Source organism: Paroedura picta, chromosome 5 (genome assembly GCF_049243985.1).
Source record: "Paroedura picta isolate Pp20150507F chromosome 5, Ppicta_v3.0, whole genome shotgun sequence".
NCBI classification, from domain to species: domain Eukaryota; kingdom Metazoa; phylum Chordata; class Lepidosauria; order Squamata; family Gekkonidae; genus Paroedura; species Paroedura picta.
In genome coordinates, this window is record NC_135373.1 from 102,216,790 (window position 1) to 102,278,463 (window position 61,674).

The 61,674-nt window shown below is 45.1% G+C and overlaps 1 protein-coding gene across 3 annotated transcripts; it reads right to left on the minus strand.

Moving 5' to 3' along the window:
* Positions 1-25,872: 25,872 nt before the first annotated feature.
* Positions 25,873-60,641, minus strand: CYTH4 (cytohesin 4). 3 transcript variants are annotated; one of them, XM_077339593.1, is made up of 13 exons: positions 60,504-60,641; positions 51,915-51,997; positions 49,250-49,311; positions 47,869-47,935; positions 44,672-44,790; positions 43,838-43,918; positions 42,345-42,457; positions 39,970-40,118; positions 35,767-35,878; positions 35,075-35,151; positions 34,224-34,295; positions 30,612-30,766; positions 25,873-28,254 (listed from the first exon to the last, which is right to left on the minus strand). In XM_077339593.1, the coding sequence occupies exons 1-13, from the start codon at positions 60,523-60,525 to the stop codon at positions 28,182-28,184; spliced, it is 1,185 nt and encodes a 394-aa protein (XP_077195708.1). In that variant the 5' UTR covers positions 60,526-60,641; the 3' UTR covers positions 25,873-28,181. The 3 variants fall into 3 exon arrangements, with proteins under 3 accessions (XP_077195708.1, XP_077195707.1, XP_077195709.1); XM_077339592.1 differs by having other exon boundaries at positions 49,250-49,314; XM_077339594.1 differs by lacking the exon at positions 60,504-60,641 and having other exon boundaries at positions 47,869-47,900; positions 49,250-49,314; positions 51,915-51,956.
* Positions 60,642-61,674: the final 1,033 nt, after the last annotated feature.

The window sequence follows — 61,674 nt, forward strand, 5'->3', positions numbered from 1 at the left end:
CTGATCTCTTTAGTCTGAAGATGAGCTGTAAAACTGGAGGATCCCCAGGTGGGACTTGCATTCCTATCTGTAGGTTAACCCCTAAGGCTATTCACAGTGGGGATAATCATAACTGATCCATCTTCAGCTTGGTTTAAGGATTACAGAATAATGTACATGAAGCTCTTTGAACACTAAAAAAGAACTACATAAATGTGAAATATTAATACTTCAGATTAAGTGTTTTGAGGACTGTGGACACAGCCCAGTAAAGAGTACAACACTCTTCAATGCCTAGCAGTGCCATTGTGTCATATAAAGTGTAATAATGTAATTGCTTTCTGTTCTATTTTGCTCTTCAATTTCATATATATCTTCCCTTCCCTTTCATATTTTTTCCCTACCCGCTTTGTGGCCTCCTTGTCCCACTGTGACGCAAGCACAGGCACACACTGCCTGGATTCCTGATTGTTCTCTTTAGTGTTTAATGTCAAATATCTAACGCTATGAGAAACTGAAAAGAAAAGCACACCTCTCCCCTGCTTGTGTCATGATTGCAAACAGGCCTACAGATGGGAGGAGATCTGGATACATAACACTCATCTGCAGTTTTGCAAACAGAGAGCTAATAACAAGGAGTTTCCTTTTGGGGAGATTTCTGGCTGAGGAGGGAGGGAGGTTTGGCATTCTCAGTCCGTTTCCGCACTGGAGGCCCTGCAGGCTGGAGTTTGAGCTGGGGCACGTTGCCTCGCCTCTTCTTGCTCCTTCATGGGGAAGACTTTGGCCCAGTGCACCTCATCTGCCTCGGATTTGTGCTCCCGCATGGGAGCCAGGGCAACAAAGTTCCCCATGCAGAAACGGTCTCAGTGAAACATTAAGCTTTCCCACCCTTCCCAATCATATCATCACACTCCCAAGATTTCACTGTTGATGTTAATCATTAATTCCTGGGCTCAAAATACAACTTTGCACAGCTCGCAATGCTCCTGTATATTAATAATTATGAGTTGAGCATCATTTCCCTGCACAGTTTGAAAGTAGCTTGCGATGTAAAACAAGATTCAGCACACGTACAGACATTTTACATTTTTGTCCTCATCCAGAAGATTAAATTTTGCTCAAACAAACAGCCTCAAGGGGGAGATCTGCAAGGCTTCACAGAATGGTGGGTAAACCCGGGATTCTTTGTAACCTTTAGGGAAGAAAGAGGCGGTGCAATCCCTGAACCTGCTTGGCCAATGTCATGAAAGCTTTTCAACCCCAAAGCCAACAGTTTACAGTTTATAGAAAAGTGTTTTGTGTATTCTCCGTTAGCCATCCTTCACCAAGGCTCTATTTTCTTGCTCTTTTAGGAATGGGAAACCAAAAACACATGTTGTTGCCCCAAAGCCTGCTACTACTAGTTAGAATCGTAGAATCACAGAGTTGGAAGGAACCTCCAGCCCAACCCCCTGTACCATGCAGTTGTAGAACAAAGTTTAAGTCCAGTGGCACCTGTAAGACCAACAAAGTTTTATTCAAGGTATAAGCTTTTGTGTGCAAACACCCTTCTTCAGATATAATGACACAGACTTTCATCAGCCATATCTTGAATAAAAGATTGTTGGTCTCAAAGGTGCCACTGGATTCAAACTTTGTTCTGCTGCTTCAGACCAATATGGCGACCCACCTGAATCCATCTTCACTTCAGCACATGAGTTAAGAGTTGGGAGTATGGATAAGTACGGGGGGGGGGGGGGGGGAATCTGTACTTTTCAGATTCAGGGTTCCCTGATTTTGTACAATTTGATTCAATTGAATCACTGATTCAGTATATGGATTCGAGTTTGACTAACTCGGGAACCTCAGACTGATTCTGCCAAAATACTAGAATCCTGATCTCCAGGGATTAGCTGTTTGGCAGCTCTGGAGGCCTTTAACCCAGCTGTTTGGTGGCTCTTGTCCCCCCCCCCCCCAGGCAGTGAAGAGCCAGCTTTTTGCAGCCTGGGAAGGCTAGAGAGGGAGGCATTTAAAGAGCTGCCAAACAGCTCTCCCCCACCCTCCCACCCTCCACAACCAGGCATTTAAAGAGCCACTAAACAGCTGGCTCTGGAGGAAGGCATTTAAAAGGTGTGCCAAGCAGCTGATCTTAATGGATCAGCTGTTTAGTGTGCTCTCCCACTCCCACTCTTCTCACACTGCTCAGAGCTTTCTCTGTCAGTGGTTAGCCTTTATGGTCTGTTTCTGCGTTGGGTAGGTTTCTTGGAATAGAGTAAGGACTGCACCAGCCAATTCCATAATGTTCTGGAACACATCACATTTTTTTTAAAAAAAGCTGGTATAGGCATACCTTCTACTTGCTGTCCAGTTTTCCTCTCCCTCAATATCCTCCTTATGCTTTGCTATGTCCAAAAGTTCCCAGATCATTATTCTCCTCCTAATGTAGCAGATATCCCTTTCTAGAAGAGCGAACCTTCTAGAAGGTCTTGCATAATCAGATCCCGCCCAGGCTGTTTCCGTCTGGGTCCTGGAGCAGCTGTAGCTGTCACAGCAACAGCAGCCTGGCCGGGTAAGATGCTGAGCCAGTTTGTGTATTCTGGTGGCAGCAGCGTGTAAAATCCCATTATGGTTTTACTACGGTGAGTTTAAATATACCGAACCCTTTGTCGCTGCAGCTGCCCCTGCCAGCCGCCTCTGTAATTCACCCCAACAGGTTTTCAATCTCTAAGCAATTCTGCGGTCTGACTACAAACCGGAGGGAAGGCGGGGGGAGCGGCCGGTGGGTAGGCAGCGGCGCTGAGCTGTGTGGGAAGAGAACAGTAAGGCCCTTTTGCCTGCCGGAAAGATGTATGAGGCCATCTCCAATACGGGCAGCTTTCAGTGGAGGCAGCTGGAGTCCTGGAGACACGGCACTGTGAGACATTCAGACAGAAAGTGATGGATGAGCAGCCCAGTGCAGGGGGAAAGAATCACCAGACTCCTCCTGTGCTCCACGCTGGAGAGTCTGACCTGACTGGCACTTTGTAAAGGTTGGTGGTTGCCCAAATGTGCTTAGCCAACTTCAGAGAGCATATTATGCTTCAGCCGTATTTGTGGTTTTTAAAAATCATTTTAAGCATCGGTTTAACTGTTGCAGCTTACCTCCAGAGAATTTTAAGGACTGGAGTTTGATGAGACATTTCTCATAGCTCCTCATAAACCTATTAGGGATGCCAGCCTAAAAGTTAATTGGTGATCTTATATGTTGTTAATCAGAGTATTCTACATCAGTACTGAGATGTTCCCCAGTCTTCAACTACCAATAATTACTAACACATTTTAGTGCTCTCCTGGAGTCCTTCTCTTCCATAGCATGTTTTCTGTACATTAAGGCAGTCTTAAAACACAGAGGAAATAATGAATTGATGGAACTTAGGGCTCCATGATGTGACACAGACAATTTCATGCTATCGACAGCTATTAACCTGGGTAGTTAAATGGAACCTTCGTGTCCAGTGACAGTATACCTCTGCCAGGGCAAAAGAAGAGAGCTGTTGCCTTCATTTCCAATTGAATCTGACTGGCTACTGTCAAAAATTTCCCAGAGAAAGACTGTCCATGAAGGAAACTTCAGGAATATGTAGTGAAGAGGAAAGCCTGCTAATAAGTCCACAGACATGACGACAAGATCAGGAGAAAGCTAAGTTACACCATAATGGGAGAAGGAATAGAAAGAGGAACACTGGACAGCACAGTAAACGTTGAAATGATCCCCATACCTTGGGACTGGCAACCAAACCAGCTTTGGATGGATTACGATGTCTCAACACCTATGCACAGAATATGGGAAACAAGCAGGAGGAACTAGTAGTCGTAATAGAGGAAGGGGGCTATGACCTCATAGGAATCACAGAAACTTGGTGGGATAATACTCACAATTGGAATACTAAAATTGAGGGGTACAATATATTCAGAAGGGACAGACAAAAAAAGAAGGTGGGAGGTGTAGCAATATATGTTAGGGATCTTTATACATGTGAAGAAATACAGGTACCCGAGCATGAAAGTTCAGTTGAGTGCATTTGGGTAAATATAAAAGAAGTAGGAAATTAGAATGGTATTATTGTGGGGGTCTGCTATAGACCACCAAGCCAGTCAGAGGACTTGAATGAGATACTGCTAGACCAAATTAAACAATTTTAAAAAAAGAACTTGCAGATGTCATCTCTGAACCTCTATCCGTTATTTTCGACACTTCTTGGAGAACAGGTTATGTGCCAGACAACTGGAGGCGGGCAAATGTTGTTCCCATCTTCAAGAAAGGGAAAAAGGAGGATCCGGGTAATTATCGACCTGTCAGCTTGACATCTGTAGCTGGCAAAATTTTGGAACAAATAAAAAAACACTCAGTCCTTGAGCAGCTGGAACTGAGAGCTGTGATTTCTAAGACTGAGCACGGGTTTTGCAAGAACAAGTCATGTCAGACCAACCTTATCTCTTTTTTCGAGAACATGACTAACTTGCTGGATCAGGGGAATGCCATGGACATAATTTATCTGGATTTCAGTAAAGCTTTTGATAAGGTTCCACATGATATTCTTGTTGACAAGTTGGTAAAATGAGGTATGGATCCTAATTCTGTCAGGTGGATCAATAACTGGTTGACAAATTGTACCCAGAGGGTACTTGTTAATGGTTCAGCATCTTCTTGGAAAAGAGTGACAAGTGGAGTACCCCAAGGATCTGTCCTGGGACCTATGTTGTTCAACATATTTATAAATGATTTGGATGAGGTATTACAGGGGATACTTATTAAATTTGCAGATGATACTAAACTGGGAGGGGTAGCAAACACAACTGAAGACAGCAACAGAATACAGGATGATCTTGATAGGCTTAAGAAGTGGGCTAAACTGAATAAAATGAAGTTCAATAGGGACAAATGTAAAGTTCTGCATTTAGGTAGGAAAAACCAAATACACCAATATAAGATGGGGGAACTTGTCTTGGCAGTAGCATGTGCGAAAAGGATCTAGGAGTCTTAGTAGACCATATATTGAACATGAGTCAGCAGTGTGACTCAATGGCTAAAAAGGCAAATGGGATTTTGGGCTGTATCAAACAGAGTATCGTGTCCAGAACATGGGAGGTGATGGTACCGCCTTACTCTGCTCTAGTTCAGCCTCACCTGGAGTACTGTGTTCAGTTTTGGGCACCCCAGTTGAAGAGGGATGTTGACAAACTGGAACGTGTCCAGAGGAGGGCAACAAAGATGGTTAGGGGTTTGGAGACTAAGGCATATGAAGAAAGGTAGGGGGGGCTTGGTTTGTTTAGCCTAGATAGGAGACAACTGAGAGGGGATCTGATAACCATCTTCAAGTATTTAAAAGGGTGCCATATGGAGGATTGAGCAGAATTGTTCTCTCTTGCCCCAGAGGGGCAGACCAGAACCAATGGGATGAAATTAATTCAAAACAAATTCCATCTAAACATCTGGAAGAATTTCCTGACAGAGCGGTTTCTCAGTGGAACAGGCTTCCTCGGGAGGTGGTGGGTTCTCCATCTTTGGAAATTTTTAAACAGAGACTAGATAGCCATCTGATGGAGAGGCTGATTCTGTGAAGGCAAAGGGGTGGCAAGTTACAGTAGATGAGTGATTGGGATGTGAGTGTCTGGCATAGTGCAGGGGGTTAGACTAGATGACCCATGAGGTACCTTCCAACTCTATTATTCTATTATTCTGTGATTCTAAGGAGGGCTTGTAAAGATTATTGTGGACTAGTAACTTGCAAGGCCTTATTTGCAATGCTTGACTAAGCCACTAACAACCTGCCAATGGTATGGCCCTTTTCTTCCCAAGTCTTTGTGAAGAATAGTAGTCACACCCACACCTCAAATGCCTGTGGATGCAGTGTGACAGATCTCTCACTGGTCTATGCAGTCCCCAAACATTGGAATATTCCCTCTCATGCCTTCAGAGAATGGGATGCCCATCTTCCTGAGTGAGAAGGGAGATGTTAAATATTCTTGTGGAATTACAAGGCTCTGTTCCCCTCCTGTGTGGGAGCTCTTTGGGTGACCTTGAATGAGTCACTTAGCTCACTGGACACATTACAGTGACTCCATCCTATCAAAATCAATGGCTCCTTTGTATACACAAACCCCGAGTGTCTGCTTGCCTCAGCACTTTTATACGGTGCCTTCCCTCCTAGAATTCAGAACTGATTGGAATTCATAAATGCAGCCTCACTACACTGGATTTGTTTAGTTTTTTTGTTCCCATTTGACATTCTGGGGGAAGGGAGAGATATAGATGGGCAGAAAGATTTGGGCCTGGCTCTTGTCTGATGCTTGAGGCCACACCAGGGATAAAACCTAGTCACAACTGAAACCCTTGCTTGGCTCTTCAACTATTAGCTTCTCTTTAACCAAAAAAAAGGTCCAGATACAAGCATTTTACAGCCGCATGGGAAACAGAGAGACTCTCTGGAAACCTCAGATGAAGGAATATGCAGGCTGATGCAGAAGCAGCAGTAGAGGTGGAAGGTATCATCCCTCCATGTCTGCTGCCCAAGGCCACTATCTCATCTCCTCTCCTCTCCTGCTCTGCAGAGGGGTGAGGGAAAAATACCTCAGTGATCTGTTGATGGGCCTGCTGTCTAAAGGCCAACATATGAGGATCTGTCTTAATTTGTTCTGAAGCTGCTGGATGGAACTCATAAAAACAGATTCCACAGCAACTGAGCTGAACTCTGGCAAGCAGTAGCCCTAATTAAATAGGCAAGTTCTGGCAGTCTTCCCCTGACTGACCAGATTTTGGATTTCAAAGAGAAAAGGGAGCTGGCTGAGGATGAAAAAATGAACTGATGGACATTATTTGAACAGCACTCTCATTCCCTAGAGCTTTACAAATATGACTTCTGACAACATTTCAGTTCTCAGTTTGCAGATGGCTGAGGGTCCTTGTATGGAGAACTGTCCCTGCCCCCACCCATGTAGGGGAAAAGCAACTCAGAGGTGGCAACAAGAAAACGTCAGGGAAGGAAAGGGTTGGAGAGACTGACTCCTTCCCTCCCTTCTTCTGCCATATTCTCCCCTTTCTGAAATGGCCCAGCAGTCACTGGGGGGGGGAGGGGGGAGGGAAGAAACCTTTTAAAATAGTCACAGAACTGAACGTCACGTAGCATTCTGCCCCCACTCTCCGTGAAAGTGTCCTTCACTAGTACAAAGTCATCCCATGAGCCAGTAGAGCAGATTAGACCAGAATCTAGGTCTCCCATCTATTGGGCCATCTAGCTCCCCTGGGCACTAACACAGATAATGTAAGTAGAGTTGCCCCGTATGAGCCGTCCCTCATAGCCAGTCCTCTGTGAAAGACTGAAGGATGAAAAGGATGCTTGCAAAGTGAGAGGTGGCTATAGCTAAACTTCTGACATTTTGCTCCCCTCAAAGATGCTGTGCTTCATGGTCTGACAGGGGTGTCCCAGGATCCTTTGCAATCCCTCTGAGCATTCTAAGGTGTCATTTGTTCATTGGATGATTATATAACACCTGAGAGTTCTGCCCCAGCATCCTCTGTGAGACCGCAAAGGTCTTCCTCATGGATACTCCTAGAAATATTGCCCCTTCTAGAACATTACTAACCATCAGGGCCTATTCTGCACACTCTGGATAATGCACTTTCAAGGTGCTTTTGCACCTGGATTTTCCTGTGCAGAACAGGATAATCTAATTCTAAAGTGCATTGAAAGTGCATTATCCAATGTGTGCAGAATGGGCCCTGGGTTGCTTGTGTTCTACGGACTTGTCTAAGGTATCTGAAATCCGTCATACAAACATACACTGATCTCTTTCTTGTATGACAACACACAAGCCATTCCCTATAGATTCCTTAAATTACAAAGTGTGTTTCCTCCTACAGAATGTCAACTGGAGGGAGAAGGCTGGGCATATTAGTTCCTGGCTTCAGAAATGACGACTCCAAGCAGAGCTGGGCAGGCGGGCTGGCAGGAGTAGTCTGGGGGCAAGAACAGTGCCAACAAGCCCATTAAATAAGCATAATAGATTAGATTTTCACTCTTCCAGCAACTTTCACAATTTTCTGCTGCTGTAGCTAGGCCATGGGGGGGGGGTTATTTAGAGAATATTCTGGCTGTGCTCTTCTTTGGTGTGTCTTCAGAGATCGAAGGGGTGCGAACCAGAAAGGCCCAAGACGGCCCCTTTCTCAAAAGCCACGTTTCATTATTTTATTTTTATTGTATTTATTGATTGGATTTATAAGTCAATTAAGGATCATTAGGAAGTGATTCATTATGGGAGGCGGGTGAAGGTTGGCACTCATTGCCTTTCATGGATTTCAGCGTTCCAAATGTTGCAGACCTTTGCGCTTGAGAAAGATAGCTGGGTCTACTGCCTATCAGGCTGCCAGCAGCTAAGAAGGGGGGTAAAGCCCCGCTGGCTCCCGACAAATCACTATAATCTTCGCTTCCCGTTCCTTCTGCATGGGGAAAGCTATGTTTCTTTCCCATTTAGGTAATAACCATCTGTTGGGAAAGCTTCCAGCATGGATAAGAGCCGCAGGTAAACGCAAGTTGCCGTGGTGTTTTGACTCAGATTTAGCTATGAGCTTTTGAGTGATAATGGGAAACCAAAGGGGGGCATCTTTTATTGAAAGGCCTCCCTTGAGCTCTACTGCGCTTACAAGATGGACTCTGAGCACGGCACCTTTAGCAGCAGATTCCTAGTAAATGATCTGTGCTGCTCTCTGGAAGGAGTCCCAAATGTACTGCTAGGGTGATAGGTGCTCCGTATGCCAGTAGTATACCCTTAGGCTGCAAGACACCATGAAGTTCTCATGCACAAGCCACCATGAGGTGGATGGAAGAAGGGCAAGAGAATATTATTTATATATACATATATATATTCAGTTCTCAGCATGAGCCCATATGGGGCTGCTTAAATCTAGAGATTGGAGCTGTAAACAGATTAAGTGCAGAACCCCAGTTTGCAGAAAACTCTGAAATCTAGAAGTAGTCCGCCGGGAAGTTAAAATACCGCAAAATAATAGAAGCACCCTGTACCCTTAAGAAACAAACTACCTTTGCAGTGGCCATAGTAGAGTTGCTAGGCAACCACTACAGCATTGTCAGCCTTCAGTCTTAGTTTCTGTCTTAAAATGCAAGGCCCTTTCCAGGCCTGCTTTGGCCTTTGAGGGAACTGAAGTCTAGTTGGGTCCATGCCTGGCAGCAACCATCTAGTCATTGGATACCTCATGACATGCATGACTAGTCCAGTACTGGCTGCTTGCTACTGTTCCATAGTATCCACTTCACAAAAGCCAGTATATGTAGTGGTTAGAGTTTCAGACTAGGTTCTAGGAGGAAGAGCTCCGTTTTGCAGGTCCTGCGGAATGTGGAGAGCTCCCGCAAGGCCCACAGCTCACCTGGGAGCTCATTCCACCAGGTCGGGGCCAGGACCGAAAGGCCCTAGCCCTGGTCGAGGCCAGGCATCCTTCTCTCAGGCTGGGAATCACCAACAAATCAGTGCCCGCAGAGCATAAGGCCCTGCGGGGGAGGGCATAGGGCAACAGCGGACCCTCAGATATGTGGGGCCCAGACCGCCTAGGGCCTTTTTAGGTCTAAAGGAAGTAAATAATAAATACTGTTGAAGGTGAGAAGCAGATAAAAGGTAGGCTGGTTGGTGAGTGGGAAAGAGAGATGGAATCCAGAAAAGGTGAAGATCCAGGGGCTGCCTGGAAAAGAGAATAGTATGTAGGAGAGGGCACGGGGGTGGGGGAAGTAAAGTGGGACCTACAAGTCTTTGCAGGTTCCCCACTGTGCAACTGAGCCCCACACCACAGCTAGGCTGTCACTATGCAACTTAACCAAACTTTATGCAGACAGAGGCTGCTAATGGAAGTGCTTAGGACTGGGCAAATAAAGGTAAGTTGACTGGTGTTGTAAGGAAGGAGAGGAGGAAGCAGGACAAGGGGAGAGGCCTTCAGGGCTTTTAGGAAAGGGAAAGAGGAAATATTGAGGGGGTGAGAATGCCCCACTACATGCCTTATGGATCCCTTGTGTGTATATATACACACATAAAATTTTGCTTGAGTTTCAGTAGAAGCATCAGAAAGAGCTGTAAGGTGTTTTGTGGATTTTCTTTTCAGGAAATGTAAATTCATTTGACAACACTTTGGTATTTCATTTAAAAAAACCAACCATATTTTAAAATTTGAACACATACAGGCCAAGGCAAGAATGGCTTTACCCACATGGTTTTGCATTTATTGCTGCTATAAATGCCAAGGGCCACATTGTATGGATGCCTACTTCCCACAACCAACACTTCAGACAAGACAGCCATATGCATGCAACTTGTCATATTCAGTTCTTTTACCCTTCAGCGGTAGAGCGGAAGATGAATGGCCGCCAGGCTTGATGACTGGATGGCTAGGGATTATTGTAACTGCTCCAAGGATACATACAAACCTTCTTTGCTCCTGGTTGAGGAATTAGTACTGGAGGATCCTGTGATGGTGACAATCCAGGTTAACAGACAGGATTGGGTTGTTTGGGTCATGCACCTGTCATATGATCTTCTGAGAGTCAGATAAAATAGCTGTGATTAGGATTGTGTGTGTGTGTGTGTGTTTGTGTGAGGCCAATAACCAACTAGTTGCAAATAGCTGCTTAAGAACTGGGGAAGAGGGGTGTCTTTCTGTCTTTCCTCCCATCAGTCTCCATGACTGTTGCAGTTGGGTTTGTGAACAAGGTACAGATTCTGCACCTGCTTTTCTCCTGCTGAGTTAAATTGCAGTTTCAGCTGGGCAATTTAAGTAGTTGAAGAGGAACAGGAGGAGATAGTTAAGCACACCCTCTTCCAACCCTCAAAGCAAGCACATGGGCTCTTAATTTTTTTTTAAAAAAAAATCCTGGATGCCTCTTGGCACATCTGCTTCATTTCTGACAGCTACAAAGAGATGACTTCACCCTTGCACAAATCAGGGCTTGAGAGTCTGAGCTTCGGCAAAATCAAGTCATTATGAGAAACTATTTTCTCCAAGAGGTTCTGGGAAGGCCAAGCAGGGGAGCCAGATGCCTCTACTATTCCCTGTTTTGAATTTCACATATATTTTAAAACCTTATAAAATTTACACAGACAGTAGCACTCTGCAGAGTCCCATCTTTAAGTTTTACCCTTCTGAGCCTACTGGCATCCATGAATGTGTGTGTGTGATTTCCAACTTATGGCAACAATATAAATTAACATTCTCTAAAATATACTATTATTACCAGCCATTCTCAGGTCTTGCAAACTGAGGGCTATGGCTCCTTTTATTGAGTCAATCCATCTTATGTTGTGTCTTCCTCTTTTCTTGTTGCTTTCAAATTTTCCCAGTATTATTGTCTTTTCCGGTGACTCTTACATTTTCGCAATGTGTCTGAAGCACAATAGCCTCAATTTAGACATTTCAGTTTCTAGGGAGAGTTCAGGGTTGATTTGGTCTAGGACCTACTTATTTGTCCTTTTGGAGGTCCACAGTATCCTAAAAGTCATTCAACACCACATTTCAAAGCAATCTTCATGTCAGCTTTCCTAATTGCCCAGATTTCACACCCATACATAGTAATGGGGAATACCATGGCATGAATTTACTTGATCTTGTTCACCAGCAACACAGACTTAAGGACCTTGTCCAGCTCCTTCATGGCTGCCCTCCTCTGTTTCAATCTTTTTCTTAATTCCCTTTCGTTGATGATAGAGCCCAGGAATAGAAAATCTTGAACAATTTTAGTTTCTTCATCATCAGCTTTAGTCAGATAATTCCTCAGTATTCCTTACTTTTGTCTTCTTGATGTTCAGCTGTAACCTGCTTTGTTACTTTCTGCTTTAACCTTCATCAGTAGCTGTTTCAAGCCTTCACTGTCTTCTGCCAATAATGTGGCATCATCTGCATATCTCAAACCTCTGATGTTCCTTTCACCAAGTTTAATTCCACCTTCATCTAACTCTAATACAGCGTTCCATAAAGATTCATAGAACTGGAAGGGGCCATACACACCATCTAGTCCATTTCCCTGCACAAAGCATGATCAGCCTAAAGCATCCAGGATAAGTATCTGTCCAGCCGTTGCTTGAAGACTGCCAGTGAGGGGGAGCTCACCACCTCCTTAGGCAGCCTATTCCACTGCTGAACTACTCTAACTGTGAAACCCCCCCACACACAATATCTAGCTGATAGCATTCTATTACTATGGGTCCTATCCTCTGTTGCCAACAGGAACCACTCCCAGCCCTCCTCTAAGTGATAATCTTCAAATACTTAATGACAGGAATCATGTCCTGTATTCAGATTGAGGAAACAGGGAAATAAAGTGTATCCTTGTCTGACACCTTTGCCAATTGGAAACCATTCTATTTTTTTCATATTCTGTCCTAACATATTTTTGTTCAGAGTATAGATTGCACATCAAAACAATCTAACTTAGAAAAGTATCATTCTGTTTAGGATGCCAGGGTTAGGGTTTTTGTAGCTAGAAGTAAATCTTCAGCCACCTTTTCTACTTTGGAACCAATTTTCCCCAACGGCATTAGAAAAAGAGACCGGAAACTTTCCATGTCCAACATAGGAAAAACTGACCCTCTTAGGTCAAATCATCCTCCAAGGACTGGGGGGATGTGGTCAGGGGAAAAGGAGAGTCACCAAACAGGAAAGACCAACAAAACATGAAGGGAGTATTTTGTGTGCTGATTCCGGGCTATCAAGAATGTAACTGCATTTGACAAGCCTTTGTAAATAGCAATAAATATTCATAGCTCTGATGAGTCATGATTGCCACCCAAATCAGTCTTTCTTTGCCCAGGTTATCCTGTGCAATTGGCATGCAGTCGGGGGAAGAGAATTTTTTCATGAGTATTTTCAGGATGTGTGGCTACATCTCTGCAAAAGTAACTGCTCTTACCTACATGTTCTACTCTAGAGCATATCAGCAAAATAGATTGTTCTGCTAGAAAAGAGCAAGTGTCCAGAAACACCGAACAAAATTTGTAGCGGGTTATAAGCTTTCATGGGTCACTGCTCACTTCTTCAGTTACAGCTAGAACATAAGTCCATCTTCCCTTATAACTGGAATAGAGTGATTCCCGAGTGACAATAGCAGGTGAATGATGATAGCAGGCATGATTGAATTAGTTGTCATGTGCAGAGTAGTAGTTGGCATGGAGAAATCAGCACTGGTAACGAGACAGGAAAACTTAGTTTCCATGACATTTGTAGCATTCCCACACTTGCCGATGATTGCTTGTCTACTAAAAGGGGAATCCAGTCAATTGGGTTCCTGCAAAGTGAAGGAGTTTTTGTGTGCAGGGTAGTAGTACTACAGCAACTGTGCACATATGGAAGCACATGCTCAGACTCTGCTCCTTATGGCCCATGTTGTGCACAGGCAGTGGACTTGGAAAGAAGGGAATTGCCAACACTTACAGACAGGGAATCTATCCATCCATCTCTCTTTCAAAGCCACAGGCTAAATCCAGTACAGAACAGGATTAAGAGGCTGTAGATTATCCATGTGGATATAATGTGCTGAACAAATTATTCAAGAAATTCAGAAATCTCATCTCTGCAGTCTTGTCTGATGTTTTTATTGTGATTTTTGCTAGGTAGGGAGGTACAAACCAGGTAGAATCCTCACAGGATGTATGGAAGCATGCATTTATATTTATATCCCACTTTACTCCCCTGGTTTTTATGCTTGATTGATTTTTATTTGCATATGGGGCATGGCAGGGGGTGTGGCTAGACAACATCACTTCTGTGGTACCTTCAAGTCTGGAAAATATTCCAGGTGTACTTCCACAATCAAAAGGTTGAAAAGGGTTGCAGAGCTCTTCTAGGCCTTCTTGGTAAACAGCATCTCCTGGAAGCCTGTGGCCTCAGCACAGAGGCATGGGAATTAATGCTTTCCCCATTTTCTCAGTCTCCTAGAAGTGCTTTTTGCCCACTGGGAGAAATATACCAGTTGTTGATCTGTTGAACATATGTTTTCCCCAAGGGAAGCTCAAGGGCCATTTGATATCCATGAGTGGAGAAGAATCGAATCTCCTACCCCCATCACTGTGGTTCTGATCCACTGCTGCTTATCACTTTAAAACCCCTTCTTGGGAGATCCAGTCCAACATCTCAAAATCTCCACATCTGCTAGCCCCCCCCACACCCCCCGACGCCCTTCCATGACTGAGCAATTTGATCTCCCCAGTGTTGTTGTTATTAATGTTGTGATGTGAATTATTACTTGATAGATTGTTGTGATGTTCTATTGAAACATGTATAATGTTATAGATTATTATAATGTTCTATGTAAAGTTATGCAATGTTCCATGTAAACCGCCCAGAGCTGTAAAGAATGGGCAGTATAAAAATCCAGATAGATAGATAGATAGATAGATAGATAGATAGATAGATAGATAGATAGATAGATAGATAGATAGATAGATAGATAGATAGATTCTCAATCTGTTTGGTGCAGGAAACATTCCTGGAAGTGCCCTGTAGCCATCCTTCAGTCTTCACCCTCCACCCCCCCCCCCCGCATCTGGGAATGCTCGCCAGGCTGCTGGGGTGCATCTTCACAGGCCATCAGAAGTCAGTGCTCTCTGGCTGCCAGGGCACAGCACTTGGGCTCTTATCCCAGGGTCTACTTTCCCGGTCTCTCATTCATTCTGGATGCACACAGGCTCTTGTAACTGCAAAGCAGTGAGATTCCCAGGCAGATGGGAGTTCTTTTATAAAAAAGAAATCTGTTCTTCCTGCTTAATATTCAGGGTAATTCCCAGAGACGCGTCAGCACCCACCTCTCCAGTGTTCAGCCTCCTCTTTTGCCTTTGGCACTTGCTTGTGACACCAAGAGAAGGTTCAGAGTCAGATATGCAAACAGGTGGCTGCCCTCCACTTTTACGGGACAGGGCCCATTCATCATCATCAAAAGGAGCTGGGTGGATTGGAAATGGCATGGCTAGATGAGACTGCAGCACATCCCTGTCGCAGTTGCTTAGCACAGAGCCACATTGGTACTCGTTAGATCCAGGACCGCTGGACAGCAAGAAGTGGAGTCATAGTGACACAATACCCAGCAGAGGCCTGAGTTTTTCCAGTCTGATGTTTGAGCACTGAGGTCTTGGTCTAGGGTTGCCAGCTTTGGGCTGGGAACTATCTGGAGACTTTGGAGGTGGATCCAGGAGTGGGTGGGGCTGGGGCAAGGAGGGGCTATCATGTTATGGAGTCCACCCACCAAAGTAGCCATTTTCTCCAAGGGGACTGATCTCTGTTGCCTGAAGATGAGCTATTATTCTATGGGATCCGCAGGTCTCGTGTGTGGAATGGCATCTCTATACTCTCACCATAAGGATTTGCTCAGTGGAACTGAAGCCAGAGAAAGCCAGTCCCTACCATGGGCTGAGGGACTATGGAGAAACGGTGCGGGGAAAACACAGAGGTTGGTGGACTTGGGACGGCCCCAGCCCCAGCATACCCCGGCCGAGTTATTTCTCTAACAACAGCTCTTTGGGTGGAATATATACAACTCTGTCGGTTAGTGTTGTCTTCACCGATCCTGTATGCAGCACACTCCATTAATATTGAAGGCTTCAGACTGCTTTACAGTCAGCAACTAATTTTAATAGGGGTTATATTTTAAACTGGGCGAAATCATCACTGCCTGTTCCCCTTGACGCGCTCTCTTAAAAGCCAGGCCTCAGGAAAATGACTTTTTCTTCTAGATAGGCTGAGCTGCAAAGGCATTCCCTCAGCTACTCAGTTCCTGTGCCTCGGCTCCCTCAGGGTGAGGAGAACTCAGAACCTGAGATGTTACTCAGACATATAGAAGTGGAGGAAGAGGCCTTCGTCTGGGTCTTGTCTGAGGAGACACTGGCCGAACTGCATAGTGCTGTTGGGGTTGGGCGCCATTTTAGGGGCCAGAAAAATCCCCTGAGCCATCTGTTACTCAGCTCCCTCCAGGAATGAATAGCTTGAAAGATAGAGATCGGTACCCAGGGCACTATAATGATAAGAGTGCTGGACTAGGCCCAGTCCCCCTCTGCCGTGAGGTTTATTGGGATCAGTTCACCGGGAGAAAATGGTCACTTTGGAAGGAGGACTCTATGACTTTATACCCCACTGAATTCCCTCCCCAAACCCTGCCCTCCTCAGGCCCCACTCCCCAAGTCTTCAGTTATGTCCCAATCCAGAGCTGGCAACCCTAGTGAGTTACTTTAGGCCAGTCATTCTCTCTCTCTCAGCGGAACCTACTTCACAGGGCTCTTGTGAGGATAAGCAGGATGCGTGGAGAATTGTATATGCCACCCTGAGCTCCTTGGAGAAAGGTGGGACAAAAATGCACTAAAGAAATACTCTTGGCCATCCAGCCATACTTAAAATGGTGACTAGTCCCTCTGAGGGCCTTCTACCTCTACCTCTGTCTCTCTCTCTCTCCCCCTCCATAGGAATCTCATCAACTTCTGCTTATCATAACACAAATGCCTCAAGTAACATTTGCTCTTCATCTTCCTAACCTTCTGGGACAGTATGCTCAAATAGGTTTGAAAAGCGTTGTTGTTATTTCTCAGAAGGAAATGCAAAGCAGCTATATTACAGAGAGTGTTGATTTCTGGACACAAGTTAGCTTGAACGTGCATACAATTTGTGTACAGTGAACACAGGGTGGTTTTTTTTTAATTGTACACAGCACATACATTGCATATATGTTCACTGTAACTTGTGAACGGGGATCAATACTCCCTGAACTAGAGCTGCTTTACATTTCCTTCTAAAACCCAACCACAACAGCGCTTTCTTAACCAGTTTGGAGATATGATCCCAGTTTGGAGATATGATCTCAAAGCCTGCCCTGCTGAACATGTGAGACAAATCCCAGCCCATGGTCCCAGGCTTCAGCTGCAAAGTCAACATCCATTGGAAATTTCTTACAAACCAGATATACTCACATTCCTATGGGATGTACTTGCATTCATTGTAACAGGTGAACAGGGCTAAGGTCTGATTCATTTGTCAACAGAGATGGACTTGTTTCGTGGCAAGGCCATGAGGAATAATTCCCAAGGGTGCAACTTATAATTTGAAAGTTTGCTTTTTTTTAGATGTAATTTTGATGTTGGGGGCATATTATTGTAAGTCTCCTTGGACCTTCAGTGGGACAGGCATCTTAGACAAATATTTTAACTCACACATTCATTCTGCTCCTTGCGCTATTTGCTGCTTCCCTTCCCTCCATCATGCCTGCATGCCTTTCTCCATCACCTCTTCTTACACTAAGCTTCCATCAACATTTAGGACCTGCTTCTATGTGAGATGCCAGGCAATTCTGAATCTCTCCTGTATTTCTCCTTGTACAAGGAGTGACATTGGCGTGTGTCCTTTCCCTCTAAGGGCACAAACATCACTGGTATCTAATGGATGCACAGTACAGCATGACAATACAGCAACAAATGTCTTTATTCTTCACTGTATTACCCATTTGCTCACTGCTGCCCGGCCTCAGACAGAAGTTGGCTTTTTGGGCTCAATAGCAAACCTGTCAGCAGCTCTAGGAAGATCGTTCTTTCCTTCCTTCTGGTTTGAAAGCAACATTACTGTTGCTCTGCTCATATTCACCCCCATGGAGATTTCCTAGCAAATCCTTGTGCCGATATTGGTGACTAAGGCATGCAAGGTGAGGATTAGTATCTCTTGTCCTTTCCTCCGCAGTGCCCGTCACAGATCACATGTAAGGAGTCTGTGGGGGTTTGCAGATATGAGAAGCCCTTGTGCACAGGGCTGCCAAAACAGAGTGGGCCGGAGGGCACACAATTCTTGGCTGCAGGTTGTCCCAGGGGCTCAAGAAGCCAGGCAACCCAGCTGTCTCATTTCCTCTTGAACACGGAGCTAGAATGATGCCTGTTGGTCTGGTACTCCTGGTATAACCACTCAGATCATGCAGCCACAGCCACAGCCACAGATAGGACCCTCTTTAGGACTCCAGAATCACTCGCTGGAATCCTTTGCTTGACTTAAAATCTCAGAAATCTCAGAAAGCCCTCTCCTGCAGCAAGAGAGCAGCTGCTGTTTTCTAGCTAAGCAAAGGGTTTAAGCGAGAGAAGCTGGATCCCCAGAGAGGCTTTTCGCCTTACGAATTGTGATTTCCTTCCATTTCCTAAATATACTTGTACTCCCCCCCACCCTTCCTTCTTGTGATTCTTCAAATGTGTCAAGGGGAGAGAGAGGAAATCCTCATCTTGAGCCCCCTGGTAGCTCTTGGCATCCTGGCCTATGCAAAAGGGGCCTGAGGAGGTGGGGAGTGGAGGCCAAGCTGGCAACCCTAATTCTGATCCCCCCCCCCTTTACTCGTACTCTCCAGGAATGTTTGTACAGGGTCATCTGTAGTTGTGTCCCTTGCCAAAAACTGCTTGCTAGGTCTAATCCGAAAGCTGTGCAAGGCAGCTTAACCTCCTGCGAGTCTGGCAAGGGCTCCTTTGCAAATCTAATTTGGATCGGGGTCTGAATCAGGATAAACAATGAAGTCCGGGGCTTGTCATCCCTCCTGCCCCGTCACTTGTATCACCTCCATTTCCTGGTCGCATGCTTCCCGCGTCCTGCCCTACACGTCTCTCTTTATTCAGCGAACGCAATCTTTGGCTGGCCTCCCAGCTTCAATCTCCTTCACTGGCAAATGGATTTCTAGAAGCCTTTTTAAAATGTATTATCTTTCAAAAGAAGAGCTGATAAACAGAGGTGGTGGGAGGGAAAGGTGCAGGAGGGACCGAGCCGAAACCTGCCATATTCCTCTGCTTTATGCCCATTGCCTCCTGGCCTTTTATGAAGATATATAGACATTTATTATGAAAATAAATTACCAGCTGCACTCAGAAGTCCTTGATAGGGAAAAAAAGCCCCAAGTGTCAGCCTTCGTTTTCTGTCTCCAAGCACCCTTGCGCTCCTGAGCACAGACAGAAACATGTGAGCCTAGCCAGCAATCTATCAAACTTACTATCCGACAGCGCATTGCGTGTTCGCATATGTGAGGCGAGGGGAGGCGTACGTGGCTAGTGAGGCAGCGGGGTTGCCAACTGGCCAGAAAAAAACATGGCCAGAACTGCTGTGGAGCCTTTAACCAAATGAGCTGGTGAAGCAGTGCATGGCTCAGAGACAGGTGCAGTCAAGTGCTAATTCCAGCATATCCAACTGTTTTTAAAGGGCCAGGGGCTGGGTGGAAATCTGGCAACTCTACAGGTAATTTGCACGATCATGTTGACCAGAGTCAGCTCAGGAAGGATGTAATGAGGGTGTGTGGGTGTGCGGAGGGAGGAGGATGTTAGTTTTCAGGTATTCTGGTAGGTAGATTATGGTGGATGAAGTAGACAACTGCCTTTAGAGGGCAGTTGAAGATGGTTTTTATTTAGGACAGTATTGATTAGTTTTTGTTTATTATCTTTCTTCATTTGTGATTTTTAAATTATGGACTTTATCTATTTTTATGGCTGTTGTTTTGTTTAGATTGTAAACCACCTTGATTTCCATAAGGTAGGCAGGCAGCCACAAAATATTACAAGTAAATAGATAAAACAGTCATATGACGGATAGACTGGGAAATCAAAAAGTGGCCGTTGGCCAAAGCTAGTTTTCCCAGAGGTGCTGCCTGCAGGGAAGGCTCGGCCCTGCTTTGTCCTGTCTGTAGTGCTAATGGGCTAATTCTCATTCACTCTGTTGGTGGTTGTATGTGTGAGTGTGTGTTACGGTGGAGTGGGGTTGATGTCCTGCCCTGCCTACCAGATATGGCCTCCTATGATAGACCCCACTCTGAGGTAAAATTTCCCTTTCAAAATAAAACGTTGTTCCCTCACAGACTGAGCTGTCCTTGTAGCATGGTTTGTTTGCTATAAAAAATGAAGTTCAGACACTAACAGCAAGGCCTCAGCCACCGTCTTCGCCTCAACGTCGCTCAGAGGAACGGCTTCGGGAAACTTGATTACGAAGTCCACCATAATCTGAGATTTCTTTATCCCACATTTCTTAGTAAATTTCACTCACACCTCCACATGTTTGTGGGCACAAATAAAGGATTCTGCTTTCTTCTGGAACTCCTTAACCTTTGCAAGTTCTCTCAGAATGAAAGAGAAAATGTTGTTCCTTCACAGAGTCCACTTTTTTAAAAAACATTTGTCAGAATGGCATTTAGGAATTGTTAACAACAAACTAATAGAAGACTTTATTTTTACAAAAAGGAATAGGGTATTTGGAATGAGGAATTCAAGCTTGTGTTCTACTCATTGGCGGTCTTCATGCAGCAGCTGGACAGCTACTTATGGATGCTTTAGGCTGATCCTGCATTGAGCATACAGGACCGTTTACGCACTTGGAACTTCAGTGTCCCAGCTCCCTTGCCGGAGCACAAATTCGGGTGGATGAGGTGCACAGGGCCAAATGCTCCCCTGTGTGGGTGCAGGAAGAGGTGGGACAACCTGCCATGACTAAAACTTCAGCCTGCAGCCTGGCATGAAACCTCCAGTGCATAAATGGTCCAGGACTAGATGGCCTGTATGGCCCCTTCCAACTCTATGATTCTATGACAATGGTTATTTTAAATTTTAAACTCCTGAGTTGTAGGCTTTAAAAATGTTCTGTCTTATTATTTGAGTTCTCTTTACTCTGTGACAGCTTGTTATGGTGTTTATTTTGTAGCACATCTGTTTTTCTTTTGTCTTTGTGAGCTCCACTGAATTCTCTGGCTTCTAGAAGGTGGACACTTTCCTAGTAGCTTCACTTTTCCTTTGTATAAGTGCCAGAAACCCTCTGCCAATTGAAGAGACTTAAGCAAGCATTCTCTCACACAAGTGAGAAGAAATCTTCACACCTGATTTCTTTTTTTTCTGACTGGGCAGTGATCCTCCTTCTTTCCTTAGAGGAATTCTCCTAATTTGGTCTGAATTGGGAATATAACCTCACTGCCCAAGTTCCCACTACCAAATATCTGTCCCTGTTCTCCAGACACTGCAGATTAGCTTTCAGTAGACATTCAGTGCTCTAACTAAAGTTTCTTCTCAAAGCAAATGGTCAGCTAAGGCACAGTCAGGTTCTATCAGACAGCTTTCTGAATCAGCATCAGAATCAGACTGAATTCCTTCCAGCACACAGCTACTATAAAAAATTCTCATTCAGCTGTTGCTGGCCAGTCAGAGTGCTCTGAGCAGCTTGTTACTAAAACTCTCTCTGCCTGGTGAAGATTTTTAACTCTCCATTCACTGTTGCTGTTACTTTAGCACTTGAAGCTTGATTTTCAAAGTACTGTCTTTCATACACACATCCTTGGCCTCGGTCCAGCACCCCCATGGGCCTCAATTCAAGTAGCACCTTTACCCTCTTAGGTTTCCTGTCCTGTGCAGTCTGGAACAGGTAGCCAGGGCAAGTTCAACAGACCCTCTCTGGCCTATCTGAAGATGGCATGTACTCCTGGTCTCTTGCAAGGGTGCCTCCATTTACAAGAAGTCAGGATCTGCTCCACTGCCATTGCATCCCCTCACCTCTGCCTCTCTCTCTGAGCTATCTCAAAATGCTTCTGATTGGTGGCATCCTCTTCTCCTTCCTGCAGCAGCTACCAATCATAGACAGGAAAATTCCAATGCCTGGACACTGCCAACAGCTCTCCTTGGCTGCAGCATCCCACTGGAATTTTCCCACTAAGTTTAAAGGGCCACTCTGCACCTGCCTAAAATGAAACCAAGGTCAACCAGTGTTTCACCCCAAAGCTTGTTTGCCGTATAATCAGGGGGGGGAGCAGCAGTCTGTGGTTATATGACCATTCCCTTGTTATGCAGATTGCTTGTTTTAGCGGTCCTAGGTTGGTTGTTCTTTCATTATGACTAATTGTAAGAGGATGGTGGCCTGGAAGGTGGGGGAAGTCTTTGTGCTTGAAGGCTGTTTGCACTGGAGCTTGGAGAAGGTCACCCTTTTCCACACACCTAACTGAAAGAAGGGGTCGTGTGAGTTTGTTCTTGTCTGAAGAAACACAAGCTGGCAGTTTTGACGGCAGAGGGAAGAGACACAGAGAGCGAGAACTGTGAGTTTACTGAAGGTGAAGCACCTTGGAGTGCTGGGTCTCTCTCTCACTCTGTCCCTCAGGATCTGATGTGGAGTAGCAGATCTGCTGCCTGGCAGGAATGCCTCTTTGCCTCCTCTTATGTTCTGCTTGTATCATGGTAAGTCGAGCAAATATTATGAAAGCTCTGTGAGTCTCTAGTGCGTTCTCAATCCAAAGGAAAGTAAACCTGGCAGCACTGCCCCTGGAACTTCTCACCACTCGGGGGATGCAGGGAAAGTAGACGAAGGAATAATAAAAGCACATCCTAAATTACTATAGCCTAACTGGTCCCCTTTCCCTCCAGTTGGCCACTTACACAGTGGGATTGGACAGAACAGCTTCTAGGTCAGAGGATACGTTTGACACACAACCCGAAGGCTTGGTTCTTCAGCTGTTTGGCAGCAGCCTTGGCAAAGACGCTAGGACTCAGTTCTGACATCATAAACAAACCAATGGTAGCTGCCAGGCCTGTGAGTCTTTCCCTCCTCTGTTTTCTCAGTGTGGAAGCCGTAAGTGGTGACCTCGGGAGGAAGGTACCTTCACACACAGAGGCTTCTTTTCTTCCCTGTAACTGGAATTTTCAGTCTGGATTAAGGTGGGTTTCAAGATCCTAGCTTTTGGGTGAAAAGTTTAACTTTAACATCTTAACACACTTGCATTCATTCAGCTATTGTGGCTGGCTGGACTGAGTGAAAGCTCCCATCTCCAAGTCTAAGCATGTTTCATGAGGGGAAGAGGGAGAAAGGATGCTTTGGGCTTTAGGATGCTTAGGGCTGATCCTGCGTTGAGCAGGGGGTTGGACTAGATGGCCTGTATGACCCCTTCCAACTCTGTGATTCTCTGATTCTAAAGCCAGGATTTGAGCTTCAGAAGATGTTGTGTCAGGTGCCTTCAGACAATACCCCACAAGCCTTATATGGAAAAAAGACAAAGCATAGTGCTCTGTCTCCAGGGCTGCTCTCGTACCTGCTAAAGGTAACATGTGTCCTAGCTTTTGCTCACTATGAATTAATAACTTTGCTGGCCCCCTTCTTCATCTCTCCCTCCACAGTCTTGATTCTGCTCACTAACTGAGTTGGGACATAACACACTTTGAGTCCAATGGCACCTTTAAGACCAACAAAGATTGATTCAAAGTGTGAGCTTTCGAGTGCATGCACTCTTCCTCAGACAAAAGGGAACAAGGATCATAAGAGTGTAGATATAAGTAAATTAGGAGCAAATTAGTAAACTGTGTCATAATATCCCAATTATGCAGCGTGATCATTCTTTGCTAAAAATGCTAATCAGTTCTTTGGGTTCAGCTGTAGTTCGCCAAAACACTGGAGAAATAAAAATGTCAAGGTTAGTAATTAATGGCAAACACTTTCCCAATTGTGAAAATAAATAATTAAAAGAGACTAGTTGCTTGTTAGTTGCTAGTGAGGACATGAATGGGGTGTGTGAGGACAGTTTGGTATCTGGCATCTGCACAAGCACATCAAGGAAAGGTAGCCGTGTTGGTCTGAAGTACCAACTTGCACTCGAAAGCTCACGCCTTAAATAAATCTTTGTTGGGCTTAAAGGTGCTACTGGACTTTGTTCTTCATATGTTGCACAAAATGGCAGAGCTTAGGAATCCTATCCACCCCTTTTTTCATTGGAGGGTTTAAAGGGTGAACTGGATACTTTACTTGTCACAGATATTATAGTTGTAGTTCCTGAACTGGCGAGGGGGTTGGACTAGATGACTCTGGTGGTCCCTTCTAACTCTGATATTAAAAGCAGAGCAATATTCATATGGTGGTGTCTCAACTCCTGAGATTTTTAGATGAGAGCGATTTTCTAGACCTTTTACAATACGGCTTTTGACCTGGTCATGGTGCAGGAACTACTTGATCATTCCGACGTATGATCTACCCCAGCCTATTGACACAGGGAAAACAGCCTTCTTGGACCTCCGGGACCTCTGAACAGCTTTCAAGACCATGATATCCTTTGTCAAGGATGGCTCTTGATGGAGTAGGGTTGAAATGTGCCCATCCTTCCTAGAGAGCAGGTTTCAGATAGCAGTGTGGGAGGATTTCTGTCCTGCCTCTTGCCCTTTGGCTCATAGAATTCTTCATGTTTCTATCTTGTCCCCCATGCTGTTTAATGTCTGCTGGGAGAGATGATCTGGAGATCTGGAATAAGTTGTCACTAATATCTCTCTCTCCATCTAATGCCAGGAGGGAAGAGAAGTACTAAGCCAGTGTCAGGAAGCAGTGAAGGGCGAAGGGTGAGCAAACTGAAAATGAACTGAAGTTTAATCCAAATCAAAAGGAAGAGATATGTGTTGGGTATCCCAGAAATAGGTGTTCAGTTTGTTTCTGACCCGATTGTCCTTCCCCTGAGTTGGAGTTAAGGAGTGCTACTACAGAGTGCTGCTAGGCTGGTGTGGTATCTGTGGGCATTCTTGAAGAAGGCAGACGTGGCCAATATGCCTGGGTAGCATCCAGAATGGTCTATTATTACATACTCTACAGATAGTTTGAAAACTTAAACTGTTTCCAAATGTGGCTGTCAGATGTTCTCTGGAGTTTGTCACAATAAGCAGGTAACACTGATTTCCCATCTATTACTTTACAGCTTACCTTCAGCTTTAAAGCCTTGACCCAGGCCAGGGCCTTTTCAGTCCTGGCCCTGACCTAGTGGAATGAGCTCCCAGGAGAGTTTAGGGCCCTGTGGGAGCTTTCTCAGTTCTGTTGGGCCTGTGAGATGGAGCTCTTCTGCCGGGTCTTAGGTTGAGGCCAGGACAGTTAAGATCTACGCTCCCCCCCCCCCCCCAGGCATGCATTTCTTTATTGACCTGTGAATTCTGGCTAGCCACTTTATAGAAAGTCAGCAGAGCTTGGAGTGGAAAGCAAGAACTGGAAGTGAATTCCAAAGTAGCTGGAATGAACCATGAAGACAGCCGCTGGGGAGCAGCAAAAGAACTACAACTGGATTGCTGTCCCCTTGGGAATAAGGTCTCATTGTGCAGCTTCCAGGGAATCCAAAAACCCAGCAAAGCACAAACAGCCCAAAGAGCTGCTGGTTGGGAGCCAGGCTGGCAAGCAAACTGCTGGCACAGCCACCTTTCCCATCTATCCAGAGGATTCATTTCCAGATGTTCTGACCCTCCCTCCTGTTATCACCATACCTGGAACCCACCAGGGATTTCTACTGCAGTACTTGTGGGAGGGGGAAGGTGCTTTGTTCTCTTGCCAGGGGAAGGTCCAGGACATGCACTAAATAAATAAGGGACAAAACAGAATCCTGAGTGCATCATCATCACTCCTGGAAAGGAACAACCATGCACTGCCATCATTAGAAGAAAATCTCCGTTCCTTCTCAGAGGTCTGCACGTGCCTTGACTTGAAGATACATTTTCTCTCTTTCTCTCTGCCTGTTGGAATTAATTCAAGTGCCCTGTTGCTTTGGCAGGAGGGGAGAGAAGGTAGATGAACTGGCTGTGTAGTTCTGGCTGCAGATTTCCTTGTGGACAGAGCCCCCTTCAGGAGGAAAGGTAAGAAATTAGAGCTGGGAGGGATTGCAGATCAGATAAGGCAGCCAGAAATGCCAGGATGCTGACTATGCCAAAGCAGAAAGAGCAAGCGGTGAGAGGAACGGGATCAAAAAGGAGAGGAAGAACTGCCAAGGTATCGAGCCTTAGGTGTAATCCTGCTCTCTCCAGTTCTCACAGTTACTCGTTTTGTGCCCTTCATATAACAAACATGATGAGCAGGAATGGGACCTGGGAAGCAGGCAGGGCTTCTACAGGGGAGGAAGCAAGAATCACCAGATGCAGTCTGCTTAAGTCAGGCTTTATTTCATGCATCTTGCCGATTAACCAAAGTTTGCTACATGACAACATCAGGACTTCTGAATTCATCCTAGATACGCCACCATCTACCATCTTAAAAAAAACAAGAGCCTTTACTTAGGCGATCCATACTCTGCGGCAAGAAAAATTAATCATGCCAACTGAGGAGAGTTGCAACACTTCATACTTTTGGGTAACAGATTCAGGTTTCATTGAACAGCTAGACTGGAGTCCAGCAGCAGCTTAGAGACCACAAGGGGGTATGGGCTTTGAGGAGTCAGAGCTCCCGCTGCTCTCTCCTAGCTGACAAAGGGAGCTTTGACTCTTGGAAGTGTACACTCCAAAATCTTGTGGGTCTCTAAGGTCCTGGTGGACCCCGGTCTAGTTGTGCTGCTGCAGACCAACATGGCTGGCCTCTGAAACGATATTCTGGCTTGCTCATCGTCAGACAGAGAAAGGGCCCCTCGAGACTCTTGCAGACCTGCCCCGAATCCCAGAAATCTTACACAGCAGCCCTCCACAGTGCTAATGTTCTGGCTTCTGAGATTGTGTCAGTTGGTGATACAAGCATATTGTTTCAGCCACGAGGACTCGAAATTTCTTCTGTTTTTAAAAAGGCATCATTTCCCAGGAAATGCACAGCACAATCCTAAACCCAGGAGACTGGAACCCTGAATTCCTTCTTACACTCTTTGTTCTGTTTTCTCATCCAAATTTTCGTGGAATGGGGGCATACACTCCCAGCTACAGAGCTTTCAGTTGGCGTCTCTCATCCATCTTCACAATAATTCTTTGTGTTTGGACTGTAAAACCCCAGATTCGCAGGTATGGCACTGAAGCTCCCAAATGTACACGAGGACGCCCAGAGAGTCAGTGGAAGAGCCAGCATTTGAAACGGAGGCCTCGGTCTCAGGTTCTTATCCCCCAGGTTTCCAGGTGCTGACAAGCTAATTTAAAACCAGATAGGTGGTAAATATGACCGACACAATAATGTGGCTTGTGTTCATTATGAAATGGAATGAGAACCGCAGCAATACCGCACGCCTACTGCTTCTGTTTGGTGTTGATAAAACAAAACCAGTCTGGAAGTGTCAAAGGCTGCAAGATGTTTTCCCCCACATTTTAATTTTTTTTTCACATTGGCATTTGTCCATTCTTTTGGCTTTGAGCGTGTGTGTTGATGCATTAGACGTTTTTGCATCCATTTGCTTTTGATTTTTCAAAACATTTTTTTTTGCCATCCGCTGCCAGCTTATTTCTCCTCCACCCCCCAATTTATCATTTACATAGCATTTCTGCTTCACAAAGAGCTTTACAGAGTAGTTATCATGTTTGCTCCCAGTGAAGCAGGATGTTTTTTAATGCTCATTTCACAGATGAGAAACTGAAGCCGGCCGGTAGGGAACAAGTTTTCTGCGGACTCGTCACCAGCAGTAGCGGAAGTGAAGCTAGGCAATGCAAAGCTTCCATGGTCAAAGCTCTGTTTGGGACTGTCCTCTAAGTGTATTGCTAATCTTTATCCTAACCACCTTCTGCTCCAGCACTGATGTGGCAGCCAGCTCAGAGAATGTAAGAACCACCCACTCCTTGAACTGTCCTTTTTTGAGCCAGGATGTCCTGAGAATCCCCAGTTCAGCATTAAGATTACCTTCGCTGGCAGTAGAAGAATTATGGGCCAAGCCCTATGAGCCAGAACTGCTTCCCCTTGCCAAACCCCACCACAGGGCACTGTGTCCCTTCAGCTGGCCAGATGACCACTGTCTTTTGAAGCAGAATTTATCCATTCCTTCATTCCTACATGCTAGGGAACACTCAGATCTAAATCATTTTTAGGAGATCCCAGAGCAGCAGGCTGGAGAGGATCCCATCTAAGCTGGTTTCTCCTGCCTCGTTAGGGTGTTTAATGGCCACCCATTGATGGACACACCAATCTTCTTGTTCTTTAAATCATGGCAGCTGCATTTCTTTCCTGGGCTTCTTCTGAACTTCTAATATAGACCCAGATCCATGATCAAAGGATCACAAGCATCTAACCCTGTTTGATATGACACATTAAAACGTCAGGGGAAGTTAAGAAGCTGGTTAAAGTTTGTTCTGTACAGATGCAAGAGAGCCACAATTGCTGAAAATGTGTCCAGTTTCTGGCCTTAAGAAGGGAAAGATTTGGTCCAGCTCTCCATCCTATCAGGATTATTCCTGTTTCAGGCAGGAAGTTGGGGTGTTTCTGGAAGGACTCCAAGGACATCATTTTCTTGAAGTTAAATATTAGGAAAACATGATGGTAGGGGAAGGGATCATTTTTTGCTGGCAATCTTTTTCTTACGAGCTGCAACTAGGTCATAGAAGGGATCTCGAGTGATGCTGGTCCTGGAATAAGAAGAAAAAGAAGAATTCAGTGTGTTGTCCTTGCTTGGCCTGCAGGAGTACCTTTGCACTTTCCTTAGATGCAGACTAACAAGGATATCATGCCTGCCAGGTAATCAGCACAGACATCTGAGGGAGAAGGAAGTCAGAACGAAGGGTCATGCTGTTGCTGACGGGATCGTAAGGCCAAGCCCTTTCCTGAACCACAAAGGTCCCCATGTGAAAACTGGATTGCATGTTTCTTTGTTTTTACCCAACTCCCTATAATATATTTCTGACATTAATCTCATGAATGCAAGTGGGTGAAATATATATTACCAGAATTCGTGATGTGCTGGTAATATGATCTATTTCTGACAATTTCCATCGCTTGAAAATTCCAACACTCACGATCCCACAATTGTCACAATTCAAACGTATACACACACTCAGAGGAGAATGACGTCACCACACTGGCCTTGACCCCCAGTTTCTGTGCATCCAACCAGATGCCTCAACACATAAGACTGAAGCCCCTAAGCCCTTTTCATTCATCACAATTTTAATCACCCAAACCAGGAGTAAAGAGAGACTATACTACCTAAAATTTCTCCTCATATCTGAGGTCGCCATTTTGTATGAACAGGGGAGCAAGAGTATTTCCCAGCTTTCACACTAATTATGACCACTAATCTACATTTCCCGATCACCCATACCAAACCTGAAAAATACACATGTTGCCCTATTCACACAGGCTGATGACAGTGAACAGCAGGTGGCTTAGAATCATAGAATCATAGAGTTGGAAGGGGCCATACAGGCCATCTAGTCCAACCCCCTGCTCAACGCAGGATCAGCCCTAAAAGGTATACAGTCTATCTTGACAAATGTGGTTTGGGCACCAAAATTTTAATAACTGAATGAGTTGTGTACCTGCAATCAGGACCTTTCATGCTGCAGCTTCCTCAATCATGTGCAATATGTATATACATTACTGTGGGTGTTGGGCTCATTGTATGTTGTGGATGTTGGTGAGCTGACTAGTAGATACAACCCTTCTCCCTGATCCATGTGCTACTATGTGCTTCTGAACTCTTAACTGTTGCCCCTGCTCAATGCAATAAACCCCACAGTCAATAAAAACGGCTGTTATTGTAATAAGATCTATCATTACATTAGGAATCTAAAAAAAATCAGAATGCTCAGCTAAAAGCTTGTCAGAATCGGTGCCATTTTAGCTACAGATAAAAGCAGGGAATGTATGGACTTCCAGTGGGAAGGTATTTCGGAGAAAGGAAAGCTGCAGCAGGAAAGGGTCTCTGGCTCTCTTCTTCTTGGCAGGACAATAAGAGAGGAACAGGGCTTTTAAAATGAAAGAAATATGTTGATAACTGACCTTAGACAATAAGCAGGTAGTTGTGGTTGGAACCATTTAGAGGAAGGAGAAGAGATGTTTTTTATACCCCACTTTTCGCTACCCAAGAGTTCCAAAGCAGCTTACAAATATATTTCCCTTCTCCCCACAACACAAACCCTATGAAGCAGGGAGGGATGAGAGTGCTATAGGAAAACAGGTTTGCATGAACAGATCTAGGAGAACTGTGACCAGCCCAAAATGGCTGCATGTGGAGAAGTGGGGAATCAAACTTGGTTCTCCAGAGTAGAGTCTGCGGCTCGTTAACCACTCCACCACCCTGGCTCTCAAAGCTTGTAACCCTAGAAGTTATTTCTACAGGGATCACTATTGCTAGATCCAACTTTAAGGAAGGGACACAGCTTGAAACCCAGCTTAAGTTGCAGGAAACTGCTGTGCACCACAGGGGAGATTTGCTTCTCCATCCATAAGTGTGGATTTAGCTGTGTGCCACAAGATGCTACTCTTTCAAGGGGAATGCTACCCCGTGCAGAGTAATTGGCCTCCCAGTTCCCTGATCAGCTCTCAAACCAACCAGTAGAATCTCAATCTTCTCCAGAAGGAGCTTCACTCTGTTGGCACTTATGCAGCCCATTACCACATCCTGGGAATAAGCCCTACTGAATACCATGAGATTTAGTTCTACTTAGGACTTCACCCTAAAATGAGGGAACAGCCAGAAGACAGCAGTCTGAAGCCCGCAGCTGGTGCATGTGGAGTTGCATTTTACCATACAATTGAGCCTTTGCCCCCTTGTTGACCCATGATAAGATAATCAGTTGGGGTGTGCATGTATGTGGACAGCAGCTATTAGATTCACATTAGACTCTTGAGGGAGAACTCCCATGTCCTTTATTTCTGAGCATTTCTTGTTGGAGGAACGCATGTCCTTCTTTAGTTGTCTGGTCCCATAACATCATTACACCCCTATCTCTGCCAAGTAAGCCCCTTCCCTTTCTCTCCTCACCTTATTGCTTCAATCCATAGGTCACGCTCCTCCGGCAAGGCCGCTGAGATCTTGTAAGACTGGTGCTTGCCTTCAACCACCTTTCCATCCCCGTCAGTTTTGCAGGCTTTGATCTTCTGTCCCTTGCAGCTTGCATTAAAAAGCTCAAAACAGTTCTAAGGGGAGAGAATGAAAGAGGAGCAGGGCATGAATTCCACCACCCAACGCGTGTGCATATGTATGTCCATCTGTTGTGCTGTAATTAAAGATGCAGAGGCAATTACCCGTTGTGTCTTCCCATATCCACAAGTCCTGAATCCCATATGATCCAAGGCCAGGGATACTGAACCAGGGGACTTGGAAATTATGCATTTTCCTGACAGTGACTGACTGTCTGGCCTTGGCAAAAAATCACGTCTCATAACATACTGCAACTGTGCATTGAGGCTGAGGTTTCAAGGGTGCCTGGCTTTCAACAACGACCCGGTTAGATGGGTGGAGAGATGAAAACTTGCTTCTGGGCTCAAATCTAGGTCTACTTGGAAACAAGTCCCATTCAGTGTGAGACATGAGCTTTTCAGTTTAGAAGAAGAAGAAGAAGAAGAGTTGGTTCTTATATGCCGCTTTTCCCTACCCGAAGGTGGCTCAAAGCGGCTTACAGTCTCCCTCCCTTTCCTCTCCCCACAACAGACACCCTGTGAGGTGGGTGAGGCTGAGAGAGCCCTGATATCACTGCTCGGTCAGAATAGCTTTATCAGTGCCGTGGTGAGCCCAAGGTCCCCCAGCTGGTTGCATGTGGGGGAGTGCAGAATTGAACCCGGCATGCCAGATTAGAAGTCTGCACTCCTAACCACTACACCAAACTGGCTCTCCAGAAGAAAAAGCAACTGAGGGATAACGTTATGGAGGTCTGTCGTGGTATGTGTGATGTAGAGAAAAGAGAAGATATATCTCCCTTTCCTGTAATACTGAGATTTGGGGTTGCCTTAAGAAATTACTTTGTGACAGAAACGCCTTTCTCAAGTTTGTTACCCTTGAGAAACCCCTGAATCATTCTTCAAACTTCAAGGAACCCCAGAAGTGGCGCAATTGTACAGGATATGGTTGGGAAGCATTGCTGTGTACATGCCTGCCTGGGGCTCCTCCCCTTCCCACCCCCTCCAGGCTCATCATTGGTCATTTTTTGGGGGGTGGGGTCAACATGACCACATATGGTCATATCACCCAGTAAATGTTTAACAAATTTTTAAAAATTAAAATAATTAACTCCCACCCATTCAGAAAATCCTCCCCGGGTCACCAAGAAACCCCAGGGTTTCACAGAACAAAGTCTCTGATAGATTAAGGACCAAAAAAAAGGTGGTACTACTTCAAAGAGGAGAGAGTTGACTGGTGGGACTCACTACCAGTAACTGTGGTGATAGACAAAGCCCTACATTGATTTAAAAGGCAGCTTTATGGAGGGGCTAGTCTATAATTCAATATTAGCTATAACCACTCAGTGGGCTCTCTAGGTTCAGAGGCAGAATGACATAAATTGCTTGAAGCCCTTGGAAGGGAAGGATTAAAATGTCCTGAATTAAAATAAAACAAATAGCTTTTCCAATGCACAGTGGCATGCTAGCCCAGAACCCTTTTGTGATCAGAGCTGGCTGGCCAGCTGAAGAAGGGCCTTACTATTCCTTATCCTTAGCAAGGATCACCCAGCCTGCTGCCTTGTCAACATATATGCCAGAAAGTTGGGTGGCTGGAGGTCTGCTTTGCAAGATAATCTTCATTGTCCGCATTTTCTCCTTTCTTCCAATAGTGTCCAGAAAGATCTGGCACCTAATATGATTTGAAATCCTCGTAGAGGAACTGTGCCCCTTTCTGTCAAGACTACTTTTAGTTAAGCTATCAAGCGGTCTACGGGATCGATTGCACTCCACTCTGAGAAAAGCCGCTGGTAGGACTCTTTTGTTCTTATCTTGAACCAGCGTTAAGCTAGTTGCTTTCAAATGAGACAATCTCAATTGATATAACTGCTAAAGAGAGTGGGGCTCCCTCAAGATCAGCGCAGACGGCAGCACAGCAATAACCTAGGGCTTTTTCTCACACTGCTTTTTAAAGTCAGATATATTCTGATGGCAATACTTGTGCCAGGAGATCCTTACACGTAAACATAACTGGAAAATGGCAGGTGCCTCTTTCAGTTTCCAAAATGTGCTTTAGAAATCCCTGGAGTTTCTCAGAGAGAGAGCAAGATATAGTCTCACATTATCTATTGCCGGGTTCTCATAACATGGTTAACATTGGAAACAGGCAATGCCTGGGGTACAAGGAAGAGAAGAAGGCCCTGCAGACAATTGGAAAGGAGAGGGAGTTTAGCACCTTCTCTCCTCTCCAGTGTCAATCCTCATCTGGCTCCAGATTGCTCCTCTCAGGGCAATTTCCTCCTCCTCCTTGGAAGCCACACACTGAGTCTTGCACTCTCTCTCTCAGCTAGTGCTCTAGTTAGGCTCCTGTCTCACTTCTTCACTATCAAGTATATTAGTTCCTAAATAAACCTGTCTCTACACTTTAATCAGGTTGTGCACTTTGCTGTGTTACTTACTCTGCCAATAGTTAAGACATGCAGAAATTCAGATTTGTTAAGGGAGCTCCCTCAAGGACAGAGCAACGCAGGACTGAACTAAATGCAACTGCATCCTTGTGTCCACCCCAGGGATGCTGCCTCTGTTTTGAAGCCTGATAGTGGTGCTTTAAAAATGGACTGACTAGACCCAAAGCAGCATGGGACAGGGTCTTGTCCTCCCTCCCCTCAGCCTTTTAAAGTGTTGAGCCACGAGGATGCTGTCACATCCAGTTTGGCCCACAATGCACTGGGTGAGCAGACATAGGATGAACAAGGTGGGGGTAGCCTAGCAGGTGTCTTCCTTAAGTGAAAAAATAATAAGATTCCAATCTAGGCCTTTGCATTATGGAGACATAACAAAAACCAAGGCACAACAAAATTTGAGTCCAATATATACACACGAAAGCTCACACCTTGAATAAATATTAAAGGTGCCATTGGACTCAAATTTTGTTGTGCTACTTCAGACCAACACAGCTATCTGCTTGAAAAAACCAAGGCAGCCTTCTACCTAATGACTCAGCAAGAAGTAAACCTGTTTCTGCCTTTCTGTGTTCGGTCCACTGAGTGCCACTGCACAGGGATGAATGAGAAGCCACTTTGAGGGTGCTTTAATTTAAAATTACATGTAGTGTTATTAACATAAATAAATGACTGAAGTCACATACTAGACAGCCACTTGGATTTTGCATTATGTTCTTTCACACCAACTCACAAACTCCTTTCTGGGCCTAGTCTTGTAATGTTTCTGATTAAGGGCCTGGGGAGGGGTGGAGAGGGAGGGAAAACCAGATCAGCATCATCATCCGGGTTGGAGTCTTAAACTCCTCATCCTCACAATCTGCGCTCTCAATCCAAATCCTCACAATGTGCCTGGGAATTGAGTTTTCAGGACAGAATGCCCAGAGCATGTGAAGGACACACGGTCACATGGCAAGCCCTGAACTGGGGTGGGTGGGTTGCATGGCCATGAATGAAGCAAGGAAGTTCTAGTCACCAAATCAGCAATAGTGACTTACTGGTTTCTTCGGGTCATCTACTTTCCGAACAGAAAGATTTTCCAAGGGAATAATCCCTAGAGGCTCCTTATCCTAGAAAACAAAGCAAATCATGGATGAGTGCCTCCTTTAATTTGAACACAGTGCCAGGTCTTGGTACCCTCTTAAGAGACCCTTGGTACTCCCCATCACCCCACCCGCTCAGCAACAGCAACTGAGACTGCCAGAGAACAGCAGCTACAGGGGAGAGACCTGCCACAGTCTCACAGTGGAAGGGACCACAAGGCAGCATATTACAAAGAGTGATGCCCTGGTCGGACCTCTGTTCAGGCCATGGGCAAGAAAGATGATCCCCCACTTCCACAACCTGTAATCTATTCTCTGCCACCCCCCTGCTGAGTACAGTATGGCTTTGGGAAACATAGATGAGGGACCCTGCCAAAACAGGAGTAATAAAAATAGGTAGGGGGCAGGGGCACATGACAAGGGATGGAGCTCTGAACCCCAAGAAAGAAAGGAACAAAAAGAAACATTTTCCTGTTCAGAGCTCCAGAGTCCTTCCGTGATTCATGGGCTCCCAGTGGCTGAACACAGCTCAGATCACCTGGATGGACCTCTAAAGCAGGGGTAGTCAACCTGTGGTCCTCCAGATGTCCATGGACTACAATTCCCATGAGTCCCTGCCAGCAAACGCTGTAGTCCATGGACATCTGGAGGACTACAGGTTGACTACCCCTGCTCTAAAGTGTCCACAGGCCTCGGGTAGCTTCCACATCAGTTTCCAGTGCCAGCTGAGCCGTGAGGAGAGCCTGGTTTGATGATACTCTGGAAAAAGATCTCTTTAGCCAGGTTTATTTCAATGGGGCCCTTACCGTGGTGAATTCAAAATAGTACAAGCAGTTGTCAGTCAAGATGAACCAACGCCGTTTCCAAGTCTTCACTCTGCCCCCTACAGGAGAAGAATCGAAGCATGTTGGGTAATGAATGCACACAGCGCGCTTTCCCCTCGCTGTTCACTCCCCACACCACAGGGCTTGTCAAACTGGACCCTCGCGTATTCCCCAGGGCAACATGACTGACTGGTGTATGTGTAGGTAGATCTCTATATCTCCCTATACACCTGACCCAAATCCCTGACTAAAGGGAGGAAAGCATTCTGAATCACGAAGAAAGGGTCTCCATGTTATTTGATCTCTCGGTCCTACATGCCTCTGCTCTGCCCAATTTCTGATCACATTCTTCTTCACGGATTTTCTCTAGCAACACACGCTGTGAGTGTGTCTCTCTTTCCCCACCCCAGAATACAGACAGGGAACACGGGGGGCAGCTGAGAGCAGAGTAAGGCGTCTCTCTCCTTCATCCGAGCCGGAGCATCTTGTGCATTCAGAAAAGGGACTCTCTGGGGAATGCGCAGCTGAACTGAACGCTAGGGGTCACTGTCACCCCACCACAGCAGAAGGCTGGCTGCTGCTGCAGTCTTCCGCTAATTAGGGGGCTTGTCTCAGGAGAGGGTTTACTCAGCATGAGGGCAGCAGGATGAGTTTCGGCACAAAGCAAGCATTACCTAGCTTCAGGAGCCAACCTTCCCGGCTGGGGTTGAAGAAAGTGTGGGTGAGATCGTTCCCATCGTCCTCCGGGATGGAAAAGGGCTCGTTCTTGATGCTGTCAAACAAAATCTGCCGCAGAGGGAAAAGAAGGGGAGAAAGTGGAGATAATCCCTGAAGGGTGCCAATGTATGAAGGCTACCACATCAGTGTTCCCATCACTCCTGCCTACCTGCAATCCCCTAATAATAATCACACAGGCCCAAAATGGGAATTACTTATGTCCTGTGCAGACATCCTCTGCCAGGCCATACGGGGACGCAAACCAGTCACATCTGCTTAACTCTACAGTACAGATGGGTGGTCATGTATACAGCAGCAATGGGTCTCCATTTCTCTCCATTTTCTCTATCCATTTCCTAGCACTGGCTATCCCCGCACACTGCTGTGTTTTTAAAAGTTTTTAAAATTATCAACCGAATAGTGTTAGAATTTTATAACAATCTGCGTACCACATTTCCCAGATCTTCAGTTTTGAAAAAGCTATTCTAGCCCCTTTCATTGTGGAGATATAAGGGGAAAGGCATAATCTCTCTGACATGAAAGAGGATAGAGATTTTTAAAAAACACATAAAAGCTGGAGATCCAGATAATCTGATGCACAGCTTGTTGGAACATTACAATGTTCAATTGCTGATTTTTTTAAAAATCCAAATACCTGCTGCAGGTCAGGGCAGACCATGGCAGCCTTTGTGGCAATCTTTCACAAAACATCACAGAAAAGCACATTTTAGAAAGATCAGAAAAAAGCCAAGGAAAGAGGAAAGCCTTGGAGGTTCAGAAAAGTGCCACAATGTTGTGGGAAAGTAAGGGAGAGAAATCCCATTTCACAACAGCATTGAATCTGGGGCAAATAACCCACGTGGGACAGGTGATAGATGGAAACAAGCAACTTAAAACCTCCCTGCTTGGTGGCTGGAGTCTAAAGGAACATGCACAGTAATGAAGAAGAATTGGTTCTTATATGCTGCTCTTCTCTACCTGAAGGAGTCTCAAAGTGGCTTACAGTCGCCTTCCCTTTCCTCTCCCCACAACAGACACCCTGTGAGGTGTCTACTCATTTGAATCTATCCCTGTGAGGAGGGTGAGGCTGAGAGAGCCCCAATATTCCTGCTCGGTCAGAACAGCTTTCTCAGTGCTGTGGTGAGCCCAAAGTCACCCAGCAGGCTGCATGTGGGGGAGTGCAGAATCGAACTTGGCGTGCCAGTTTAGAAGTCTGCACTCCTAACCACTACACCAAACTGAGCCCACCTAAAACTAGCTTTAATCTATACACATACACGCTTCTTCATGTAAAAAGTCTGTCAATTAGGGAATGTTTTTGGTACCAAGAAGTGCTCAGGCAAGCCTGATCCCATCAGATCTTAGAAGCTAAGCAGGGTTGGCCTTGGAAGGGTGACCTCCAAAGAACAGCAGGACCATGACGCAGGGGGGCAGGCAATGGGAAGCCACCTCCAAATGTCCCTTGCCTGGCAGCCAGACAATCTTAGAATCCCCTGGCTGTATTACACAGAGGCCATGCAATAAATAAATAAATACTGGGGAACATTTAAAAATCATATACTTAAACAGCACTTTGTCACCCACTGTCCTCATTAGGGCTCTACCAATATTATGCTGCCTGCATTGGTTCAGTTCTTTCTTCGTTACAGCAAAGAGACTGAAATGCATAGGCATGGTTTGGGGAAACAGCACCATCCAGAGCAGTGGTTGGGTGGCTTCCTGTGATCACGAGGGGACCAGACTTCAACGTCTTCCCTGCGGCCCCGGTCCGTCTTTCCCACCTGCCCTTCCTGCCATTAATCCATTTTGTCTTTCTGTATGCATTCCGTTGCCCACAACAACACTAAACTTAACTCCTGGAATTCATATACATTGTGGGCTGGATCCAAACTAGATTTTCTGCTAATGAGAGTGGTAATTTCTACCAGTGCCATCTTCCTGCTGCAGACGCCTGATTTCCTCCTTGTGCTGGTCCAGAAGGTGGACACAGTGGGAAGAGGGGAGGCAGTAGAGATACCCACTCTGGGTTTGGAAATGCCTAGAGACTCTGAACAGAGCCTGGGGAGGGTGGAGTTGGGGACGGGATGTGATGCCCTTCAAAGTTGCCATTTTCTCCAAGGGAACTAATGCTATAGAATGAATCTCAATTATAATTCCAGTTTATCTCCAGGCCCCACCTGGATGTTGGCAACCGTAGGAGGCAGGGCCATTCTGTTCCACTGGTAAAACCCAAAGTGCTTTGTGCAAGCAAAAAAAAAAAAAAAAAATTAGCCTGGATTCAACCCTATGATTTTTGGTTTTAGAAAATGAGAACTTTATGATCAACTCTGCAAGAAAATACAGCTGGAATGTATGCACTTCTGACTCACTCACGAGGGGGAAATTTTGATTTGCTTGTCCAGGAAAGTAGAACTGGGGCTACTGGAATTTTGATGTCACGTATTTGTAAGTCTCCTGCAACTTCCTCTAAACTGCCAGCAGGAAGTGGCCCCTGCAGAAGATCCAGCCTTTATACAGGCTGTACGGCTAATACCAATGGTGCCATTTGGGTTGCCAACTTCCAGGTGGTGGCTGGAGATATCTCACAATTATAACTGATCTCCAGGTGACAGAGATGAGTTCACTTGGAGAAAACTGCCAATTTGGAAGGTGGACTCCATAACAATATACCCTACTGAAGTCATTCCCCTCCCCAAACCTAGCCTTCCTCAGGCTCTACCCACAAGATCTATGAGTATCTCTTAACCCAGAGCTGGCAAGCCTAGGTGCCATCCTAAGGGAAATTGCACACTGCTAGGTCTATTGAGGGCACAGCTCTGCTTTGGGTGGGACCATAAAGCAGAGTTCCAACTGCATTGAGAGTCCAGTAGAAATCACAGCTTTATATAGCTGCTGCTGAATTTGAGTGGCATTGCAGAATTTCTGCGGTCAATGCCTTGGGCTGTGCAGTTCTCAATAAGGAGTGCTGACCCTGTGAAACTCTCTGGAATCTAAGCAGCCCTGCTTTACGAAAATCGAAACTTTGTTCAGGAAGTGGTTCTCTGATGTACACTGTACGTTGACTGGGATCATGCAAATCCAGGGCAGATATTATATGGGGATACAATGAACATGTCGATGGGGGATGGGATGTTGCCCCCTAGCCCTGCTCAGCACCACTAATTAAAAAGTCTTCATGTATGCAAAATGTATGTGCATAAACTCTCATAGGGGAACCTGCTGTCTTCAGACTTCCTAGCCCTTTTCCGTCTCTATATTTTGTGTGCCATGTGTCATCCCCTTGGTCCATGCAGTCACCATTCTGTGTGAATGAGATAACTTATTTTCCAGCTTTGTGGCGTGTGAGCGGAAAGCTGAGTTTCTTGCATGTGCACATTCACGTGTACCAAAGTTCAAAAATGTATGTGTTTCCCTATGTATACAAAACGGCAACTACATATATTGGGAAGATCCCTTGCAGTATGTGTGGTAGGAGCATCAAAACTGGGGCAGTGCATAGTGAAGCTGCAGAGTACATACATTGCCTTGTTCACACCACTTGGTCGTTGTGCATACTGAGATGATTATGTGTAACATGAGATCGGAACACGAGAGACACAGTGCCTGAAAAGGCCTAATATATGAAAGACAGACACCACTTTTTGGTGTCTAACAGTTTAACAGTTGAACAGAGATCCCAAAAGCGTTCACCAATTTGTTGGAAAGAATAGAGCGCATAACCTGCAGGCAAAAAAATTATAGAGCCAGTAAATGCCATTCCATTAAAGCATGATGCAAATCTGTAAAGGATCCTGCCATTCCAGATACATATGGAAATCAACATGTATACTCAGATAAACTATTCTCTCAACATTCTCCTCTTGCAGGCAACTTGGACCTGTTCAAGGCTACAGAGAAGAAAAGGGACTCATAAATAATTTACATCTGGGACGGGCGGTGGCCACAGCCACCCTCTCTACAGCTCCTTCCACTGCTGAGCCCAGAAGCTAGAGAAGGAAAACCCTCCTGGTTGCCCTGGCAACAGACAGTCAGTGATGGTGGCCCAGCTCTTGCAAGAGTCCAAATGTCATGAGAGTTTGGGAAAGCATGAAAGAAAGCCCAATCCCTCTCGTTTGGACCTCAAGCAAGCCAGGACAGGGAGAGGCCTGATGCTTTCTTACCCTCAGGAGTGGTTCCTGTAGATCTGCTCCATCGTTGATGCCTCTGTTCATGGACACAAACCTCTCAAAGGGGGGCTTGTCTTTGACGTTGGGGTTATGCAGGCTGGTGTTCAGCATTATGATGGAGAAGGAGAGGATGTAGCAGGTGTCTGTCAAAATGACACAGGAGAGAGGAGTGGGTGGACAAGTCCTTTTAGGAGCTGTCAGTTGAGGTGACATCTCTGGCAAGAAAGCCTGCAGAAGGGTCTTCTGAACTTGCTTCCTTATCACAGAAGACCTGTAGTGGTTCCTACCAGGATTGTACCAAACTTTATAGGCAACAGGATGAAACAAACATACTAATAGAAATTCCCCTTTCCCAGAGGGAGTCGGGAGGGAGAAAGAACTTGAGTTGTTAGCCCCATGCAGCTTGGCCATGTGCCTCCTTCCCTGCCTGGCATGGGAACTGACAGAGCTATGCACCTCATCCTGCTCAGATGAGGAGGGAGGGCTGCTGGTCTGTGACAGCCACAACCCACCAGCATGAGGACCATGGTTTGCTTGGGGTCTCAGTGACCCTGATGGTGGGGTCCCTCTACAACACTGGCCCACTAGACTTAGGGGCCTATCCATTTCTCCCTGCAATGGTCTCAGGGGTCTGCTATTTGGCCCACTACCAAAAACTATATCTACAGTCACGCAATTTCCCAAGAGGCCAAATAGCAAAGGATTGTTTCAGGTCAGAAAGGATGTGTGTGGGACACTTGTGCATGCCACAATTGCAATCCTGACTTGGGAGCTGAGAAGAACCCGCAAGTCAAGACTGCTGCAGAAGTGGGGGTCTAAGACCCAGCCTGTGCCCACTGCAGTGTGCAGAGACTGTTCAGCCACACATCATGAGATATCTCAGTAAAGCAGTCGGTCAATTTCCCGGACTGCTTTGTTCACAAAGAAAAAGCCAACAGAGAAGATGTTTGCTGTAGCACAACTATCAATTCAACTCAAACATACTTACGACTGCATTTCCAGTTTTCATACCAGATACTTGTGCATTTGTGTCAAATGAATGAACTCAAAGGTCACACGTGAACATCCATGGAGCTGCCTTCTACTGAATCAGACCCTGGGTCTATCAAGGTCAGCATTGTCTACTCAGACTGGCACATATAAATGTGAAGTCATTCTTTGAAGAAGAAGAGACATGGCTTAAGAAGAGAGCGAGGAGGAGAAGGAGGAAAGTGCTGTCAAGTCACCCCTGACTTATCGTGACTCTGTAGGGTTTTCAAGGGAAGAGACATTCCGAGGTGGCCTGCCTCCGCATAACAACTCTGGTGGACTCCCATCCAAGTACTAACTAGGGCATGCCCTGCTTAGCTTCCAAGATCCAAAGAGATCAGGCTAGCCTGGGCCACCCATGTCAGGGTGCATAACTATAGGAGATAAATAAGAGTTGGTTTTCAATAGGGAAGTAAAAATGTGGGCAAAAGAGGGAGTTCACAGGAATGTGATGCCACAGAGTCTACTCTTCAAAGTTGCCATCTCCTACAGGAAAACTAATATCTGTAATTAGGAGATGTTCAGCCCAGAGCGTGAGCAGTTTAACACAGAGAACTGGGGAAGTTATCAGGAGGAGTTGGTAGTTAGGTGAAGACTTCCATTTGGCCCAGGGAAACTACAGTTACAATGTATACCCCTATATTTTATGTAAATTGCCCTGAGCCTTAATAAATAAGATAGTGAGAGAAAGAATTCCCTATCCACTCTGAGGTGTGAAGTGATCCATAGTCAGAAGTATTTAGAAACTGCCTTTTAAATCCTGAAGAGTCAGAAAACTTCAATAAGAGCACTGGTAGGTTTAGTGAAGGAATTTGGGCACTGAACAGATTATCCCTGCCTTTGGTAATGCAAAAGAGTAAAATACACACAAGAAAGTATACTAGAGTGTTTAGGAAAGATTGAAACAAAAGCTTCTAATCTTAAAGATTCTAAATCACTGTGAAAAGCTTAAGAAACTCAGTTGCTTAAAACATAAGAACTGTAGTCTGTCAATACTGATTTGCCACAGAATTCTTGATTGAGTTACCTCAGATCTTTAACCCCTGATTTCACCTGACCTTTCCCTTCTGTTGAATGAAATATATTGATATTTTTGAACTTTGAAAAGCCACTTAAGTGCCATTTAGTAGTTAAAATTAAAATTCCCTCAAGTTATTGGGATGAGCCAACAGCAAAATATCATAAGGTGACAGAGCCATTGTTCTTCACAAAAGAAGAAAATAGATAAATAAGGCTGCTCAGAAAGGGAGACAAAAACAGAGGGAAAACCTGTCCTCTGAGGGAGGGGATTGAGCAAGGTTGTCATAGCATTGTTCTCCTACAGATCCCCTCACAATTACCTGTTGATTGGAAAACCCCTGGGTTGCACTGACAGTACCAGTTGGCAAAAGCTTCCATCATGCGATCAATTTTCTGTGCCTCTCCGGGCAACCGGAAGCTCCACAGGAACTGCCTATGAATGAAACAATGCTATCAGATGAGTCCTTCCTACCTAAGAGGAAAGCCTTCCTCCTCCACGCTAAGTAGAAAAAAGGTATCTTTCTTGGAAAGAGATTATTATTTTCTACCTTCATTCAAGAAACTGCACTTACAAAGGCAGAGCCGATTTATCCATGTAGCACGTGCTATGTGCCACACACTTCCAGGGGCCCCACACAATGCCTTCCTCCCCCTCCCCCATGTAGCTTCTCTCCTCTCCCTTTTCTCTCTTTAAGGACGCTCAGAATGACACCCCTTTCCACTTTGGGGGGCTTCTCCGCCCCCAGTCTGACTACTCTCACTGCAATTGTATTCTGCTAGGACCCCGCAAATTCTTGAACTGGCTCTGACGCTACGGGCCCTGCAAATCCTTGAACCACTCCTGTACAAAGGGCAATTTTACACACAGCTAGACATCTAGCTGTGAATATCATTTTGTGAAACTTCACAATTTCACCACATATGGATTGTTTGAAGCAGTGGATCCGCATATATAAAATTCACTAGGCGTATTCATCCTGGGCCACAACTGTGTGTCTAAATTATATGTGAGTCATGTCTTGTTTTTGCAATGAAAACAATTATGCAACTTTATAAAAATAAAGATTATTATCATCTTAAATTGCAACCCTAAACTGAGTTATATCCTTCTAAATCCATTGAAGGTTTAGAAAGGCAACTCTGCTTAGGATGGCACTATTAGGATGTTACTGAATTGTATTTTGGTTTTTAATGGTTGCTCCTGGGTAATGTATTGGACAGAGAGACAACTAAAAAATATTGCAATTCATAAATAAACAAACAGATCTGAATATCAGCTTTCCAAAGGTTGGTGAAAGTCTTCTGTACTTCTCTACTGAGAGACAGTGTGGCATAGTAGCAGTGTGCTGGATCTGGGAGAGTCGGGTTCGAATCTCTACTTGGCCACAGAAATTCCCTTGGTGGATGAGACAGCCAGTATAGTGTTGTGGTTAGAGTTTGAAAGAGGATCTGAGAGAACCAAATTTGAATCCCTACTCTAACATGATAGTTTACTGAGTGACTTTAGGTGTCAGTCACACACTCTTGTCCTAACCTACCTCACAAGGTTGTTGTGAAGCTAATATGGAGTAGACGAGAATGATGTACACCCCTTTGGGTCCCCATTGCCAATGAGTCAGTGGGATTTGTGTGGGAGGCTCAGAATTCACTCACAGAAAGACCTAGCCACATTAAACCAATGCGCGAATCCACACCAAGGTACCCTGCTCAGCAACACTGAGATGTCGCCTCTCTAAACAGTTGGCACTTGCTGAACCTAAGCTTCATTTAGCACAGGCTACTGCCGTTGTTGCCCTTCCAGGATTTTGCTCACCTGAGCGCTTGCACTAGGTTGAGGTTGGCAAATTGGTGGCACTCGACAAAGGCCTGAAGAACCTGGAGGTTCAATGGATCCCTGGCAGAAAGAAGGGCAGAGTGAGGCAAGAGAAGACAAGGGGGAACTGTACAAGAGGGTTTTTCTATACAGGAAAAAGGATTCTACTATAACTAAATGGCTGAAAAGGATACTTGGATAAAAGCAGCCTTTCTCAACTTTTTTTACCATTGAGAAACCCCTGAAACATTCTGCAGACTTTGAGAAACCCCAGAAGTGGCACCATCGTGCAGAATATGGTACACACCCACTCAGGGCCCCTCCCCTTCCCACCCCCTCCAGGTACATCACTGGCCACTTGGGAAGAGAGGGCAGATTGACATGACCATATAAGATCATATCACCCAGTAAATATTTAACACATTAAAAAAAATGAATTCCCACCCATTTGGGAAACCCTTCCAGGGCCATGAAGAAACCTCAGGGCTTCACAAAACCTTGGTTGGGAAAGCCTGGATTAGAGACCGGGGTCTATAGTTCTAGGTAACTTTTGCATCATTTAACACAACGTATTAATAGTTATGCCTGCTTCTGCTTTGAGGTTACTGGCTGGTCCTACAATCCAAATCCTATTGCACAGCTTATTGGATGTGCCCTCTTGTTGATTGTACTGACTTAGACTCTGTGTAACCTGCCTTGAAACCAAATGGGAAAAGAGGACTTGAAATAAAGCAGATAGTAAATAACAACCCCCCCCCCACACACACACACACACACTCCCTGGGCCTGCAAACCATCAGCATATCAATGGAGAAATGAAAAGAGCCCATTCACCTCTGTCCCAGGTAATCTCCAATGGCTGTCTTGTTGAGACCTTCTCCTTTGTAAAGGAATCTGGCAATTTCCTGCACATCCGAGGACAGCACTTTCTGCTCCATCAGATAATGGAGCCCCTGCTTGGCAGAAAACAAACCATTTATGACAGAGGGCTCTTGATATTCCAGCAGCTTTTCGGTAAGGTTTAGGGGAGCAAAGCTCAGCAGGCTATTCAGAAGTAAGCTACATTTTATGCAGTTAGGGCTTACTCCCAGACAAGTACGCTTCTGTGAGCCAATCCTATGGGCCAGAGCTGATCAGGTAGCGAGCTGATGATGGAATCGTCCCCCTGCCCAAAGGGGGATGTTGATTTCATGTGCACAGAATGGTTTCCCCATTAACCCAGAAGGGAAGTAGCTGCTGTGCAATTAGGGTGATGTTTTAGAGGTCCCAGAAAATAAAAGTAGAGTTTTGCATTAGGAATACCATTTGGGCCTGCCTGCTGAAAATCCTGATAGCTCCTCCACTGATAGAGATTTTAGGGGGAAACACAATAAAAAATGCAGTCAAAGCTTACCCACCTAGGGCTACCAATGGCCTGGAGAGAGAAAAGGCACACCCTATCCCTATGAAGAAGGCTTGGATGTTATTTAAAGAGCAGCCAGGTCCCATTGATGTGGGGAGGTAGGGTTGTCAGAACCAGGTTAGAAAACTTCTTGAGATTTGGGGGTGGAATAGGACTTCAGTGGGGTCTAATGCTATAGAGTTCATCCTCCAAAGTGGCCATTTTCCCCAGGGGAACTGATATCTGTAGTCAGGAGATGCTCTGTAATTCCAAGGATGCCCAAGTCCCACCTGGAGGCTGGCATACCTAATTATTTATCTAGTGATATTTCCTCCCTGCCCTAAAGAAAAGCTTCAGCTGCCCATTCCCCCTTGCTCCCTCTCTTAAAGAAACAGTGCACTTCTCTGTATGCCTGTTGGCAACTCTATGCAGTGCTGATACACTGCACAGATGTTGCACCTCTCCTCTTCCTCCTGTCTCTGTAGGAACAGCTGTTTTATGTAGCTCTCACAAGGCTCAAATTCTCTTTCGCTTGATGAGACCTGTCAGTTGAATGCCCCAGAGACTGGCTGCCAAACAGCTGTAGTGGGTGTCTCCAGAAGGAATCAATACGTGGAGCTAGACAGAGCTCATCACTGGCGAGATTTCCTCCATTTTGACACTTCTGGTACTCACAGTTGTGTCCAGAAGGCCAGCCTTCTGACACTGCCACAAAACCTACCTGATCTTAGGAAATTCTAGATTTCTTTGGTGAGAATACTGTGTAAGGCAGCCCCCCCCTTTTGGGGGGGGATTGGAGAATCTTTCCCCCAAAATTCCTAAAATATTAGTTGGGATTTAAAAAACAAACAAACAGGATTCTGTCAATTTTCCTCCATTTAATTTAGGACTGGCCTAACTTACAAGATAGGTATGAGCTAGAAATTTTGTCCGTTTGGGGTTAGCTAGCAAAGGCTTCTGAAAACAGCTGTGGTGAAAATGATTCAGAGTGTAACTTGTGGTTTTTCTTCTAAAATAGGTGCCAATGATCCTGTGAAGGAGGGAGGGGCAGACCTAGAAGATCTCATTTTGCCTTTTTAAATACATATTTTACTGTTAAGTTCAGATCAGACACTCTGGGGAGCCAGAGTTGGATTTGGCCTTACGGCTAGGAAAGGGGTGCTACTCTGTTCCTCATGAGAGATAATTCTCAAGATAAGGTCCACACCAGCACCCCTTGTTCTGTTCCTTACTTAAGAAGGTACTCAGTCAGACCTTAAACCCTAACAGGTCTGGTATTGGCGTGTTTAGAGGAATGCCTTCATCCCTGACATTTCCTATCAACTAAGTTCTGAAGCAGAGGCTATGCTCTGTGCACTCCCACTTTCAAAAGGAGTGACAAGGACTTTTCTATGGTGGTGCCTCAATTAATAAAACACAGTTTGAGGGGCCTGGCTGCAAAATAGCCAAATTAGGTTGAAATTAATTCAAAAGAATTTTCACCTAAACATTCAGAAGAAGTTCCTGACAGTTAAAGTGGTTCCTCAGTGTAACAGACTTCCTCGGGATGTGTTTTCCTTCTTTGGAGGTTTTTAAGCAGAGGCTAGATAGTCATATGACAGAAATGCTGATTTTATGAACTTGGGTGGATTGTAAGTGGGTGGGCAGGAAGGGATGTGCCAGTTTTGTCTCTTGCGGACCTTCCTTGCATACCCAGGGAATTGCTGATCACCACTGTGGGGTGGTAGGTGAATTCCTTCCAGGCCAGGTGGGATTCTGGAGATTTTTTGGGTGGGGAGGAATCACTTGGGCATGAAATTGGGGTCACTATGGGTGGGCAGGTGGTTGTGAGTTCCTGCATTGTGCAGGGGGTTGGACTAGATGACCCTGGAGGTACCTTCCAACCCTATGATTCTATGATATTCTATGATTCTATGAGTAATTTTCCCTGACAGGTGATAAGATAATAATTTAGCCTGGCATTTCTGTGGAATTTTTTAAATAAATGATTTTACTGTTTGGGTCTAAAAAAGGATTTTTTTTTGTTTTGCTGACTTATTCCTGTTTGACAATCTGCACAGCAGTTTTGCTGCTGCTTATGGTGACTCTGCTCTGGTGAGGTTCTTTTGTTGTTTGTATGGCTGGAGTTTTGGATGGCCTTTTATCCTTGCTTCCTTGTGTGTGAGCTGCCCCAGGAATCAATTTGGAAATAAGTAGCCACCATATGGTTTCAATGGTTCATTTCTCATGGCCATTATTGGCAGTTTCCGTACAGCCATTCCTGTGCACTCCACCGCATGCTGTGTTTCTTTGAAGCAGGGAACTTTAATCGGATGAACTATCTGATAATATGAGATGCTATCAGGTTCAGAGATACCTCATGCAGGGCAGTGTGGACTTTCCTCTTAAAAGCAAACAACATTCCCTACACACACACACCTATATAGGCTAGAGCAGGGGTAGTCAAACTGCAGCCCTCCAGATGTCCATGGACTACAATTCCCTTGAGCAAATGCTGGCAGGGGCTCATGGGAATTGTAGTCCATGGACATCTGGAGGGCCGCAGTTTGACTACCCCTTGATTCTGTGTCTTTTGAGAACCGAAACCATGATAACTAACGGCAACCTTCTGCACTCGTGCAGTGCAAAGTACAACGAGATCTGATCTTACCTTAGTGGGGTCCATGTTAAATTTCTTCCTTCCTGTGGACAGAATTTTATCCCTCTGGATTAGTTTGCTGCAAATACAAGGATGGAGATTTGCATATAGAACAGATCAGTGAAGAACATTTTTCTGGCTTTGTCTCTTGAGTGTTTCAGCGTTTTAAAAAGAAATCCACATCTTCCCCTTCTGTTTCCCGCAGAATTGTTTCACATAACCATGACATCACTATTTCATTACACAAATTTGGTAGAACTGATGGATGGTGTATTACAGATAAACATATTCATTGCTCACTGCTTTTAGATGGAACCAGAATGTACAGCCAAAGTTTATGTCATGTGTGCAGGGATCCAATTAATGGAGAAATGATTACCTATCCCCTTCTTATTGTAGCCTCTCCACACCCGGTTTCCCCCTCCTAAAGATACTTTTCATCCCCCAAAAGGATAGCCCAAGCTAGCCAGATCTCACCAGATCTTGGAAGGAAAGCAGGGTTGGCTCTGACTACTATTTGGATGAGGAGGCAGGCAACAGAAAACCACCTCTGAAGTCCCTTGCCTTGACAACCCTATGGGGTTGTCTCACCATCAGTCAATTGTGACTTGATGGCAAAAAAAAAGAAGAGAGTCAACTGGACCACCATTACATGTATTTGCTTATGTCGACCAAGTTAATAATTGAGGAACTAAACAGGGAGTTCCCTTATCCATCACTCTTAATCCCTGAACTACATCATCTCTCTGAAAACTGCTCAGAGAAAGAGCAGTTACAAAAATGAGAACCTAGGAGGTGACAACTCAGCCCCTTCAAGGGAGGAGTCAGAATCAGGCCAACTACCTCAGGTTATTCGTAGACTAGCTTTTCAAGAGGTAAAAAGTACAACTTGAGTCTATTAAGAATACCGGAATGCACAGCTGTAATTCAAAGCACTGCCCCTTTTTCTTTGCATTTTCACTCAAGAAATGGGTCTCTGGCATGCAGCTGGCCTTGCTTGGGGACCTAAGATCCCAGCTGGACTTTAGTAGATGATCTGCTTTGTCCAGGAACTCTCCTGGGCCCTGGAGTTCTGGGATCTGACAATCTGCTGGCAACTGGCTCTCTCTAAGTTCAGAGTAGCTGCTTATTGCTGCTGCTGCTGCTCCAGACTGCTGCAGTGGCTTTTCTCTAATGAAAGGCAGTTCCTTTTTGACCTTGCCCAGCACCCTATGGGCTCTCAGCCCAGCTGAAACAGGAAAGACTGTCTTCTTCTGGGAAGTGTTCTAAAAAGGACCGAAAGTCTGGGCTCTGCGAAAGGCCATCGATCCCATCTGTATCCAGAGACAAGGGCAACCTTGCCATAGATCTTCCCTGCTCTGCTAGTTCTCGTCATAGGGGGATGGTTCCTCACCTGGACTGTGACTGCTGGAAATGATCTATCTCAGCAAACACTTCAGCAATCTCATCTTTTAGCTTCTGAAAGAGAGGGAGAGTGAGGGGAAGAACATCATGAGTCCATTCCGATCATAAGAACATAAGAGCCCAGCTGGATCAGAGCAGTGGTCCATTTATTCCAGCACCCTTTCTCTCACAATGGCCAACCATTCATGGCAGAAGCCCATGTGTGAAATGGATGGCTGTTCTTTTCAGCAATTATAGCAATTCTTTAGAAGAAGAAGAGTTGGTTCTTATATACCGCCTTTCTCTACCAGGAATCTCACAGTGATTTGCAATCGCCTTGCCTTTCCTCTCCCCAAAACAGACACCCTGTGAGGTGGGTGAGGCTGACAGAGCACTGATATCACTGCTCAGTTAGAACAGCTTTATCAGTGCCATGGCGAGCCCAAGGTCACCCTGCCGGTTGCATGTAGGACAGTAGGGAATCAAACCCGGCTCACCAGATTTGAAGTCGGCACTGCTAACAAGCTGGCTTTAATAAGCAAATGAGAGTTGGGCTCAGTTCAGTCAGGCCTGATAAGAAGGGTATTCCATAACATTTTTTAAAAAATCAGGAGATGATAGAATGATCAAAGCACTTTGAAAACAACAATACTGCATCAGAAGCTGCCGTGTTTGAGTCGGACTCCAGGTCTATCAAAGTTTTGTCTGCTCTGAATGGCAGTGCTCTCCAGGTCTCAGGGAAGAGATATTTCACACCATGCACAGCCTTGTCATTTTAACTGGAGATGCCAGAGATGGGACCTGGGGCCTTCTGTGTGTGAAGCAGCTGCTCTTCCCCTGAGCAATGGCTGCTTCTCAACCAGAAATGTGCAGGGCAGTTTCAGCCCGAATAAGTGTTACCTTACGCTAGGCTTTCTCAACAGGGGTTTCGTGAAACCCTGGGGTTTCTTCTTGACCCTGGAAGGGTTTCACTGATTGGGTGAAGTTACGGTTATGTCATCCCACCTTCCTCTCCCCAAATGGCAATAATGGGCCAGGAAGGGGTGGAAAGGGGTGGGGCCCCAGTCATAAAAATGACTTTTGGGGGTGGGGAAGGGAGGTGTGGCCTGCTGACATCACTTCTGAGGTTTCTTGAAGAACATTTGGGGGGTTCTCAACGATAGAAAGGATGGGAAAGGCTGCCTTACATGGTAGGTTGCTACTACTCCTGTTTCTCAGATGAAGAACTTTTGCTGAGTGGCAGCGGTTTACAAAGGTAAGTCTGAAGCTGAACAAAGATTGTCGAACACAAGGCTCACAGTCCAGATTCAGCCACATTGTGTGAGATGTCTGTCCCACTGTATTTAGTGGATCCCTCACCAAGGTATGCCTGCAGAGAACAGCAGCCTAAGGCTCTTTCCGTAAAGCATGCCCGTTTTCACACGCCTGTTCTTCTCTGTGCCCGAAGGGGACTGCTGCTGTTTGGAGCATCCACATGACATCATCCTCATATGGTTCACTTTCTTTGTTTTCTGTGTGCTCAGCAAGCTCTTTCTCAAACCTGCTTTGCTCTGTTCTTTTCAGAACAAATGCAGCCCAAGCCCATTAGCATGCTGTCTAGACGGGAAAGTTCACGTTTTCAATAGTCCCAACCACATTGCCACCATATTCCTTCTGCTGGTTCTTTACAACCATGGCATTGGTTGCAAAAGAAAATCAATAATTACTATCATGATATAGAAATAGCCAATTAAGAAAAAATGAAGACAGAGCCCTGAAAAGGTCTTCTGGTGGTACAGCGGCCGATGGTGGAAAGTGAATGGAAAACTGCAACGTGGATGCTGCACTGCTGATGTGAATGCCTCTGTAACTGTTCCCACACTAGCAATATCGTTCATATTTGCATTTTAAACTGGATTTCATCTTTTCAAACAGGGTCTAACAAGATCTAATTTGGGGCTGCCCAATGCAGAAATGCATGCAATCAGGTTTCCCCCCACACCCGTCATTTTGAGTTGTTTGGGAATGCCCCTTTCCTCCTCACCATCCTCCCTCTCTTCCTCCTTCTCTATTCCAAAAAATCTGCCTTTAAGTAAAAGGGGAGGGATCACATTACAATGCTGTTTCTAAGTTTTGTTTTTTTAAAGCAGTCTTGCAGTTTCACACAACAGCGTTACAATGTTTTAACTTTACAATATTATAATTCAGGGTTTAAAAATAATACATTCGGGACACTTTGGCAGGAAGGGGAGGAGGGGATTAAGGGAACTAAATGGTGGGATTAAGGGGCACAATGAAAGCAAAGGTATAATCAGGTACCATTTTGCAAAATACAAATTTTTTGAAAAGGGAAAGGAAACAAAGCTTCCATCAGATTCAGTGTGGAAAGCATGTTGAGAACTTCAGCCTGGGAAATAAGGGAAGGAAAGCCCAAATGCAGAAACACTAGCATCTACTTGAAGCATCCAAAGGAAATCCAAAGCGAGGCTAAAGCAAAGTATGTCTCTTAATGCAGAAATGGTCTATGTTAGCAGCAGTGATGAATGCAAAACAGAGAGTCCTTGCCAGATGGGTGCAGCCTCTGAATGGCATTTTTGGGATGTGTGGAGCAGAGCCTTTGGCTTCCTGCTCATGAGAAACCAAATCATTATTCAGATACTATGTTGACCCATCTACAGAAGGGGAGCAAGCCTCACCTGAATGTCCTCCAGCAGCTCTGTCCTGTGTTGCTTGATTATCTTGATCTCAGTCTCTTCAGTCTCACTCAAGTCAGACGAACCTGGAAGGAAGCCACACAAGGAAACTTTTTACCCCCATTCTTGCTGCATTCTAAGCCATGGTTTGTGCATCAGACTCTGGTAGGTCTACCAGATGAATGCAACATATTCCAGCTTGTGCTTAAATCCTGATGTGTCTGCTTCTTATCTACTCCTTGCTTCCCAGGAGCAAAAACATTCTTCCTGTCCTGTCATCTCTGTGACTAGGTAGCTCCAAGAAGCCTTGCTGCTCAACAGATTCAGAACTCCCATCCAATTAAAGGTAAAGGTATCCCCTGTGCAAGTACCAGGTCATGTCTGACCCTTGGGGTGATGCCCTCTAGCGTTTGCATGGCCGACTCAATATGGGGTGGTTTGCCAGTGCTTTCCCCAGTCATTACCATTTACCCCCCAGCAAGCTGGGTACTCATTTTACCAACCTCGGAAGGACGGAAGGCTGAGTCAACCTTGAGCCGGCTGCTGGGATTGAACTCCCAGCCTCATGGGCAGAGCATTCAGGCTGCATGTCTGCTGCCTTACCACTCTGCGCCACAAGAGGCTCTTCCCATCCAATTACAATTAGTAAAAGCTGAAGAGATCAGAGATAGGTCCTTGTTTGAAACCACAAACTTGGGCTGTCTGTAGGAACTGGAGTTTGATTATTTGATGGCTTGAAAATCACATTTATCATAACGTCTGAATGTAGCCAAATACGTGGTCCAGAGAGGCGTATATGTATCTTCTTTGAGTACCATTAGATTCTCCCCTACCTTTAAAAAGCTATTTTCTCTGACAAAGTCAACCAACTGTTCTTTCATCTCTCCCAGCTACACATTGCAATTTATGGTGCAAATATATGCCAAGGAGATGGAAAGAAAATATGGGACAATATTAGTATTTTCTCCCCATTCTCTTCATGCCCAGCTCTCCTGGAGGGGTAGATCATATTTCTTCAGTGTAAATCATCCCTTGAGTGGCAAATTGCCCATATTAAGTAAATGTTTTGTGGGAAGGTTCTGCACAAATAATGATAAGTTCATGCTCTGCGGGAATGTAGCCCTGTTCTCAGACTTTAAAATATTTCTATTTTTAAAAATACCTTTGTTGTCCTTTCCTCCATCTTACATGAGGCTGAAACGATTTGCAGAAACAAAGGGGGCCCTGCTACTAAAGAAGTGGCTTCATGCAGAAATGGCCTGAAAAGTTGCACTCGGTTCCGCTTTCAGGCTTAGGAAGTTGGGCGAATGATGTCAGAGATGAAAAGACCACAGTATGACTCACGTAAGGCCAAGCCAAAGCAGAAGCGGTGGTCTTGGGGCGCCAGGTCCTGCAGTTAAATAAAGACTGCCCAGAGCACTCCACAAGCATCTGACAGAAAATGGGAAGCCCTTCCTATAAATGAAACTAAGAGTCCAGGCCCAAATGTAGATCTCTCTTACAAACTAAACTGGATATTAAGGAGAGCCTTTGAATTGTACAGCGAGAAGCAAAAATGGCCCTATTAGTAAGAAGAAGGACATAAGTGGCAGATTTGGGAGTCACTATTGAACAATGACAAACTGTAGATAACCAACTATAGTGCAATCCTATGTAGAGTTACACCCAACGCAGTCCATTCACATCTATCAAGAAAGTCCTACTTGGTGGTGGCAGAAAGTGCTGTCAGGTCACGGCTGACTTATGATGACCCCCGCAGTAGAGTCTTCAAGGCAAGAGGCCTTTGGAGGTGGTTTGTCATTAACTGGCTCCATGTGTATTCTGTGGAGGTCTCCCATCCAAATACTAGCCAGGGCTGACCCTACCTGGCTTCCAAGATCTGATGAGATCAGGCCAGCCTGTATTACATGTTTTTAAAGCTGCCCCAGTATCAGCCAGCCATGCTTCTCCCAGTGGTGTGAACTCTGACTCCCAGAGATGGTCAATTCATGAGCCATGAGATTGGATGAGCAGCAGGTGTTGTCCACTGCTTCATCACTGACAGCCAAGGAGCAAGACCTTTATGGTGATTGCCCTGACCCTCTAAGACCAGGGGTAGTCATCCTGTGGTCCTCCAGATGTTCATGGACTACATTTCCCATGAGCCCCTGCCAGCGTTTGCTAGTCCATTGTAGTCCACGGACATTTGGAGGACCACAGGTTGACCACCCCTGCTCTAGACCTCTAGACCCTCCTGTCTAAAGGCTACGGACTATTCATTTGAGTCCCGGGAAGGTTATAAAACATTATCTCTGTGCTTTATCTTCTCATGTCTGGATAGAAACAATAGGTCACTCCAATCACACTGGAAACTATTCCTCTATATTATATCTCATGTGCAGGAGAGTTGCTAAATATGGAATAGAAAACAGGAAGCTATGGCACAGTTCTTTGGGGGGGGGTGTAACGGGATGGAACAAATAGCACCCCCCCATCGTAAGCTTTGACTGACTGAATGTATCCGTAATGTGTCCATTCAAATTAATATGACAGTCCAAGGAACTGATTTGTTTCCTAATGAGAAATAATCCGATTGGAGCAAGGCAAGCATCCATCTAGTTCTGTCCTCTCCCATAATGTGTCCTCTGCATCTGGCACAGAAAAGTTCATTTTGGCCATTGCTGTTAACAGACACACCTGCATGCATTAATCTGAACCCCTCATTGGGCAACCGCAAGTTCTGTTGCTATTAGACAAGGTGACTACTTTTGTGTACTTAAATATTTATACTCTGCTTTTCTCCCCAGTGGTAACCGAAAGCAGCTCATAACATAATTCTCCCTGGTTCCATTTTATCCTCAGACAGCAACCATATAGAGGATGGAGCAGAGTTCTCTTGCCCCAGAGGGACATGGAATGAAATTAATTCAAAAGAAATTCTGTCTAAACACCCGGAAGAAGTTCCTGACAGTTAAGCAGTTTCTCAGTGGAACAGGCTTCCTCAGGAGGTGGTGGGTTCTCCATCTTTGGATTTTTTTTTAACAGAGGCTAGATAGCCATCTGACAGAGAGGGTGATTCTGTGAAGGCTCAAGGGGGTGGGAGGTTACAGTGGATGAGCGATAGGGATGTGAGTGCCCTGCATAGTGCAGGGGGTTGGACTAGATGACCCAGGAGCTCCCTTCCAACTCTATTATTCTGTGATTCAATGATTCTATTTTAGCTGAGAGTATTTGAAGGACCAATGGCCATCCAGCTGGCTTCCAGGGCAAAACAGGGGTTTGGCCTTTGAGATCCTAATCCAACCTTCTCACCACCAGACCATGCTGGAAAGAGTGTTTCTGACATTATAATGTTTGTCAATCTCCCCCAGCTAATTGACTTTTTAGAAACCAGGAAGCCAAATGCTTTGGCCTCTGCTCAAAGGAAAAGTATTCTAACCTTTCCTTCATTTTAGTTGCCTGTTTCTGCTCCATTTTGAACAGGGTAATTTAGAGTGTGCACAGCATCCCAAATGTGGTCACGCCATAGAGCAGCATTATGTATGGTAAAAGACATTTTATTTTCAGACTCTTAATAATTCCTGCTATCATTTTTTGTTCTTTTGCAAGGCTACTTATCAAAGAATGAGTGAAGAAATAGGATGATTTGCCCATCTGACGAATCAGAAGGAAAACAGGAGAGGAATAAAATGATATTCAGCCCAGTTTACACATTGAAAAGGGAAAAGGGATGAAGAAAAATATGTCATATTTAAAGCTCATAAAGAAGGTCAGTGAGCTAAATTTATGCTCTTTCATTTCTTTGTTGTTTCTTGGCAGTCATTTTGTAGATTCAGTTTTGGGGCAGATGGTGGATAATCTGATCATTTTTCCTCAAAATTGCTGGCTGCTAGATGTCTTAAAAAAGAAACCATTGGCAAGAGAACCTGACTTTCACAGCTTGATCCACCAGTGGACAGAAGACTAGTATCTGCTTTGAAATATCCTCTAAAGAGCAATGTGAGCTGAACAACCGAAACCCACAGGAAAAAACATGGAATTCTGATTTGGGTGATGTCTATTTTCCCACGCAAGGGAGCTCTCTGCCAGCTGGTCTTGGGCAGGAGCCTGGCAGGGTGCTTCAGACTCAGATGGTTCTAGCATTAGGGTTGCCAGCTCCAGGCTGGGAAATCCCTGGAGATTTCAGAGTAAACCTGGGAGGGGAGGGAGCAGGGATGGGATGGGATGCCTCCACTTTCTCCAGGGGACGTGAGCTGTCTGGAGATCAGTTGTAACTCCAGGAGCTCTCCTGGAGGTTGGCAACCTTACCTAGTCACCATTTTCCTTCTAGGCCATTATGTTTTTTTAACATGATAAAGATGGCAGCTGCTGTGAATTAACATCGTAAGTGCCACAGGGGCTGATTCAGATCAGGGCTGTCACTTGAGGGAAGAAGTTCCTTCAGCTTCTCCCCCACCCATTTCTGCAAGTTAACAAGTTTCCACTTCCCATGTCTTTAGAAGTAGGTCTTAAGGAGTGTTGTTGTTTATCTGGGAGTCAAAGCTACTGTCCTCAGGGAATTCAGAGGTCTTGTGTGGGAAGGGCCTGTGGGCTGTTCTTCTCTCTCACTAAGACTGCCAGCTGGCCAGGAAAACAATTCCCTTTAATAGTATGTGGTAAGGTGCAGGTGAAGACTTTCATTGCTTGATAATGGCTTGCAGATCAAACTCACATTAAAGGGACAACTAAGGGGACCCATGTAAAAGCTGCAAACTGCACCACACCCAGCATGCAAAGGTACTGAAATATTATTTAGGGAGGGATTCACAAATAAGCCTGTGTAAACTGGCAAGATTTTATTCCATGCCTAGTCTTCTCCAGGAGGTAGCAAGAAGGGCTGCCACAAAAATGTTCTCTGGCCCTCCTTCACATTCAGAAGAACCAGAATAGGATACTTGATTAGAATAGAGAAGCTGCCACTATTTCCAGAAACACCCTGTCCAAGCCTCTGGGCTCCAAGAGCAATTCGACCTACTGCAAGGTAGTTCTCCCTCTCAGTGGCCCTAGGTCAGCCAAAAAACACAGGCTTAGGGAGCAGCTCAGTAAAAATAAATGCAAGGCTCTCTAATATGCTTATGCCCAGAGACCAAGTATGGCCGAACCGCCTGTTATTAGTTCTTTATCCCAAGAACCTTCCAGAGAAGTCCTGTTCATGTATTACAGTGAACACATGTAAATCAACACGTGTATACTTTACAAATGAAACAGGGGACCAGTACCTGGGAAAAAAATCAAGTGCTGAGCTGTACATGAGGTGAACAGAACATGAGAATGTGTGTATAAAGGAAAATATGCATAAATCATTCATAGGGCCAGTGTGAAGGTTGTATATAATCTGTAACTTGATCTGTTCTGAAAACCCATGTGCATTTATTTATTTTTATTTTATTGTATTTGTTTACTGCCCTCCCCTGAGGCTCAGGGCTGTTCACATGGAATGGAAAACAGTACATGGAACTTTGTGTATGTGAGTGTGTGTGTGTATAACATATAATTACCTAGCTCTATATAATATATAAACAGACTACAGCAATAATAATAATAATAATAATAATAATAATAATAATAATAATAATAATAATAGCACTGGCAACCATAGCTGAAAGTATCATTCTATTCTAAACAGCTCCATGGTTCAGAATGGGTGTATGGATTCCTGGGAGGGAGATAAAGGGCCCTGTAGACATTGCTCATTTCAGTCAGCCTCAACCGTATGCCTGGAGGAAGAGCTCCTTTTTGCAGGCCCTGAGGGATAGCTTTAGTTCCATCAGGGTCCCGATCTCCTTCGAGAGCTCATTCCACCAGGTGGGGACCAGGACAGAGAAGGCTCTGGCCCTGGTTGAGGCTAAGTGGGCTTCTTTTGGGCCAGGGATCCACAGCTGGTTGGTGGTGGTAGAGCGTGGTATGGATCTTTGACAGGCATAGGCAGAGAGGTGGTCCCTCAGATACACAGGGCCCTGGTCATGCATGGCCTTAAAGGTAATTACCAGAACCTTTAGCCTGATCTGGAATTCTACTGGTAGGCATTGCAGCTGATGGAGGACAGACCGAATGTGGTGTTGTAAGGTGACCATCCATGGTGTTGTAAGGTGACCAGATTTTAACATTGGTAAAGTGGAACACCATTGACCGGGGGGTTCTTGATTAAAAATTTGGTCTATATGGAGCAAGAAAAAGTTTCATAGAATGCATAGAATGCAAAAATAGTATTGTAATATATATATTTTAATTTCAACATTACAATTTGCCAGATACCCCCAGATGTCCCTCCAAAAGTGGGACAATCTGGTCACCTTATGTTGCTGTGAGGACCCTGGCTGCTGCATTTTGGACCAGCTGTAATTCCCAGATCAAGGTTAAGGGCAGGCCTGCATAGAGTGAGTTGCAGAAGTCCAGTCTAGATATGACTGTCACTTGGATCACTGTGACTAGGTGTTCCAGGGCCACGTAGGGCACTAGTAGTTTGGCTTGGTGGAGGTGGTAAAATGCGAGCAGTTCTACCTTTGTGACCTGGGCTTCCATTGTGCAGGAAGCATCCAGGATCACACCCAGGTCCCTGGTGGAGCGAGTCACTGAGCTGCACACCCTCCAGCGTGGGCAGACGTTCTTCCTCATATGGACCCTTCCTACCCAGCCACAGGACCTCCGTCTTTGAAGGATTGAGTTTCAGATGACTTTGCTTATCTGTGCCCCAAACTTCACAATTATTTTCTTCAATCTTAATTATAAAAATTTGACATGGATTTTGTGGCATCTCTTATACGTGTAATGGTTGTGTTGGAAAGCCTACTTAGATCCATCTGTGGGGAAATTTAACACTTAGAGATACTGATAGATTTCTCCAGGTCTGGCCAGTGTCTTGGGGGGGGGGAACTATCTTTTTTCTCAAAAGGGAAGCCTGGGGTTAACTTTCTAGTGTCCACAAGACAATGGATCTCTCCATTCTGAATATTCCTGATAGGTGGATGAAGAGGCTTGTGATGGGTGGCGGTAGAAACTCACACAGATAGTCTCTTGGAGTTGAAGAGACTCATTTATGCACATGCAGATAAGTCAATACTTTGAGTTGAGGAAAATGAAACACAGACTATAGAAATGAAAGAAATTACAGTTTGGCCAATTCCGCATGGGCAAAAAATGCCGAGAGACTGGCCATATGGAAGCAGAACAAATCCCTGCTTACACATAATTCAGCCACTGAGCAGGCCCCCTCCCAGGCCTGCCGCAGATCATGCCCTCAGTTGACTCAGACTAAGGGAACACGGGAGAATCCATATTCCCTTAGCCACTGTGGGGGCCAACAGGGCCTGTCCCTGCCCTATGGTGGCCCAGAGGGGGCAAAGAATGCCCTAGCAAACACTGCCCCTTGCCCTCCTCTTTTCCAAGCTACACATACCCAGCTCTCTCCAAGTGTCCTTGTAAGGCATGGATTCCAATCCCTCAACCATCCTAGTCACTCTTCTCTGAGTACATTTCAACTAGTCAATCTCCTTGAATGGTGGAGCCCAATATGGGTATGATAATCCTACCTGCTACCAACTTCAGGTATACTCCCATGTTGTTGATCCAATACTATAGTTTATTTAAACTATATTTCCAGTACAGTTTATCGGCTACCAAGGAGGACAGGGGCATCTATCCCTTTTCAAAGCTCTCTAGAGAAGAGGTAATTTCATGTAGTCTTGCTTAACCTGAAAGACAAGCTGTGTCTCCTGAAAGACTCTGCTACAGAGCTGTTGTGTCCCTGGCTTTCCTTGCCTTTGTTTGGGTACCCCGTTCTGAGATGAAAATGATGCAGGGTCAAACCTGCTGGGCACATAATAGATCTTGACATTCTGCTTCCTGTATATGGCATTAGGATTGGTGGTTTAGTGTTCTAAACGAAGCTGGGGTGGGAGGGACACAAGCATCTGTCTGAGATAGAAAAGAAACCCTGCCAGGTCTTCATTTTATCATCTCATCTGATTTTTGAGACTTTAAAGGGGGTTGCTGAGACCCAACCCCTGCTAAATTGAAACTAAGAAATGTGTGGCTTTGTGGAACACTCCTACACAAGAACCAGGGGAGGGGGGAGGGAGAATATACAAATCTAGTTTTTAGGATTGTACTTATTCTAATATTTCCCTTTTTGCCTCGTGTACTTCACTGAAATGCCAGCATGCGGAATTGTACATTTCTCTCACAGGTGTCATGTGCGTTCATCACAAATTACACCAATGCAGATACATACAGAAACTTATGCCCATTTACTCAGAAAGAAGTCCCAGTATTTCAGTAGGACACACTCTCAAAGAACTGGTGTAGCCACAAAGGTAGGAAATGGCCTTATGTCAAAATGGCATAGGAGCTGGCTTTTCTCCTTTTCAGTCACAGATTCTTTAGAGATACTGGCAGGCTTTTTTAAAACCTGAAAAAGACTGTCAGCCCTTTGCAACACCCTAAAATCAGAGCAACTCCCATTTTTCCATTTCCCCCTTAACCAAAAGGATTAAGTCGATTGTTCTCCTTTCAGAGGAGTCATTTAGGATTCCCAGACTAAAGGTAAAGTCAAAATTTCTTTAAAAGAAGACTTACTGGTGGGACAAACATCCATCATGAAGTCTCACAACGGCCGCAGATGTAGTGTAGCTGGTGGTTTCTCTTCCCCTTTGTTTCTTCAGAATTAAAGGGACTTTGGTGCAATCATAACTAAACAGCAGGCAGCAACCTAAGAGAGCTGCTCTGGTTTGTGACTCCTCCCTTTCCTCCAGGTTCCTCCTCTTCTGCTCTGATTGACGGAGGAAACCATTTGCTCATATTGCAACATGCACGCTAGTGAACTTCGGGTGTTTCCTGGAAAACCCACAGTGTCAGCGCATCATATCGACAAGAAAAGCCATTCTGTTCTTGTCAAGCAGGGTCTTGACTCTCGACATAGCCCATAGGTAACATGAGCCTTAGAAGGGCCAGTGCAAGGTACGTTGACTCTCCAAGGAAGGTGTTGTATATCAATAATAAAGAACAGTAGAATAAGGGATGGCTTGAAGCATCATTAATATAAAAACCATCTAAAACAGTCATCTCATAGAGGGCATTTCTAAACAAAGTCCTACCTTCTTAAGCCCGCTATGGCTTTAGGAGAGTGTAACTCTTAGGATTGTATTACAAACCCTATCCTAGAAATAAGATCACATGAACTTAGGCATGCCTTATTTTAAAGTTGTTGATGTTACAGTCTATATCGTTCCATGTACGTTATATAATATTCAATGTAAACCGCCCAGAGCTGCAAAGAAATGGGCAGTATAGAAATCTAAATAAATAAATACAAAATAAATAAAAATGATGCCAGTTAAGAACTTGGGGCTGGTATGACTTACTGTGTTCTGCTTCTGCAGTATGGCAGGAAACAGGAGGGGAGGGGCTTTGGAGAAAGGACAGCACGGACCAGAAAGATCCCAAGCTGACGCTGTTCTGACTTTTGTATAGGTGACCGCAATGCGATTGCAATGGCAGTTGTGGTGAGCTGTTTTATTGTCTGGCTTTTCCCAGTCTTCTTTCATTTGTTAACAGTGTTAACTTCCAGAAAAGAGCTGTGCTGGGGTTTCAGTTTGTCTGGTAGCAGTATGTTCCAGTCTGGATGTCTTGCTTATTTGTATCCTGTATTATTGTCTGCCTATCACATTTCTATGAGCCTCTTGTGGCGCAGAGTGGTAAGGCAGCCGTCTGAAAGCTTTGCCCATAAGGCTGGGAGTTCAATCCCAGC

Coding starts and splice junctions, on each gene's coding strand:
- CYTH4 (XM_077339592.1), bottom strand. CDS start 60,525: ATGATGGATGTTTGTCCCACCA. Junction 51,998..60,503: donor GATGGATGTTTGTCCCACCA/GTAAGTCTTCTT, acceptor GCTTCCTTCCAG/GTTCGTCTGACTTGAGTGAG. Junction 44,791..47,868: donor TTAACATGGACCCCACTAAG/GTAAGATCAGAT, acceptor TCTGCCAAGCAG/GGGCTCCATTATCTGATGGA.